General features: G+C 38.4%; 3 protein-coding genes across 3 annotated transcripts; 1 reads left to right on the top strand and 2 right to left on the bottom strand.

Annotated features, from left to right (window-relative positions):
* Window positions 1-421: 421 nt before the first annotated feature.
* On the bottom strand, window positions 422-14,567 carry ASIC5 (acid sensing ion channel subunit family member 5). Its single transcript, XM_068136751.1, has 10 exons — window positions 14,528-14,567; window positions 13,285-13,591; window positions 11,214-11,445; window positions 10,056-10,175; window positions 8,989-9,138; window positions 8,404-8,551; window positions 6,804-6,860; window positions 4,742-4,910; window positions 2,246-2,337; window positions 422-761 (listed from the first exon to the last, which is right to left on the bottom strand). The coding sequence occupies exons 1-10, from the start codon at window positions 14,565-14,567 to the stop codon at window positions 562-564; spliced, it is 1,515 nt and encodes a 504-aa protein (XP_067992852.1). The 3' UTR covers window positions 422-561.
* Window positions 14,568-23,709: 9,142 nt separating this feature from the next.
* TDO2 (tryptophan 2,3-dioxygenase) lies at window positions 23,710-35,231 on the top strand. The gene is made up of 12 exons (XM_068137214.1): window positions 23,710-23,796; window positions 24,144-24,249; window positions 25,499-25,589; window positions 26,620-26,690; window positions 28,838-28,965; window positions 29,567-29,753; window positions 30,966-31,073; window positions 31,984-32,095; window positions 32,213-32,270; window positions 32,744-32,823; window positions 33,213-33,303; window positions 34,468-35,231. Exons 1-12 carry the CDS (start codon window positions 23,762-23,764, stop codon window positions 34,619-34,621), a joined length of 1,221 nt encoding a protein of 406 aa, XP_067993315.1. The 5' UTR covers window positions 23,710-23,761; the 3' UTR covers window positions 34,622-35,231.
* A 256-nt stretch (window positions 35,232-35,487) lies between these two features.
* Window positions 35,488-44,741, bottom strand: CTSO (cathepsin O). Its single transcript, XM_068137215.1, has 8 exons — window positions 44,513-44,741; window positions 43,482-43,587; window positions 42,365-42,498; window positions 40,689-40,856; window positions 39,159-39,280; window positions 37,840-38,003; window positions 37,303-37,395; window positions 35,488-36,322 (listed from the first exon to the last, which is right to left on the bottom strand). Exons 1-8 carry the CDS (start codon window positions 44,675-44,677, stop codon window positions 36,288-36,290), a joined length of 987 nt encoding a protein of 328 aa, XP_067993316.1. The 5' UTR covers window positions 44,678-44,741; the 3' UTR covers window positions 35,488-36,287.
* Window positions 44,742-60,948: the final 16,207 nt, after the last annotated feature.

Raw genomic sequence — 60,948 nt, 5'->3', positions numbered from 1 at the left:
TCAGGAATGCAGCATGGGCTAAGAACTACCTGGCTGGCTACAAAGATGACCAAAGGTCTGGGAAGCCTGCCACATGAAGGAAGGCTGAGAGAATTGAGTGTTCAGCCCTGAGAAAAGAAGGTGTCAGGGAAACCTTATCACCATGTTCCACTATTAAAAGGGTGAATGTAACAGAGAGGGAGACTCCATTTTTGACAAGGAATCACATTATAAAGATGAGATGTAGTAGGTGAAAATTACTACTGAGGAGATTCCAATTGGACATGAGGAAAATTTTTCACAAGGACAATCTGCCATTGGAATAATGTCTCCAGGGAAGCTGTGGGTTTTCCAACAATGCATACATTAAGATTCAGCTGGATAGGGTGTTTATATAGACTGTGCTTTCCAAAGTTTGCTTTTAAATTTTATTTAGCCCACTCATACAGTTCTAGGCAAGAAAAGAAGCAGAAAGAGTAAGGAATGCAGGAAAGGGAGCGATGCACAATATTACTGTCTCCTTTGTATCTTAGAAAGGAAGGGAAGTTGCAGAAACAATTGGTTTTGTGCTTCTACAAACCACTAACACTCTTGTATTCCCATTTTGTTTTCCTTGTATGTTGGCTGTTTCTGGGATGGATTGTTCCATTGAGGCATTTCAGGAGCTTTCAGTAGGAGAAAGATGCACATCCAACAGAAGTTAGTAAAAATATACTCAAGCAGTTCTATGATTGTAATCATACTGGCACCACAAAACAATCCAAGCTGTCCACCTACATCAGCTGTAATAGAAGGAAATAAACATGTGTCATCCTAAGCACTTGGTGTAGCCTAGCAAGGAAACAAAACTTTGCCAGTCAAGCATTAAATAAACTCAATATATATAACACATCACTTTAGGAAGACAGAATTAATATTCATAAGAATGTTTGTTGGAAAAGACTAATCTGTTTCTTAAAATTCTAAACAAAGCTAGTATAACACAATACATCCTACTGTGGAACAGATACTTACAATTCTATTTCCTACCTCTATGCCTTTAACTGTTCTTTTGCTTCTCCTCTCACATTCTGCCTCTCCCCTCAGATTTCTCTAAACGTCGCCATTCTTACAGTCTTGCATGTAATATAGCTATAAACTAGTGCCTAAGTTAATTATCAATCTCAGCTGCTGTTCAGATTGCAGGTTGTTTAATGAAATGACAGGAGACAGTAACACATCCAAGTGCCGGGTTCTGCACATTGGCCACAACAACCCCATGCAGTGCTACAGGCTGGGGTCAGAGTGGCTGGAGAGCAGCCAGGCAGAGAGGGACCTGGGGGTACTGGTCGATGGTAGGCTGAACATGAGCCTGCAGTGTGCCCAGGCAGCCAAGAGGGCCAATGGCATCCTGGCCTGCATCAAGAACAGTGTGGCCAGCAGGAGCAGGGAGGTCATTCTGCCCCTGTATACTGCACTGGTTAGGCCACACCTCGAGTACTGTGTCCAGTTCTGGGCCCCTCAGTTTAGGAAGGATGTTGACTTGCTGGAACGAGTCCAGAGAAGAGCAACAAAGTTGGTGAGGGGTTTGGAACACAAGCCCTATGAGGAAAGACTGAGGGAGCTGGGGTTGCTCAGCCTGGAGAAGAGGAGACTCAGGGGTGACCTTATCACTCTCTACAACTACCTGAAGGGAGGTTGTAGACAGGCGGATGATGGTCTCTTCTCCCAGTCAGCCAGTACCAGAACAAGAGGACACAGTCTCAGGCTGCACCAGGGGAGGTTCAGGTTGGATGTTAGGAAGAAGTGCTATACAGAAAGAGTGATTGCGCTATGGAATGGGTTGCCCGGGGAGGTGGTGGAGTCGCCGTCATTGAAGGTGTTCAGGAGGAGACTTGATGGGGTGCTTGGTGCCATGGGTTAGGTGTTTGGGTGGGTTGGATTGGTTGATGGGTTGGACACGATGATCTTGAAGGTCTCTTCCAACCTGGTTTGGTTTATTCTAATAAAGGTTTATTTTAAATGACCATGAGACAGACAATTTTTACCTTTACAGTACTCCTGGATGTGTTCCTGTGTGACCTGCCCTAGGTGATCCTGCTTTGGCAGGTGGGGTTGGACTCAAAGGTCTCTAGAGGTCCCTTCCAATCCCTAAACTGCTATGATTCTATTGTTTTTTTCTTTAGATGCAAGAGAGGAGAGAATTAAAAAACAGATTTTTCTTGTGAGGATTTTATTATTTTTAGATTCATCATTAATCAGTAATAAGTTTAAAACATTCACTTACCAAGCAACTCAGATATAGTCAAGGCCTTCTGCTGCTGTGTTACTTTATAGCTCAGATCATTGTATTTAATATCTATATGCACAAGGTTCTGCCTAATGACAAACACATAAGTATTGCAATCAGGAGTGCTTATCATTTTTACCAACATTTATCATCATGAGCTGATTTCAGGGAGAGTGATCACGTCTCTTAAAGAACACTTAGATGAGTGTGACCAAAATATGCTAGATCACTGAAGATAAAAAAGAGTGTCCTAATAACAACAGTCATAACAGCTTATCAGAGGAGTAGAAGTTCAGGCTGTGTTGAAAAAGTAACTCGATCTGTAGTGTGAAGTAGACTTGTACTTTTTAAGTATCACAGAGATAAGCTCAAATGGAAGTGTCAAGCATCTTGATCTATAGCTGATACAGTGCTTGGGAGTGTAGTCTACCACTCTTGCACACAACTGCTATTAGCAGCCCTTGTCCTATCCTCAGATACTTAGTTCTATCCTCTGCTAATAGCTTCACTTACGTAATTATATTCTTGCCTGCTGCAAAAACAGAAGAGTAGGTAAGTCTTAATTGGAACAAGACCTGTGGAATGATTCGGTGTGAGTAAAGAGCTCACCTTTATGCTGTCATGTCTACAGAAAGATTGTACCTAATTCCTAGAGTATGAACCTAACAGTTGTGGAATAAAGCAGACATAAGAGCTAATTGCACACATAATATTGTGACCTCTAAGAATAAAAGTAGGGATTATTTTTCAGAAGTGTGAACAGCTTCTATTTTGGGGATGACAGTGATAATGAGCTTATTAAAAATATTAATGTAAATAAGGTACTTGTTATACAAAATAATCACTTTGTCTCTGGAGGTGATAATTCTAAAACTCAGGTGGCAGGTAGTAAAAGAAAATATCTTATTCTCATAGCTTTCATTAGGAAGATTTCCTACCATTTTCCTGGAGTTGCTAGCAGAACTAACCAACAAATATTTAACTTTTCATTTCTTACGTCTTCAGAAATCAATAAATCTCTATGTTGTATAGATAAGAGTGCTACTTGTTAATACAGGAGCAGGATTCCTAATGGTTTAGGCTTGGTAACATGGGAATGTTCTGTATTTTCACTTGCTTAATGGAATAATTGCTGGGCTGCCTGTGATGTTTACAGACAATAAATAGTCAACAAAGATAAAACATCCTCAGAGGATTAACAGCTTTCACATGGAACCGCAGCTTTAATTTTCATAATCTTCAAGGGAGACAGACTTTTTTTATAGGGCCTATATCAATGGGTAAAAGTGTAATGGTTTTAAACTAAAAGAGGGTAGATGCAAGGAAGAAATTTTTTTTCTTCTGGGATGGTGGTGAAACACTAGAACAGGTTGTCCAGAAAGGTAGTAGATCTTTAGAAACATTCAGTATTAGGCTGGATGGGGCTTTGGGCAACCTTGTCTAGCTGAGAATGCCCCTGATCATGGTACTGGCATCTGAACTAGATGATCTTTAAAGGCTTCTTTTCAACCCAAACTAGTCTATAATTCATACAGCATTTGCAGATCAATGCCTTCAAAAGTGAGAAAACTGAAGTAATTGAAACAATGAAACACTCTTTGATATTTCATTACCCAACTTTTCTACAGTTCTTTATAAATGGTTTTTTTATATATTGTGGATACTATGAGTTCATATAGCACTTGTACATGTCAGCAGTACAAATAAGTATTAGGACATGTGAGTAGTCTCTTTGACAACTATATTGCATTTTCCATTCTGTATTTGGATATATAATGCTTGTTCTTGCAAGGAAATTTGTCATCTTCTTTAGGGTATAAACCTCCTTGCTTTTGCATTTTTGGTCAGATAGGTGAAACCATGCTACTTCACTCTTGTACCTCAGAATTAGCATTGTGGCAAATATATTCTGAATAACATGTATAATGCAAATGGTATTAGCGAATTTTACTAAGAATAGAAAAGATTATTAAACTTGTGACATTATTGCTATGATAAAACCTAGCTCCTTGGTGCTCATGAGGCTTTCTTTGGGAGTGGGTAGAGAGAAAGGAGAGTGATTTTCTATAGCACATATTTAGGTTCTTCATTGACTTCAGTTGTAGAAAGGTGAAAATTTAACTTCCCTGTTGGGTGGATTGTGAATAGGTTTGATAAGCCTGCCCATTCTTAATTGTGAAAAGTGTCAAAAAGCTTTGTTCTAAGATGTCAGTGACACAGAAGGTAATTGAGAACATTACTTTTAATTGCAATATCTATTTTATGTTATCTGTAAGTCATAGATGTATTTGTTATATTAACACATACAAGTCCTAACCATTATTGTTATTGTTGTTGTTGTTGTTGTTATTATTATTTTATCTCACAGAATACATTATTAATGCCACAATTAAGAATATATTTTTGAGAGGTCATATTTGCATCATGTGGACTGTTAGCACACTTAAAAGTAATTGAGAATTTTTTATTAGACAAAGTGATAAGTAATATTACCTGATATATTCTGGGCTTTTCTTCAGTTTTGTAGAAAAGTATTTTATAGCTTTTTCTCCTCCAAAATTTGAATAGGTCACAGTGGTAGGATAATCTGTTTCTTCACATGGCGTAGGGCAAGTGGAATTGTGGGTTCCTACTGTACATAATCCTTTTACCTCTATATCATCTGAAATTTCAAGAGAGAGACTTTTTTTAAACACACCGTTTAAAATGTTTATCTTAAACTCACAAAATTACTTTGAACTTGCTTTGATAAATGTATGGTTAATTATCTTGAGAAAAGTGGATACTTGCCAGATCTGAAGGAACAAATAAGTACTTGTAACTGGCATTAGGGTAACTGTTGTGGTGGGTTGACAGGGGTTAGATTTCTTTTTTTTTTTCCCCAAAGAAATTGCACACCTTTCTGCCTTTGTTAGGGCTTTATCTGCCTATTATTTCTCATTCACAGTTAAAAACAAAAACCAACAGACTTTCTGTATTGTTATGTATCTATGTAGTATGTTCTGATTACATACTTAGCTGTATCATCCATGGTCTTGATGCCTGCCTAGTTCATTTCAGTGCACAGAAACAGCTTCCAGAGCAATGCTAGTTGTAGTTTCCCACCAGCTGAGTTCTTTTTACCTTAACCCCTGACTGCCATTTGATAATTGTGTTAAGCCTGCTAAGAGGGCTCAAGGAGCAGCTTCATTTCTTCCAATACCAAAGAAGAATCACAAAATTCTGCAGATCTAGCTGCTCATGAAAGTGAGGACTCATTCTTCTGATGAGACTCTAAGAGAAAGAAACCATTACAGAAATATAGGAAAGGCAGAGAAAATTAATGTAGAAGAAAAATACTAATGCATAAATATTTGATAAATCATCACCCAAAGGCATCTAGTACTTGGGGTGAGTTCCATAACCTCCCGCTTGTCCTTCTCTCTTTCTGTTGGTGTGGCTGTGGCCATTGTGTCTTATTCCTTCTGCAGGTGGGCTTCTCACTTTTGCAAACCACAGAGGAGGAAATATTACAGACTATTAGTTGGAGATTTGAGGTACTCTCCAGGGTGAGAGCTGAGCTTGTGCATTTCATTCTGGATAGCCAGCCCATAGAATTCCTAAAATTCATGTGTTCACCAAGAATAGGTCCTGCAGATGCTTGATCAGTGAGCTGTTATGTGAGATTTTGTTAGCAGATGTCTGACTGCATTGTAAAAGGAGACAAAAAGCCCCCAACCTTGAAGTCCACTGGCTTTGAATTATATTTTCTATCAGTTAACAAACCTGTTCTTACTGTGCTGTTCACTTTTCTGTCATGAACAAAAATAATACAGTGTTACAGATAGAAGGATCATACCATGAAGATTAGAATGGAATAGACCAGGTTGGAAGAGACCTTCAAGATCATCGTGTCCAACCTATCATCCAACACCACCCAACCAACTAAACCATGCAACCAAGCACCCCATCAAGTCTCTTCCTGAACACCTCCAGCAATGGTGACTCCACCACCTCCCTGGGCAGTCCATTCCAATGGGCAATCACACTCTCTGTGTAAAACTTCCTCCTAATCTCCAGCCTAAACCTCCCCTGGTGCAGCCTGAGACTGTGTCCTCTTGTTCTGGTACTGGTTGCCTGGGAAAAGAGACCAACCCCTGCCTGTCTACAACCCCCCTTCAGGCAGTTGTAGACAGCAATAAGGTCACCCCAAGGCAGAGGCTTGATAAGTGAAACCAGATTAATTGAACATTCTCCATGGCAAACCATTTCTGATTACTAAAATTAATTCTTATGGGTTTGTTGTGGGATTTTTCTAGTTGGTTTTTTGTGTGTTTGTGTGTTTTGTTTGCTTGTCTGGTCTCTGTTTTCAAAATATTTATAGAATCATAGAATGGTCTGGGTTTGAAGGACCTTAAAGGTATGAAACTCCAACCCCCCTGCCATAGGCAGGGACGCTACTAGACAGTTTGCTCAAGGCCTCATCCAACTTGACATTGAACATTTCCAGGGTTGGAGCCTTCACAGCTTCTCTTTTAGTTGGCTTAGAAAATGTGAGTATACGCTTATTACTTACAGAATGCCGGATAAACACAATTGTAAAACTTCAGCAAATCACATTCTGTTCCATTGCCTTAAAAATACAAAAATCCCCAAGTGTTAGGATCTTCATTTAACAATATAAGCCTTAGCACTAAATGTGTCATCATCAAAGCCTGCTTATCACTTCACATTTATCATTATACAACTGAAAAGTTAATTCAGTTGGGCACAGTGCAGTTATCAACATGAAAAGGAGTACGTAGCAAAAAGAGACAACAGACCGAGTCAAGAGACTTGCAAGAGGATACAAGCAAACATCTTTACTGTGTGCCAGCTAGAACTGCCTTTCAGCTTGTAGCTCACTCTTTGGTCTAGCTTGCTAAAGCCAGGAATTTCTGTTTCTCCTAGTGAAGATGAAAATGCAAAGTAGAGTAGATGGAATACATGATCACACTCCATGTTTCAGCAAAATTTTGAACTTCACCAAAGAGTTTTTTGAAGACCTAAGGAGTAAGATAACACCCTGAGCTAACAACCTAATTTTCAGATTTCAGTCAGTCTCAGTTTCACCCCTTTTCTTTTTTTTCCCCTTGCATGGAAATACTGCTTATGAGTTTAGCACACAGTGAAAGAAAGCATTGCCCTCCTTTATCTGTCAATGTATAAAGCTCTCACCCTGGAGGGAGACCTAGAATTTATTTTTTTCAAACCCTCTTTCCATGAGAGTTTCCAGGAGACTGCCAACCTCTTTTCCAAGAGATTATCCTCCTGGCTAGAAGTTAGTCATTAATGGGTTTTCACAAGTGAAAGATTTCTACCTCTCTTGGGGATATTTAAAAATACATTGATCCAGAAAGTGCAGGTGTGACAGTGGATTTCTGGCTCACTAATTGTGAGAAAAGAGCTGTGAGAGCAGTGATGTGGGTTCCAGCTCTTGCTTCAGAGTGAGATGACAATATTACTATTGCATGTAATGCTGAAGAGGAGGAGACTGGTTAGGGCTCAGTGGTACTGCTTTAATTTCTAGAGTGAGTAAGATGCCTGGATTCCTGAGGGCAGTATTACAGCATACACAATTACTTTGATCTTCAGACTGATGTTAGCCTTTTGGCTTTTGCAGAGCCCTTTTTTGATGTACTTTGCATTTTGTGCTGATTAGATGGCTACATGTAGCCTTTTGGGCTTTGCAGAGCCCTCTTCTGGTGCCAGACTCTTTCCATGGCTCTTGTGGAAGTCTGTGGCTTCTATCTTCTAGCAATCAGTACTGCTGGGGCTGCTAAACAACTGCTAAGTAGGCTGTCTGCACTACCTTTGAAAATCTTATGATGTCTTACGGATTTAGGTTTAGATCTTTAGAAAGTCAGGTTGAATACTGTGGACTTGTCTCACAGCCTCGAAGCATAATCCGTTCTTTCAAGTTTTCCGGTCTTTTCTTAAGAATAGCTAATGACCCAAATGCTAGGTCTAGAGACAAGCAAATAACTGAATTATAAAGAATTGAAGAAGAAGAAAACAGATTTGTATAATTTTAATTATTCCTAGCTGTAGATATCTGTCTCCTTTGCTGTTAAATAACAGGTGCAGTCTCCTAACAAAGTGATCAGTGTATGGTATGATGATATTTCAAGAAATACCTGGAAGAGTGAATGGTAAGCAGCCACACCGCTCCTGTATGTACCGGGCTTTGCATTCCCGCAAACATCCATTAGTGCTATAACTCTTGTGGTACTGAAGCTTTATATCAGGCTTGCACTCACCCCATGGATATTCTTGGATAATTGACTGTAGGGTAAAAATAACAGAAGATTTTGTTGTTGTTGTTGTTGTCTCTGTTTAAAGTTTAGATATTATTTTCTCACATTTTAAAATGCTTGTTGAAAATGTAAGCAATAACATTGTGATGTAATTGGCAACAACCTTCATGGTAACAGAATGTGTAGAAGGGGAAATGCTGTAGTGCCCTTGTACCATTATATGTCAGCAAGGCTTTATGACTTTAAGAAAGAAAGGCTGACCTTAATAGATACAGATTATGAAGTCCAGTGTCATCTTCTCCCTGAGCAGCAATAGCTTTGTGTCTGAAGGAGATGTTATTTTTAGGAGTCACATTGGCATGATAAATATTTTAACTTCCAAAATGTCTAATTCATTGTCACGCTTCAGAAGAGAATTAGAGACAGTAAAGACCAATATTTCCACTTGATGGACAGAGTCCTTACCTTCAGCTGGCGGATTGCAACCTGTGCGTGCATGCCGACCGGTGTTAATAAACCTAAGCCATCAAAGCGTGGAAGCTCTTCGGGTGAATGGATAACAAAAGTTATACCAGCATCAGTATAACCAAGAGCAGGTTCATCAGTGAATTCTTCCTGATACAAAAATAATTATTTAAGATAGTTTTGGCTTTGCTTCCCATCTGAAGCTTTAATATGGCACTACGTGTTTTCATTTGGTCTTTTATCTCTCATCACATTTTTGGCAATTTACAGAAAATAATAGAAGCAAACGGACATGAATTTTCTTTGTGGGTTACCTCTGTGGGTTTCCTTGCAGTTGCTATAAACTTTCAGGGGTTTTAGTCCTTCTGTCATCTCCACATTTCAAAAGCATAGATGAACATTTAGTCATAACTTGGATATTTGTTCCTTTGACTTGCAATTACCCATTATTTGTCTTATTTCCATTATTCTTTCCAGAACATCTCTCTCTCATAATTCTATGAGAATAAAAGTGAATGGCCAAGTCATTTGTCACTCTAGATTTTTGTTTTCTTCTTTGACCTCATAAGGGAGTATTCCCTGAGTTTTCTGGGTTTTGTTGGTCAAAGACAATTCTAATTACCGCAGAGACTATTTACAGAGTGAAGAGTTGATCTCAGCTGTCATTGAAGACTTACAGCTGCTGATGCTGTCACTGAAGTTCAGTACTACTTAGAAATTGGCAGTGTATGATCTTCCCTACTGGATCTTTTATTAAAATGAAATTATGCTCTCCTGAAGTGCTTGTATAAAACTAAATTATTGTTCATATTTCACCCGTAGGTGAACTGTGTATACATGCATATATAGGCTCACTTGAAACTTTCAGAACCATTTAGCTGGGGATAGTCAATAACAATTTTGACTTTTTAAATCTTTGTTAGATCTTTCTTTAAAATACTCTCTCAATCAGAAGTAGTCTTGATAAAGAATTTTGTATAAAACTAAACAAACAAAACCCAAACCAAAACAGCTCTACTCATCTATAAGTGATATGATAATGTTTATAATCTTCAGGATAGCTCTACCTGCTGGACGTCAAAAAGCAAATGTAAGCCTCTTCCAGACAAACTCACTCTTCTTGATGAGAGATCATTGTGATTAAAAGTAAAGCAGTTTCCATATTCAGTGAAGACATGTTCAAAATCCTTCAGTAAAGGGAAATAGGGAAGAGAAAAATGAAAGAAAGGTCTCCTGAACTTTCCTTCGTGAATTACAATACATAGACAGACTACTGGGGTTGTGCTTGTATTTTTCCCCCCTTTCTATAGCAAAGAAAGTTTAAAGGGAGAGTTTCACATTGTTTGTTGATACCTATGAGCTGCTCAGAATCACTTAATGAGTCCCTGTTGTTTTTTTCTATACCTGTTACAGGATATAGAAAATATTTGTTCAAACCCAACTTGTTTAATTTTTCTAGTAGATGTTTAGTGTTTCAAAATTAAATGTGTTACATATGAAAGTACAATATTAGCATTTGTTTTCCAAAAACATTTCATCAATTAATATGACTGCATCTCACTAAGTCTGAGTTATTAGCACCAGTGTCTTTTGGTTAAGAGAACTCTTCAATGTCTAATTTTAGAAGTTAAAGCATATCTAGAGATTACATTGATCTGAAAGAATATAGGCTTGAATTTCTGTTCAAATTTTCTATCTATGCTGGGAATTGCTCTGTGGAGGAATCAGCATAAAAATAGGACAATCACATTCTTTGGCTGTTGTCCAAAATTCCCAAAGATGGGCTGTTTTTACCTCAGTCCTTAAAATTCCTGTGTGCTCTGCATATAGTTACCATGTTCTTGACCTCAAGAACGAAACTACATAATCATGTAGTGCAAAAAACTGTTCTAACTGACCTCTATTGTAGGCCGCTTATGGAAAAGGTTGTTAGATATAGCCTGGAGGTATGAGAGCTTTCAAAAGCTGCTATGTATGCAGAAGTGGCACTAGGCAGAAAACAATTTAGACTGAGATCCCATTTTACAGCTCAGGGAGTCCAGCAGGCTGTCTTTACAGTCAGTGGGAGAAGTAGGCTCTTCAGGGTGTTTTAGGGCAAGACATTTTTTCAACATTGGCTGACTGTAAAGGGAAAACAGGGGGAGCAGCTGGCAAAGCTAGATAACTCAGGTTGAGTGGTAAGAATACAACCCCTTTTACTGTTTTACTAAAGTAAATATACTTACCTGTGGGTAACATGGCTTTCCAAAAAATTCACATTCTAGCAAAGTACTGCTGTTCAGATAAAACCCATTTTTCCTTGTAAACTCTTTGATGCTGAAGTTCTGGTTCCCAAGAAGGAAATCATTCAGTTCTTGAGAATATCTGTCTTTCACAGCAAATGGTTTGAGAGTTCCAGACACAATACTCCAAATTAAAAAAATTATTTTGAGGTTGCTTACTGCATGAGTTTGAAACCTGTCAGTGTGAAGAAGAAAGAATTGCTTGGTATTCTGCAGAGTTGTATCACTGCCATTCTTGCCCACTATGTTGCACTTTGATCTCTACAACATGAACGAACAATATGGTCTCCATTTCTAGGAAGGTATTTTCCATATCTGAAAACAGAAAATGGACACCTTCCTATGGCTGTTCTGGGCACAACATTTCTGCATATTAAAAAAACAAGAAGCAAATTTTAAAAGTGCAAATAGATTAGCCATCTGCATAAGCCAACAACTACATTGGCAGAATTAATGGCAAGTTGAAAAATTGCATTTACATGTGGGAAACCAGCTACGAGAAGCTGTTCCTTTTGGAAAAGCTGTCTTCTACCTTTAAAAAACATGGATTTTTTTTTTTTTTAAGTGCATTTGCTGTAATCTCATATACCTGCTTTACTGAGGCCTGGCACTCCAGTGCAGACAGTGGATCACCCTGTGTTTTCTGTAGCTAGTGACAGAATGGTATAAACTGAGGGTGATCCCTGCTCCTAGAATTCAGTTGAAAAAGCTCAAAAATATGATGATGCATTGGAAGTGCTTTCCTGATGCACAGCTTTGAAGCCCCTTATTGATGTAAGGGTTTACAGAACCATTATAAGTATGAAATGAGAATGAATACAAATGAAGTTACAACACCATGTTCCTTAGAATTGCCATTTTATGTAATCCTAGTTTTAAAACCATATAAATGTATTTTTTATAATGTTTTAATGTCTGAACTTAAGGAATGTTGGTAGGAACAACTCTTCACAACTCGGTTTGAGTCAAAACATTAATAGAAAGGTAGATCTGTGCCTCTTTGTCCTGCCAACAAAAGAAAACGGTTACTAAAAACAGGAGGGAAGGGCAAGCACAGCATGAATAACAGATGGATGTGGCAGCAAACTGTTGCTTAGGCACACATCTGCCATGCTCAGTAGCTGACTATTTACATGCAATATGCTGTCACTATAGTTACAGGAAAAGATGCATTTTTATAATAGACAGCCCACTTTAATCAAGGATTTCTCTCTGCAGTGTGTGTTGTGCAGGATAACCCAGGATGGCTTTATGCAGGGCAATGAGAAAGAGAGAGGTAGAACAGCTCTAAGTATTTGAGACTTCTGGTTGATTCTGCCAGCAAAAGGTAAAAGATAAGAAAATGCCACAAGGAAACACCATCTGTAATCTTTCTGTGTGTCCAAGACTGTTCCTAAATTATGCTTTTGCTCTAAAATTCAAGCTGTAGATTCATTACATTATTTTGAAATTGGTTACACCTGAATCCTGGCAATTATCTTCATCTTCAAATGTAGAAATCTGTAGTTCCTGCTTAGATACATGGCTTCCAAACAAACCAAGTACTTCTCTCCTGCAAATCTCACTGCCATCAGCTGGAACTATAAACACTGAGCACCTCTGAAAAAAACAGATCTACTTTGACCAAGATTTCTGTGTTTCTATGAGGTTTCTATTTTAATCTTTCTATTTGCAAATCTTTTCTTTATTTTTAACTTGGATATGACTAATTACTGAGCTACACTGCAGAAGCAACATTCAAACACAGAATAACACCAGTAGCTTTTCTACTCCAGCTTATGTTCTGAAACTTAAAAATCTGTAGTCCATCTGAAAGACAGGGGAAGATTTTAAAAAAATGTCCTTGGTTCTCCTATTTTACTTTTATTAAATCTCATGTGGTGGTGTGGAAGACATGCCCCTCAGAGCCATATGTATCCTGTTTTTTGCACTTTATTCAAGCAAACTGCAGATCCTGACTGCTTTCAGATAAAGAGATGTTGCCTCTCGAGCAAGCAACAAACATAACTTTTACCTGTTCAAGGTGCAAAAAGTCACAGCAGGGAATTTGGCATTTTCCACATACTGAACTACCACTGTAGTTGTGGTTGGCCAGCTGAAATAGTAGATGAGGCGACTGCAGATTTGCCAAGTAACAATGGCAAGACAGCCCACGACTACTAACAGCCACAGCGATCTGCGAGTCTTGCTCTGTGTTTGAACAATATTATGCACTCCATGAAAGGAAGTAGTTGTGGCAAAATCCTGGTGATGTATCCTTTTGTCTTCCAAATGTGGCAGCAGTTTCTTTATTAGGTACAATCGTATGTTTTCCAATATTCCTTAATATGGAACAAAATGAAACCACGTTTTCAAAATTAACATTTAAATGGCAATTAAGAGAGACTACTACATAATTCTGATTGGTGTAGACCTGCTAAAAAAAGCTAAGCATCTGATTTTTACAGTAACACCTCATTAAAGGCCTGGTCCTTCATACTTGCTCTGAGGCGGGGGGAAAAAAGGTAAATAGGGAGTGATATGGAATGATATAAAAGGGAATTTCACTCTTTTGCTATTAAAAGACTATGGATAAAACTTGAAAAATTACAGGTTCAAAAGGAAATCTACTCTCTTATTTTCTTGTTTTTTAAAAAATTTTCTACTTATTTGATCCAGTAACTTTGAAACAAGAGCAGTTTTTTGTTTTCATTTACCCCTTTCTACAAAGAGATGTTATAAACCCCAAACCAAACCATTTCAAAATCTAAATTTAAGAGCTTTAGCAGTAATTAACATAATCAATACCTGGAAATGTAGTCATTTTCTTATTGTGTTGCTGAGTGATCTTTTGAGCATGGATTTGAAAAGAAAGTTCTCTCCAAAACATTCAAATGAGGGAAATTTAGTGAGACTTTTCCTGTATCTAGTCATAGTTGGCCCAGTCTCTTTCCGAAGTGCTTCATTTGCAGATTTTTATCTGCTGCTTTATTCTGTCATTAAGAAAGTCCATTAGAACAGTAAAACAAAGGAAGTTTGTGTGATGACAATAATTAGGATATGAAAATGCATTAGCCTAATTCCATGTTATAACCAATAAATGGATTTAACAATGTGGCATGTGTGGTAGGACATCTTCATATATTGAAAATAATTCTACTGGTTTTGTACAAAATTATCAGAGAGAGGAGATAGATTTTCTCATTCTGATTGAAAAAGACTACCAAAATGTAACAGAAGTCTTGATAAAGCACTCTTGTATGTCTGTAGTCACATACCTTTCACATCTGATTGAATGAATGTCCCAGGCTGGTCCATGAGGCTGTGTTTATCTCATGAAGGAAGGAATGGATATTGAGCTGCCTTACTGTGATCTTTGGTAGGTAATGGCTTTTATAGTGAACTAAATGGAAGGTGATACTTGATGACACGTAACACTGGGCAATTCACCTGCCAGGGTTGCTATGTTTTGCCTTTATATAGCATGATCTGCAATGTAAAAGATATTATTTTGATGACAGGTTCAAATGTACATATTTGTATATACTTGAAGCACATATTAGTGCAGACTTGTCTTCTGTGTTGCATCACTTTGCAAATTTCTTTCATATTTTTTCCTTTTATTCTAGAAAGATAAATTATCTTCACTAAAATACTGTGCTATTCACAACTGAAGAGATTCTCTTTAAGTAGATAAAGACCCCTTTCTGCTCTGGATGGTAATAAATATCTGCAACTGTGTTGCCACCAGCAGCAGGACGCTGTGCATCAGCACTCTGTATAGTTGCCTTTATAGCCAGCTCCAGATTTCGTTTTCTTGTGGGCTTTAGCAAAAATGAACTCTTCTTCCCGAGAGCTAACCCTGTGTGTCTGGATGAAAACTCATGTAGAGTCAATCTTACCATTAAGTCCTTATGAAAAGAACAGAGGCTGCTTTTGTGTTAGATGATGCTCTTATGATCTTATTGGAAATCGGTTTCAAGGAAAGAACTGAGCATCTAATAAAAGGCAGTATAAAATACTAGAAAATTCAGACCTGGGATGTGTTGGAAATAAAAAAAATATGCCTTCACATTCCCTTTCTGATCCACAGGGGGTGGGAATGGCTACTGCTGCTTCTTTCATTCATTCTTTTAGTATTTGTGCAGTGCTCTCAGTGCTCTTGGTGTTCTTGGGTTATCAGGCATCTCAGCTTGGCCCCTCAGTGCTTCACTGTTTACTTGTTTGCTAGCTGATATTTAGCCATGTTGTTCAAGCTATGAGCTGCACTGAACTCTACTGTCATTCCTGTATGACAAGCAGAGAATTTCTGTACTTGGCTTCTGGGAAATCTCAAGTCCATTTGTCACTTTTTGCCTCACCAATGAGGCTCTCTGCTGGGGCAAGCTTTGCATAGCACTTCTGTTCACTCAAGCAATGAACAGCAAACTGTTTTCTGATATCTGCATGTAACACAACCACATCTAGTGTGATGCTGAGCAGTTATTTGCACATCTTTAAGTCCTGTTAATGCAAACAACTTCACAGAACCCAGACAATGCCTCTTGCTTGAGTTCTTCAAGTAAATCATATCTATTTTTTATACCACTATGCACATATGATTAAGAAGTGGAAACTGCAAGCTGCTCTCTGTACAGCAAACATGGTTCATCTTACTGCTTGTTTTGGAAACAAATTCCATGAGCTGATGTCTTACAAAGAGTCTCTGTGCTTATGCAATGCTTCAGGTAAACATGTTTTATGTTCATTGATTGTGTTTCACAAAAGAAATTAATTTGAACAATTTTCTTTATAGTTGTTTTATATTAATTCTTAAACAAACACGAGGGGGCGAAGGCCAACCACCTTCTATTTGTTCCTCTTCCCAAATGGCTTGCACAAACAGCTTTCAGATTGTAAATTGTCACAGGCAGCTTGCTTTGTCCACTCACTCCTTGCAGTGTGTATCTGGTTACCTAAAACATTCCCTAATACTTAACGGTAAAGGTTAGGAAAACAAACTGATGGCAGAAATGCTCATGATATTTTTTATTTATGCATATAATAAACTTTGTACTCAAAATATTAATTGAAGCAAACCCTCAGTGCTGTGCTGCTTTGTGTTGGAAGGGACCTCTGCATTTCATCTAGTCCAATTCCCCTGAGCTGAGCAGGGACTAGATCAGGTGGCTCAGACCCCTGGCCAATCTAACCATGAATGTTTCCAGGGATGGAGGTTTAGCCACTGCTCCTGGCAACTTGGTCCAGCATTTCACCATCCCTCATAGTAAAGCATTTCTTCCTTATATCTAGTTTAAATCCACTATCTTTCCTTTTAAAACCATTATGCTTTGTTCTATTGAAACAGACCTTGCTAAAAAGATTGTCCTCATCTTTCTTATAGGCCCCCTTTAAATACTAAAAGGCCATAATAAAGTCTCCCTGGAACCTTCCCTTCTGCAGACTGAACTAAAACAGTTCTCTCAGTCTTTTTTTTCATAGGAGAGGTTATCTATCTCTCACATCATCTTTGTGACTCTCCTCTCAAGCCACCCCAACAAGTCAATGGTTTTCTTGTGCTGAAGGCCCCAGATGCACTGAAGGCCCCAGATGCAGACATTGTAATTCAAGTGAGATCTCATCAGAGCAGAATCACCTCTCTTGAACTGCTGGCCATGCTTCTTTTGATACAGCCCAGAAGGCCAATGGCCTTTGGGCTGTGAGTGCAAATTGCTGGCTCATGTCCAGCTTTTCACCCACTAGTACTCCCAAGTCCTTCTCCGCATTGGTGGTCCCAATTGTTTCATCTCTTAATGTGTATTGATACAATACTGATATCACCAGAGCTGCACATTATTTTTTCAATGCATTAAGATAACTGTGAATTCTAGACCCCATCTGCTATTATGCTGTTATACCTTCCAGGCTGTTTTCTTTTGTCAGTTTAAGTAGTGTATAACTTATTCTATTATCCAAGCCATTAATGGTAACACTGAATAGCATGAGATTAGCAAGTTGTTGTCAGCATTTGTCCTCCACCAGCCCTTTGCGCTTGCTAGCTGGCTGTGCCATGGAGCAAAAAGCAGCACTTAGCAACGTGGAAGCATGGCAGTAGCATATGGCTCCAGATTTTAACTTCACTGTACCTGACTGGTAACTAGGATTCAGCTGATCAGGAGGGGCAAATCAATAGCTTTCCTATACTAATGAATTGCACCTTCCAATGAGCTGTTGCAAGGCAGTAAAAGAGGACAGGGTTGCTTTGAGACAGCTGTGTGGCATACATTCAAGATCTGTTGTTTTTCCAAGGTTTATAGTTTTGGTTGATATTGATAAATTTTCATTGATGAAAGAAGGATTTTTTTTCCATAACAGTAAAAGAGACTTTTCTCTATGCTTGTGAAATAATTACCATTCAGAACACATGGAAGATGTATTGTTCATCAGGAGCCATTCTGAGAGCAAGTTGCTTCACTGTTGGAGTACAGGTTGCAGACAGCCCATGAATGCACAGTGTGAGTGCTGTATATATAGGAATTATAAGTGTAGAGGGAACTGGTGGTAATCTAAAAAGAGTTCCTTTTCAAGAACAGCAGGAAATTTGGTACCAGCATTAACAGGATCAGAGATTGTGCAATGTGAAAGAAATTCTGCTGAACTTCAAATGATAGACAGAATAGGGAGGATTATGCTGGGATGTGTGAATCATAAATGGAAGTTAAATGTATGCTGGGAAGTGATAACATAGATTTTGTCTTTAAAAAGTAGAACAAATACATTATTTAAAAAAAAAAAAAATCCTTGCAGCACTATCTCTTCTCTTTGTTTGTAGTTTGGAAGACCTTGAGCTCTGTTCCTCCCCCAAGTACAAATGTCTGATTGGATTATTAATATTGCATCAACTTCCAGCTTGTTTATTTTAGCCTTGAGCCACTAAATTTTATTTCTCTTAAAACTGACTGTTAATTCTAAATGCCAATTAAATAGAAAGTCCAGCTTTGAAAATCACAAAGCATTCATTTTAGCAGAGGGCATGTTTTGGTGCCAAATGGATCTTTTCCTCACCTTCCTTTTATGTCTTGTCACTTTGTTCAGTGCTCTTAAAGCAGCCATCACCCTGAGGTTCTGACTTAGGGTGCCATGTGCTTCATCTGTGCAATTTGAGATGCATCTTGTCAACTAAAATCTACCAATAGCTGCTGACCTGCATTATGCTATTATAGTTGTGGGTTTGTTTTCCACGAGAGACATCCTATCATCATTATAATTGTATGGAACTAACGATGCTTACGTCTATAGACCAAGAAAACATTTGCTGTCTGAATACTTAATCTCAAAAAGTCCACAACAGAGTCTGCACAAGCGCAGAAAATGGTAACTGGAACTATAAAGCTGTAATACAGTAAGGTCATAAGCTGTGAAAATTGCAAATGGAAAATAAAATCAGTTGATTACTTGGCAGGAAGTTTGAATGTAGCACAGGGAAATAGCCTTTCACACAACCTGCACTTCAGTTATGGAACTCATTGCTGCAGGCTGTGGATTCACAGAAGGATTATTAAATGACACAGGTATCTTAGGAAGTTCCAGGCTATCAACATTGGAAATTTAGATGGCTATACTGGGGAAATTATCTCACTGTAAAATTGATTTTTAGAGGGTGTTTTTTTTTTTGTTCGTTTTAAAAAAATGCTTGATTGTTTTGTTCTAATACCTCTTCCCAAAATACCTACTGCTTTCTAGCAGAATCACAGAATTGTCAGGGTTGAAAGGGACCCCAAGGATTATCTAGTTCCAACCCCCCTGTCATAGGCAGGGACACCCTCTACTAGATCGGGTTGCCCAGAGCCCCATCAAGCCTGACCTTAAAAACATCCAGGGATGTGGCTTCCACTATCTCCCTGGGCAAACTTGTTCCAGTGTTCTAAATCTCCCCTCCTCTATCTTGGATCCATTGCCCCTAGCCCTGTCATTACTTGACACTCTAGAAAGTCCCTCGCCAGCCTTCCTGCAGGCCCCCTGCCAGATACTGAAAGGCCACAATAAGGTCTCTTCAGAGCCTTGTCTTCTCCAGACTGGACAATCCCAACTCTCTCAGCCTGTCTTCACAGGAGAGGTGCTCCGGCCCTCTGATCATCCTGTATGGCCCTTCTCTAGACACGCAGTAGAAAGTCTTCAGCATGACATGACCTAGTGGGATCTTTTATCCAAATCACTGATACATTGATTGAAGCCATCTGCACTTGATAACTCCTAATCTGTAGTTCCAGGACGATGGTGTTGGGAAGCTTCAAGCGTCACTTGTTTGCAGCCAGGTCTCCAAGCTCTTTGTTCACCATTAATGAATGTTGGAATAGCAAAATGATCTATGATGAGTTTGAGCAGGAGAATGGGTAACACCATCCAAACCATTTGTATTGCATTTTTTCTTTTCTGAGTGATTTTATGTAGGATAATTTGAGATTTGGCTTGGGTAAACAGGTTACTTCTAATATAGTAAGAGAGAAGACTCTTGTTGGATTCATGAGAATAAATAGGAGGTCATTCTTACTTACCTGTTATCATCAGACTAATATTTTAGGGATACAGCCTCACCCAATAAGAACATGCAAACTCTTGGCCCCAGCACTATCTAAGAAATGTGATACAGGCTGACTCTGTTGAGGATAGAGAGAGGCTCATTTTTCTCCCCACATGAATTACTTCTCTCAGACCAAGTAACTTCAGTTTTTCTCTGCAACCCTGCTACAGCCAAGATGAGAAAAGCTGAGCTGGGCACCCCATGTCAACATGGGAAAAGGCAAGCAAAGAGAAGGGGAATGAGAATGAATTAAGAATTGTGCTTAAAAATTCTCATACTTGATCAAGAAGCCCAGGGCAGCTTGTTTGAAGGCCACAAAGTTTAGCTCTGGTAACTTGTGCAAGTTTTTTGGCTATGTTTGTCTTCAGCTCAGTCATGGAACGGAACATTCTCACTGTCTGCTAATGGTTAGAGTCTTCTGATATGTTTCTGGGATGAAGTCTTTCTCTCTGACTGTCACAATTTAAAAGTAAATAAATAACTAAATAAAGGCTCAAGGGCACCCACATACACTCTTATTTTTCTGAGCCATTCTCAGTCATCCATCATGGCCCTGCAGTGAGCCCAAATCTGAGCAGCATGCCAGAGGCACATTTATTTCTAAGGATGTCTGAAGCCATGCCAGAGTTTAAGGCTCTGAACTGATCCAAACCTCTTTTGATCTGTGCTATAATTTTATACTGCCAACAGACAATTTCATAACCATATGGTTCAAGTACATTTAAAAAATATTTTTAGTACCCAGCTTATGACATACTTGTGAAGACTTCTTGAGATCAGATCAAGGCAGTAAGCAAGATGAGTGAATGATAGTTCTGTATTGTCTATGCTTTTATTTCAGGGGTTTTCAAGTCCTCATTAAGACCTCTTTTTCATCTGATCTTGAATAGTTTGTAATCTGTTGTAGTTGGAATGTTTAGAGAGTAGAACTCAGGTTGTGTAAGATTAAATTTCCTTAAATTAAAGGTTGCAAGGATAATGTCAGCCAGTGTTTCATAAAATGATCAGTCCTCAGAGCTTGCCCTGGCTAGATATGCAATGCAGGTAAGAGTTACCAGCTTTAAGTTCCATACTTGTTCCTGCTTCTCTCTATAAAACATAAACACGGTGGTCTCATTTTGCTTGCTTGTTTTTGAGGCAGAGCAGGGAAGAAATAAAGCTTTTTTTTTTTCAAGAAGTTAACATGAAGCTAATATTTCTAGTTTTCAAAGTGAAATACAGATGATTAAATTACAGCAGCATAGAAAAAAACAGTTGAACTTCTGTACATTTTAGACTGAATATTTATTTCGGTTGAGGTTACCTGTTGGACATAGAAAAGAGAGAGCTAATTATTTCTGGTTTGTGTGCAAAATCAGAAAGTTCATATGCTTAGCCTGGTAACCATGGATTTAAATTTAATGTAGAGAATACAGTCTCTAGTATCCAGTCTACAACACATATACAAAGTATGGTGTATGTATTTTAGGTGCTTGAAACCTTTTGTAAACAAATGTACTAGGTAGACTTTTCTTCTTAAATATATTTGGTTATGAGTTTAGCATCTTCATTTTGCATTGTATATGAAAGGGTCAGCTTATGTATTTTTAATTATCTCTGCTATGGAAAGAATTTATTAAATTGTTGTGGCTTTTCTAGGTTATGAGTGAATATTTTGATACCTGTGTCTCGTGTATTGACAGCACTGCAAAACTATATTTGTGTTTCTTATTTTAAATCACAGCCTGATATTGTACAAACATAGAGGAATGTATTTGTGGCCCAAGTGTGGTCTTGAAACAAACTGCTGTCATCTCTTTTTTCCAGTGTTTTGTACTTTTCTGCTGACTAGGAGGATCGTATTTTTGTATCCTCACATGTGTATTATGAAGTTATTGGCTGATAGTGAAATACAAGAGGAACTGATGGCAAGGCAGATATTGTGACAACTCAGAGACACTTGGAAACATTCAGAGGGAGGATTCTGGGGATAGCTGAGCTTTCTAAATGCAGCAGCACAAGAGGGTTTAACAGTGAAAGTGAACATGGCCAGCAAGGGAGCATGATGACTAGCGGATGCCTTTCTTTTGGATTGTCAGGTTTCACGTGTGTTACCATAATGGGGAATTTTCAGGACTGAGGTGCTTTGGGAACAATCAGCTATGATGTCTCTAAAGAGGAAGTTTAAACATGTTGGTAATCCTGGAAATAACTTTCTAAATTGTAATCTATCTGAAGCATGTCAGAAGGTGATTTTGTATAGTGGCGCTTGGTTCAGATGATATCCTCAGTTAGATTTTGAGTTTGGTAACTCTGAAGCAATTAAGGGTAGTATTAGTTCCCAAAAAAGGAGTTGTTTTTTTTTTTTAAGTTGGTGGGTTTTTTTTTTAGGACAGCATTTAAAAGGGCTCTGCTTCTTCAAAGTTCTTTGCCTGCTGGGTAGGCAATGTAAGATTGCAAGTTAAAGACTGTTAGTCTAGAAGTTTGTTATTCTCTGTGTCCCACAGAAGAAACTAAAACTGCATAAGAAAACAGGAAGTAACTTCTTCGGTGAGGTTAAGACTTTTTGTATTTGCCCTTATTTTCACTAGATTCATACTCTTACTTTGCATTTTGTGCCTTGAGAAAAAGTAATGGAAGTTTTGATTTCCATGTGGAGACAGTCTGGATTTCACGTAAGAGTGTATAGAAGTGACATGTCCATGTCTTTGAGATCTGTGGATGTAAGAAATTACTACATGTGTAATCATGCTAGTTTAGTGCAAATGGGATAGTGAAAACCACAGTTTTCAACACTTAATTTCTGATGTATCTGCCAGTGTGCAGTTTTCACTTTCATTTCTACCTGTCTGCATTCTGAGTGGCTGTATAGAAGTGTGTGGTGAGAGGGTTATTTTTCTCTGTCAGGTTTTGCATTGTGAATGAAGAACCCCTTGACCTTGTTTGATGGGTTTCCTCAGTAGAGTCTTACTTTTCTTGTAGCTCAACCTAGTTTAAAACTAATATTTGTGTAGACTGACAAATGGCATCTGGCTGAGCAAGGTATACATCTTACCACCCATGTACTACATATGATTTTTTTTTTTTTTTTTAATGAATAGACTACTTTTAAGTGACTGAACTAACCACAGTAGGTCTTGCAGAGAGCAAATGGTCTAGGGTCACAGGGGCCCTGTAGCTTTGTTTGCAGTAAAACTGAGCATTAACTTTTTTCTTCCTGAAAAGTCTGGTAGGTGACATGTTACGTCATTGTGTGTTAAGCTGATGATTAAATAGAATTGGGTAACATTTGTCAATAAATGAGAGTCAAACTTTTGTGCAAGGAAATAAAATTAAGAAATTGTCATGAATGAAACCCCAGGAAAACTACATGGGATTAGTTCTTTTATTTAAAGTATGGGTATTAACTTAAATTCTATTATAAGCACTACTTAGTTTGCAATACAAATATGTCCTCCTTCCCCTTCCTTTCCCTTCTCCGTGTGTTTCATTTTTTAAACTTAAAAGTATCTTGATACAACTGCCTGCAAGTTAAAAACCTACTTTAACAATTCCTGAATTTATCAAATATTGCCTTTTTCTCACACACAGTCCACTCACTGACTTATTCCTTACTCCAGCCTTTGTCTCCAGAGAAGGAGCTGGTGGATACCTTGTGGTGAAAAGCACAAAAGTGTGTTCCATAGGACAAAGCAAGTATGCCAGCCATTCCTGTTTGGATTGATTGGGGGGAAAAAAACCAACCAAACCCTGAAGAGCCAACAACACATGAACTTATTGACCTTTGTGCTGTGATAGTATCTGTAATTATTGAATAGTGGGGATGGGCTGAGGGCTCAGGAGGAGAATTTGGGGAGGAGAATTTGCCTAGGCAGTGAGATAAGGTTACATATAAGGTGGCTGCAGTGGATTTTGGAACACTAACGGAGCGTATTCCCTGGTGTGCAGCTCAGCAAGTTTGGATCCTAGAATCATGAGTGGGTGCCCCTTTGCAAGAAGCAATTACCTGTGAGTCCCTCATCCCTGTGTTTTGCTTCAGAGTGTCAGTTCAGATGATATAATGTTGATGTAAAATATGAAAGCTTAGAGAGGAATGCATATTGACAAATAGACAGCTGTAGCTATCACTAAAGGAAAAGAGATTGTCTGAGCAGTCATTATTTGATACAGTGCTACCAGCTGTTACTGTGAGGAGGTGTTTAGGTGTACTGTTTCTCTCAAAAGCCTGCTTTGGTGGCTCAGTTTCTCAAAACCAAGGATTGTTTGAATTATAGATTCATTTGTTACTGTAAAGTCAGATGTAATCATAGTTCTGTAATTAAATTGTTAATATATTTAACTAATTTTCTTCTTAGATTCAATTTTAACAATCTATCTTTGGAAGATGAACAAGATGGCAAATCACAAGAAGGGGTAAATAAAGCCAGTAAAGGTGGACTTGTCTATGGAGACTACCTACAAGTAAGTTTAAGGATTTCATGTTTACTGCCTTGCTCACTTTTAAGACTTGAGCCAGGACCTGTGATTGATGCTTCTCCTAGCAGTCTGTGAGTCACTAATGCAGGTCTTCAAGTACTCTTCATCTACCTAAGTTCTCCACATGTAACCATCTGCACAGCTTCCTATCTCAGGTGGGGTGGTGCAGGGGAATTGTGGGATAGCTGCTCAAAATGCATGGAAGCTGGATATCCTGGGGGGTGGGATTGGTAGGGAATTATTTCCATTGGTAAACCTACACTGTGAAGTGATGTACCTCAAAAGGCTTTCTTTGGTCCGACAATCACCATTTGACAATTTCTCCATGTCAGCAGGCTGTGTGCAACTTCCCTAAATTACTGTATGAAAGCCCAGAATATTTGGCTGGAAAAAAATAATTTAGAAACCTGGGAGGTGCAATGACAACTAAAGGAACACAAAAAACCCCAAACAAACAAACAACAACAAAACCCCCAGCCAACCAAAAGAAAAAAAAAAACCAAACCACCAACCAACACCACCACCCCCAAACCCCTCCACAACAACTAGAATTAAGAAATATGTAAAAATAAATAAAATCTGTAAGTAATAAAGGAATAACTTTTTTGTTAGGTTAGTTTTTTGTTGTTTGGTTAGTTTGACAGCATGAACTGAAGTGAGCAGAATTACTATGTTTAACAGAAGACTGATCTGTTGGCATGCCATATGGAATCATGTAAAGATTTATTTTAAACCAGCTATAATTAGATTGTAAATCTGACTCGGTAGAAAAATAAGTCATGCCAGAATTTAAATACCTAGTACAGCCTCAGATCAGAGCTCTTGTGCAGATGTTATTGTGTGATTACATAGAATTTCACTATAGGAATTCCATTTTTACAGAATGCAACAGTATCCAGCAAGATCTGGAAAACATGCTGGATATTTTGTTTTCCTTTTTCTTATGATGAAACATACCATTGAACTGTTTTCTTCAAACTTTATTATTTGAAGAACCATAACATTCCATTTTAGGCAAGATTTTTTGTGGTTTTTCTTTTTTAATTATAAAGTAAAAAGGACACCTGAGACAGTTTAGTCTAACTTCTCATGCAACCTGGAATGAGGTCTATGTATACTTTAAAACAAATATTATCCTTAAATAGGAGCTCTATACAGCATAACTATATATATATCAGCACTGCCAAAGGGAGAATTGAGAGTGTTATGGAACAATCTTATCTTTATTTTTAAGCTGAACAAAATACTGAATGCTCAAGAACTTCAGAGTGAGAAGAGAGGAAACAAAATCCATGATGAGCATCTTTTCATTGTGACACACCAAGGTAAGTGGCTGGGAGAAGTTTATCAGTGGTTGATCAGTATTTTTGCCACAGGGAATTATTCAGAACTGAAGCATGCAATGCTCAATTTGTTTTCAACACGATCACTACAATTTCTCTGCCCTGTATCTTCATTTATACTTGTATATATCCCTATAACATTTGTAAGTCTGTAATCAACTCTATGCTTATGAAGCCATAAGTATAACCTCTGGATTTAGTAAATAAAGACTTGGATAGTTCTGTTTCTAGAGATGTTAAGGTGGTGAAATTAGAATAGAGTGGAATAGAACTAATCAGGTTAGAAAAGAGCTTCGAGATTATCAAGTCCGACCTATCACCCAACACCATCTAATCAACTAAACCGTGGCACCAAGTGCCTCATCCAGTCTCTTCTTAAACACCTCCAGTGATGGTGACTCCACCACTGCCCTGGGCAGTCCATTTCAATGGCCAATCACTCTTTCTGTGAAGAAGGTCTCTGTCTGATTAATAAGTTGCTATGAAGTTTATTTTATGCAATTTTTGTTTGTGTTTGTACATTCTCTGAAACTACAATCCAGTTGTAACCATACAGAGGCTGTTTAGAAGCCAGCGTGCTGGTTAGGTGTGCTAACTGACACACACATTTTGCAGGCACTGGCCTGATGCTGTTTTGCTACTAGTGACAGGAAATATGTAGTGACATAAAGAGTGTAAGCAGCTCTGGAGTTATCTTTTAGTGGAATATCAGATCTAGATTTTCTCTTTCCTGCTTTTGCAACAAACACTATGCACATCAAATACATGATGTGTAAAACATGCTTTAGAAAATTCTGTCAACATGCTCAGCCCTACCTAACTTCATGCAATGATTTAGGAAAAGGACATCATACAAGTAATACATTTGTGTATCAACATAATTTTTACACCAGCAGTATAAACATAGGCTGTTTCAAACAAACAATGATGTAAGAATTTTACTCCTTCAATGCTATGAAGAACATACAAAGTAATGTTAAAGTTCATGCTAATGATCCTTTTCTTCTTGTAGCTTATGAACTTTGGTTTAAACAGATTCTGTGGGAAATGGACTCTGTGCGAGAGATCTTCCAAAATGGCCACGTAAGTTAAAAGCAAATATTAATTTTGGGAAAATACAGCTTTCTCCCTTTCTTCCTGCCTTCCAACTTGACAATATTTGGTTTACTGAAGCAACATGTGCTTTTTTTTTTTTTTTTAAAAACACAGCATGAGAAGAAAAAAAAACAACAACCAAAACCAATGAAATTTGACTGAGTGACTCTTGCACCCTGATAGTACAGACGTTTGACCAGCAAAATCCTGACTTCCTCCTGAAGTCTGCATTTTGCTTACATCACTCTCCTAGACCAATTTTATTGACCAATTTTATTGGTCTCATAATATCCTACTAGTACTGGATAACTGTAGAAACTTAGGGATATTCTACTGCAGAAACATCATACTGTGAAGCAAAACTGAAAACTAGAAGGCTCACAGGTATTTTTAAGTTGAAAAGTCACATGGAATAGAATAGAATAGAATAGAATAGACCAGACCAGACCAGACCAGACCAGACCAGGTTGGAAGAAACCTTCAAGATCATCACGTCCAACCCATCAACCAATCCAACACCACCTAAACAGCTAACCCATGGCACCAAGCACCCCATCAAGTCTCCTCCTGAACACCTCCAATGATGGTGACTCCACCACCTCCCCGGGCAGCCCATTCCAGTGGGCAATCACACTCTCTGTATAGAACTTCTTCCTAACATCCAACCTAAACTTCCCCTGGTGCAGCCTGAGACTGTGTCCTCTTGTTCTGGTACTGGCTGTCTGGGAGAAGAGACCAAGGTCCGCCTGTCTACAACCTCCCTTCAGGTAGCTGTAGAGAGCAATAAGGTCACCCCTGAGTCTTCTTCTCTCCAGGCTAAGTAACCCCAGCTCCCTCAGCCTCTCCTCATAGGGCTTGTGTTCCAAACCCCTCACCAACTTCGTTGCCCTTCTCTGGACTCGTTCCAGCAAGTCACCTTCTGTCTTTGTTCAGTGTTTTGACGTCTACATGCTATATCCTTCCATGCAGTATCTTCTATGCAGAAGGATAACTCTTTTCAGTAGTTATTATTAAATTCAACAGAAAAGCAATAATGTATAATTGTACGAGGATTTCTGAAAATTACAAATACAACAGGAATATTTTTAACATCTCTAAACATTTGTCCAAAGCTATAAACGACTCTGAATAATAGAAAACTGATAGAAAACTACAATATCCAGAGAAAAATGCTGACTTCATGTAATTTGAGAAATACCTTGATTAACATAATAAGCCTTTGTAGATGAGGAAAAATTGAAACTAGGTAATTTTTAGTTGAACATTATATCAAATTATAACTGATTGAAATAAATTCTTAAGCAGAATATTTTTCATTATTTATTCCTGTAAAACATGTGACTTTGCTTATAATCATAATTTGAAATGTCAATGTCAAGGTTAAGTACACAGCCTGGCAATTAAGGAAATGGTTATCATCTTTCATTTTTGTAGTCTGATATTTCCTGATTGCGTGCCCAGGTCTTAGAGAGAAGTTAAATCCCACTGAAGCTAGTCAGAATTTCAGCAAACTCCTTTGCAGACAGTGTTCATTTTATCCAGACAAGAGCTTCTATGTGTTCCCTTTAATGTTTTCGATTTCCCACCAGATGCAATCTTTTCTGTTTTCCTCTGCTTGCTAATGCACATCTCTGATTAATATCTTTTCAGATACGCTCTCCTGATGTACCTCTCAGATAATTCTGCTTCTCAACATTTAAGTACTTTCCACACCTGCCTTATGACTTGCTCCTTCACAGTAATGATTATAGAAGTGATTATAGTAGAAAGCATAATGTAATTATCGTATCACATATATCATTAAATTTTATTGCAATCATTGGAAATGATCATGATAGAAATGATTTTGGTCTAGAATGTAATTTCTTGTCATGACTTCTATTTCAGTAAAAAGTGTAGAAAAAAATATACATTTGGACCATTTGTGTCATCAGTTAGAGAAAAACAGATCTCCGTCTTTGAAAAATATAGTTTTGGTTTTCAGTTAAAACTGAAAGGATTCTCTATTACATATGAGGTTCTGTTGGAAAGAACTTCAGAGCTATAGCTCCATTCAATAGTGAAGATCTAAAATAAATATGCAGAATATGAACAGACCATCATTCTGTCATGTAATGATCTTCATTTTTCTACAGGTAAGAGATGAGAGGAACATGCTGAAGGTTATCACTCGAATGAACAGAATTTCAATGATTATGAAATTACTTGTGGAACAGTTCTCAATTCTGGAAACTATGACTGCACTGGACTTCTTCGATTTCAGGTAAATACTTGGTGTTTCTCCACATTAAGCCACAGGCTGGTAATTCCTGTCCTTAGAATTGATTGTGAATGTACCCTGGCAGCCTGTGGTACACACATCATTTGGCAAGAGGACAGTGTACCTTAGCAAGGCAACTGTGATATATGAAGACAAGGGTCAATTAAAAAGTTGAGCAAGAGTGTGAGTGAGTATGGTCTGCAAACAAGTGCAAGTTAATTGTTGGTGTTTGTGCAGTGCTCCTGAGTGGTTTCAGAGTAAAAGTTAAACAATAGAAACAGCTCATGGTTCTGTTAATTTACTTGAAACTTATTAGAGCACACTTGCAGCTGTATTCTACAGCAGATCATAGAAGTGCTTGGGTGAGAGAAATGCACTGTCCATAGATTATCAAATGGACATTTCAGTTGCTTTGTTTTGCATAGTGTTTCCTTGCTTCATGTTTTCAAAGTGTCTGTAGTGCTGGAGGCTTCAAGTGGCTCTTTACATGGGAAATACATGTGATTGTTGTTATTGAGAAGCAGTATCTCATCATTATAAAATAATATCCTGCGCTCTTTTGTTTGTTTGTTTTTTTTGGTCTTCTTTTCTTATGTTCCCAAAGATACTACCTAAGCCCAGCCTCAGGTTTTCAGAGCTTGCAGTTTCGCTTGCTAGAGAACAAAATCGGTGTTCCACAAAGTCTGAGAGTCCCCTACAACAGAAGGCATTATCGTGACAACTTCAAGGGAGGGGATTATGAGCTACTTCTTAAATCAGAGCAAGAACCAACACTACTGCAACTTGTAGAGGTAAAGTCTGTCTTAGATCTTGCTTTGGTTTTGCTCTGTCTCCCAAGAACGGCCTTCACTAGTGTCAGCAACAATTTTTTCCTTCCTTGAGAGAAACAAGCAAGCAATCAATTTCCCAGTCACTTGTGACTTGGATTCTTACCAAAATTGAATTTAAATAGAGTTAGTTGTTAGTAGACCAACTGACTTTTTCACATCATTTCCTCTTTTTTGAGAAGTCTGACTGTTAAACTAATAAAGTGCATTGTGGAAGTATGAGCTAAGAATATAAAGGTATAATTTAATTTGCATCATTTTTCATGACTATAAACCCTTTTTAGAAAAAAAAGTTTAAAGAGATTTCCAGTTAGTCATGGCTACTGGAGAGGTTCGAAAAAGTAAAGCAATAGAAAGGAGAAAAGTTGTTGAACAAATGTTTCATTGTCACTTACTTTGATTTAATGACTTTATCTCAGAGTTATGACTCACAGCAATTTTTCTAATGCCTTTGTCATTTTCATACACCAAAGTAACATAGCTTTCTAAAGAATAATGCGGTATAAGCCTCAGTAAAAGCATCCACTCTTACTAATGACACCTGCTATAGAATGGAAAGACATTTTTCTGGCTTTTCTTCATTTGTTAAGACTTCATGTATCATTCAGACAAGAAGCTAAAGTAAGTGATCCCTAAAAGGATTTTGACCATAAAGATTCCTAAGTTTTTCCTTCCAAAATTTGTTGCCGTTATTAAATCAAAGAGAAATCTTTGATAGCTGCCAAGTAAATTTCTGTCTTGTATCATCATGTGTTTTAAGGATTGTTAATGTCAGTCTGCTGGATCAGTGATCACCTTGTCCAATATGGTGAAAAATGGTTGTGTAGACAGTTTTGCATCTTCTTTCTGGGATTTATCTTTACAATTATCCTATATATGTGAGATAAGATTGTTTACCTGTATCTAAAGGGAGTTGACTTTAAAGATAGTTTCAGAATGAGAGAGCTTTCATCTTCCAACACTGATAATTTAACCAGTTACCTGTGGCTGCGTTTGCATGGCACCATTTTCAAGTATAAAACACCTACATGGACATGCTTGCTCCAACAGTAAGTACCTCTACAGGATACTAAACCAGAACAACTGCAGCAGGATATTTTATGTTGCTGTAACTTGTAATTCTAGATAATGTGTTTGCACTGTTCATGTTTGAACACATTTGTATTACTATTAAAGGCATGGCTGGAAAGAACTCCAGGACTTGAAGCAGAAGGATTTGATTTCTGGGGACAATTTGAAGAGAATGTTTTAAAAGGCCTAGAAGAGGAATTTGCTCTGGTGCAGGTATATAGTGTACTTTTGATGTAGCTATAAGCAAATACAGCTGGCAAAATGACATCCTGACTTAAATTTGACTTTTGACCCACTCATGGTTTCTCACTCTACTTAATCTTCAGCAGGCTCTGTCTGCAAGAGACAGAAAACCCACACATTTTTCAAGAAACCTGAATAAGTTTGTAATTTGACATCTAAGAGAGTTTAATGCGTGTGACACATAGATTATTTTGATTGCAAAAAGGAAATGTCTAGTATCATTGGAGAGGTTGAAATTGATTTTACTGAAACTACCACTTGACCTTTAGGTAGTACTTACATCTACGGTTCAGAGTAAACACAAAGTTTGGGCCCCTGAGCTTTGTTTATGGAGTGTCACAATATTTCTGTTTAACAGGATGTGGCAATTTGGTCTGTGTGATCATTTGTATTACACTGGCAAATAACTACAAAAAACCCCTCCCGTATTGTAAGACCTGTAGCTTTGAGTACAGTTTTAATAGAAAAAACACCATAATAATTAATTTATTTCCTGAGAATATCTGTTTACAGCTTTATAACTTAGCTAAAACTTATTCAGAATTTTCTTACCCATAGCTGTGCAAGTATTTTTTATTTTTGCCTTGAAAAATAAAATTAATCAGACTTCAAAGAAGTTCAGTGTTTGTAAGGCCTCTAGACTGAATGTTTGAATATTCATTCATCTGAATTTTGTTGACAGCCATTTAATTGCACACTCTGTGGCAGTTCTGGATTTTAAAGGACAGTGACTCAATGACTCGTCTTGTTTGAAAATACATTTCTTACATTAAAGACATAAACTTACTTATGATGAAAATAGAAGTTGCATTGTGGGTCATTCAGGTGCTTAATTTTCCCTAATGAATTCTGAAATCTGCTTTTGTTTTAATTATCAAAGGCCAAACCAGAATCAGAAGAAAAAGATGACTTACTATCTGAATTCCAAAAACAGAAAGACGTATTACTTTCGTTATTTGATGAAAAACGCCATGAGCACCTGCTTAGTAAAGGTAGATTGCATTAGTATATGGTAATACGCACTTTTTATTTTGTTATGCATGATGCATATAATCACATGATACCATTCAATTTGCAAGAGAATCATTAAAGACACTTGTATTTTGCAGGAGAAAGACGACTTTCTTACAAAGCACTGAAGGGAGCCTTAATGATCTACTTCTACAGGTAATGTTACAAAATGTATCTTTAATGCTTACTGGTGTGAAGGTGAAAGACAGCAGCACAGGTTTATTTTGGTTGGAATGTGCCTTGGAAAGTAATCTAGCTCAACGATCCACAACAATTCATATTAGTTAGATCCAACTTGAAGGTCATATCTGTGCCTGGTTGAGTTTTGAATATCTTCAAGGATGGAGCTTATATAGGCTCTCCAAGCAGCTGATTTCAACCTGCTCCTCAGATTGAAGCTATTCTACAAAGTGTCCTAGGATGACTTAAGAGTACTTTTGCAAGTATGAGGGAAAAGGCACAGATAAAGATTTACATGTCAGAGGTGTTTGTTAGGATATCTAGTAATATTTCAAGACCAGTTAGGAAAAATATGTATTAAGTCATTAATATGTGTTGGTGAAGAGCTACTTAGAATAATACAGCGTATTGTAAGAGGTCTTGCTATGTTTTCTCTTCCATTTTCCAAGGGAGGAGCCACGTTTTCAAGTTCCCTTTCAGCTACTCACCTCCCTCATGGATATCGATGTGCTCATGACTAAATGGAGATGTAAGTTTCACTTCTTGGTTGTGACAATCCTTTTGCTTCTGGTTCATCCTTTAGTAATGACTTTTTATTCATACTTTGGCCAAGAGGAAAGATGAACTGCTGCTTCTGTGAGCACGAGATACATGGGTACAGCTATCACTTTATGACATGCACTAAGTTAGGTGAACAATATACCTTAGGAATACTGAATACTGCATATTTGAGATAATTATTTTCCAAATGACTCCCAAAATGTCATGATGTTATCCCTTCATATGCAATATTCCTTCTGCTCCTTCCCTATCTAGACATCCATAGATGAATGCATCGATTGAGAGAGCATAATAATGTACAACAGGGTAGTCATTCTGTATTAACAATAATATACCCCATCCTTTTGCATTACTTAGACAACCACGTCTGTATGGTGCACAGGATGATTGGCAGCAAGGCTGGCACTGGAGGCTCATCAGGCTACCAATATTTGCGCTCAACAGTGAGGTAAGAATCTTGTTTTCTCCTGTAACCTGCATTAATGCTCATCATTGATACTCTGCATCAGGAGACTGATTCCAGACAGCTCACTGGAGGAAAGAAGGCTGTAGTTTCTGTTTGGGGACTCTAGCATTTCCTCCTGGGTATGTAGTACACTTACTTAACAGGTTGGCATTCGTGAATTCTAAGGCTTTTGAGGTAAGAACTCCTTTTAATCACACGTGTAAAGTGCCACATGTAATTCTTAGAGAAGGGGTGTAGGTGTTACTCTAATAGCAATAATAGCAATCCCACACTGTTTATTTAGTTTGTGTGTAAGCTAGCCCAAGTTAATAAGGGGACACAGGCTGGAAGGAAGTCCTGCCTGCTGTGCAGCTGATGGCAGTTTCTTTATTCCTTAGCATGACTCTTAATCTTACAACCTAAGGTACTTTAATTTAGGATAAAATATGTTCTTAAAGTTGATAGCAATTAATACTCTCCTGCTGCACCAGCAGCAATCAGAAATGTTTCCTTTTATTGGACAAAGTAAAAAAGGAATTTAAAAGGGATGATTAGGAGCTGAGCACTGAAGTCCCTGTATGGGTAGAACTTTTTTTACACAAAATTTGAGGATCCAGCTAGTTAGACACTTACAGCCTTGCAGCTATAACTATGTCCTGATGATTCTGAACAACATTATGTCAAAACATAAAAGGACATTTAGGGCACCTTCCTCTAACAGGACCTTTTCTGAGGTTTGCTTTCAAAGAGAAACTGCATGTAACTGGTGACTGCCACATATAGCTGTGAGCAGAAGGTGGGAAAAAAGGCAGATGGTTAGACTGAATTTGAAGATTCAAAACTTATCTCTTTTTCAGCAAGCCTTCTCACTCCTCCTTAATTTCAGGTTAGCATTCTTCCTAAATAAATTCTATTTCATATCTACCACAGGAGTAAAGGTCTGGAGATTATAGTCTACAAACTCCACATTTTCAGAAGAAAGATGTAACTGTAGCAATCATATTTCAAGTCTGATTTACTATGCCCTTATTACTCTGGAATAGCCATGAGAAGTATTAGTGCAGAACCTTTATTGAATAAAAGGGATGGAAGAACTCCTGAGGATTTTGAAATTATGGCCTTCTATGCAGGCATCATAGCATTAATTGTTCCAATTGTCTTTTTCAGTGACAGATACAAGGTATTTGTGGATTTGTTCAATCTTTCAACATTTCTAGTGCCAAGACACTGGATACCAAAGATGAACCCAAACATTCATAAATTCCTTTACACAGCAAAATACTGTGACAGCTCCTACTTTAGCAGTGATGACTCTGACTAGCCTACTTTTCTCGACTGATTGCTGTAAAGAACTTCAGGACTTGCACCTTGAATGGCACTATCCCCCCAATAAAACAGCTGTGTGGGTGTGTAAATACATATTTATGTATGACAGATATGTGAATAGTGTGATCAGCTCATGCAAGAAACTTAACTGTAGAAAAAAAAATCTGTATTGAGTTAGCCTATTTTAAGACTAAAATTATACTCTAATTCAGCTGAATGACCAACTCTTAGTTGGCTTCTTAAAACCTACACTGTAGGTTTTAAGACTGACGACCATGTCTTATTTGTATATATTTTTGTATTTGTTTGCCTAATGACTGTTACTAATTTACTTCTAATTGAGGCCGTAATAGCCTCATCACCTTCAGCAGAATATTAGTTATTGAGCTCTAGGAGAATTTCAAAAGGAATTTGTTTCAAAAGCTAGATTTTAAAAAGTCAGTCCTGAATATATAGAAATCTAAGCATCTTGACCTTTTACATACATCAAGAAACCTGTTGCTATCTGTATGTTCCATGTGAATGTAAATTCCTGCCACAGAAATACTCTTAAGAACAGCACATAGAGGTACTTTGCCCTTCAAATAAAGCAGTGTTTAAGTTCATCTTTTGTTAAGTCTTCTTTTAAAGCAAGCACAAATTTCAAACAACACTATCACAGGCATTTGAAATATTTTTTTATTCAAAACACCATTGAAATAAAATTTACAGAATATAAAAGTGAGGCAAACCTGGCCATAGCTATATTGATAAAGCTGTGTTGTCTCCTCATCAGATGGACTCCTGTCTTTATTTAAACCTTCCACTGAAAATACAGATATATTGCAGGCCTGAACTTGTGGTGAACCACTCTGTACTGTAGTGCTTTAGGTACTTATGCCTTCAAAACCACTGGTGGAACATCTGTGTTTGATACTCCTCTAACAGCATTACTCTTCTCAATGCCAGTTAGGACCTTTGGCTTTGTTTTTCAGTTATGGAGGTGTGCTATTTGTTGTTTATAAACTGCTAAGAGAAGACTTCCCCTTTTGTTAATCAGTAAGTGGCAGAACGTGAAGTAGTGAAACATAGCACATGGTCTTCATTTAAAATATTAACACTTAGAAGCAGAACTACTAAATTGGCAATGCTTACAACACACCATTATGAACACTCGATGCATTTGCTTTATTAACACAGGGCAGTAACTGCAAAAATTCTGGTATTGTTTCAATACTTTTCAGAGTAGTGCACCATAAAAGACAATGCCCTTCTTCCCTGCCCAGTAAAAGCAGACCTAATCATAGTGTTTCTAATATTCAAAGCATTTCAGTTATACTCTGTCATACTATTGATTATTTGATCAAAGTTTTGTATGATCTGGCAACACTTCTTTCCTTGTAAGATTTTTTTTTAAATGGAGTATTCAACACCTGGATAGAGTTCAGACTTACAGTTTCAGTCTTTGTAACTCCTTTGCACACTCAGCAGCTGAGCCTGAGTCTTCTCATTCCATGAGAGATTTGATGTGAAATGCATATTCCAAATAAAAACAATCCCTGTACTGCCTAAAAGCAGGAATCACCCTGAAAACAATTTCTTATTTTAAGAAACTGTTCTGAAGTAAATCTTCACATGCAGCATGTGTCCAAATGGTACTTGGAGTCTTTGGCCAGTAAGTGTCAAACAAATACTGATGAAACTGTATCTGCAATACCTACAAGTGAAACAAACAAACAAAATTTTAATAAAGACTGGAAGTGGAGAATTGCATGAAGTTCCCAGGATTCATATTCTTGTAATTCCCTCTCCACTCCATGCCATGACAGTAAGTGAACTGCTGGGGGCAAGGGAGGCAGGGGATCAGCTGCAGCCCTTTTATTTCTCCCTTGCCTGACACTTTATGGTTAACATCTATTCTCCTCCTTCCTCTGCTTTCATGTTCAAAACTTTCGATCCTGATTATTCATAGGATCATATTGTCACACAACACTTACTATCTAGTTGTCCAGTCCCAGTAATGTGGCTCAGCATCTTTGCTGGTTAAAAAGAACTTCACTTGCCTTGATATGGAACTTCACTTGCCTTCCATATCCAGCCACTCAGAAAAAAACTGCACATTTAACACTACGAAACCCACTCAACCACCAAGAGTAATTTCATGCAAACAGTAAGAAGGTGGGAGATGAAACTAGCACTGACAGTATGTACCTCTATCCTAGGAGAAAAGTCACAAGCAGGGTACACAATTCCCAAGCACAGGCAGGTCCACTTCCCTCATTTGTTTGCTAAACTGAACACAGAGATAATTTTATCCACCAGACAGCAGCTGTTTTACCTACTCTGAGTATAGCGATGGCACTAACCTCAAACCACAACACACAACCATGTACTTTACAATGCCATTGCCTCTACACAGCAAGGTACAATGGTATCATAGAATGGCTTTGGTTGGAAGGGACCTCATCTACAACAGCCTCTCTGCCTTTGTATGGTGTTTTTCAGTCATTCAACTGTAAGGCGTGGTTGATCTAGCAACCACTTTATTTTTCCACCCAGACTCATATAACCTATTTAAAAACACAGTAATAACTTGTATTTCCTCTCTGAGGATCCCATTATATTGCTTTTTTTACATGGAGAAGCATATCCCAGCATGTGGTCTTTACCACTTTAATTACTTTTTGTCAGACTTACCACAGACATTGCTGCCTATCTTAACATGAACATAGCCATCTATTCCCCAGGCAGGCCCCCAAGAGTTCTGTACAATCCAGTAAGGGATATTGCCTGGAAGAGACATTTTCATAAACAAGAGCCAATATGAGATTTGATAAACATAAACTTCTGACACTCTACAGAATTAATTACCCTTTTAATATCTCACAGTTTGATGATGCGGTACAGTAATATCTACTATTGTGCACAGAGAAGACAGAGCGAATATTCCAGTGCTGACCAGACTGGATGTATCCTCTGCTAGTGTAAATACACATACAGCCATGTTCTTAACTTTACAAGGACATGAAGCTCCACAGAACTCAAGGAGCACAGACAAGAGTAGTTCTTCTGGGATCAGGCTGCAATTCCAAAACTGATGTGACACCAAACTGAACGGCTCACAACACAACACCCAGTTGTGGAGTTTTATCACTTTCCCCATAGAAAGCAAGTTACAAGTATGAGAAAAACCACAAAACCTACTGGGTTGAAGTTCAGTTGATGGAAACACACCTGTTCTGTCAAAACCAGTGATAAGAACAGCATGATTGGCTCTTCCACTGGAGCAGTGATATTGTATGATCCCACCAAGATAATCTTGCCAGCTAACCGCATCTACTGTTACTGCCAAAGGGCCCCAATTAACAAGCACCCTCATCATTTCTTCTTCTTGACCACTGCAAAAGAAGTGAGTGATAATGCCAAGTTAGCACACTGAAGCAATCTGAGAGGTGATTATCTACTTAAGTATGATTTTTAAAAAAATCAAATAATTATTTTCCCCTGAGTTCTACATAGCATATATCAACAATTTTGCAAATGTAGGGTCCACAGACTATGGGAAAGGTAGAGATCTAAAGATATGATGCCATTAAAAAGAAGCAGGTTTCTGCATCAAGTCAGTGAGCAATGGTGAGCACACACATCACTCAATTAAACCCAGTTCTGGATAAACCCTTAATCTATACTATTATTTCCCATTAGTTTTTCAAACATACAGAAGTATCTCTTACACATAAAAATATACGTATCTCAAACATATCAAAACACAGGACATTACCACCACTATCAGACATTTACCATCAGCATACTCATAGAGACTTTTTATAGAATACCCTGAAAGAGGATACCTTTCTCACGGCATAACATTTGCAGTAACTGCCTTTGACAAATACAGACTGGCAAAACTCAAATTGTAGTTACTTATATCTGACAGTAATTCAGTTCCTAGTCAAAACTGTATTTCTTGTCTTTAAGTTCAGTATACAGCTGTATTGTACTGATAAAAATTAGAAACAGACTTCCTTGGTACAGAAGCCCAAAAAGCTACTAGCTGTTCTGACACAATTCAGTTAACAATCCTGTTTGTAAAGTCATGGCCTAGAGGATGCTGTGGTTGGGTATGTGAATGGATAAATACCCAAGTAACTGAATACCTAATTTTTTTTTCAACAAATTCCAATTACTATTGGCAGGATTTACTCTTTCTGATACTTAAGCAGTATAATGTTCACTTAGCATATAATCAAAAATTACAACTGACTCCATGTTCCAGTTTAAATATAGCCAATCTAAAAGACCTCATTTCAAGATGCAGACTTAAGCTTTCTAATTTGAGCAGGCTTAGTGATGGCAGGGTTCAGTGGATTCCTTGTGGCAAGGCTTAAGTCACAATATATTACGTATTAATCCTTATCCAGACACCAGCTACAGCACTGATGCAATCAAGCTCATAACCTTTGGCTGGTCAATGCACTATTGGCTCTAGCTTACTCCAGTTACTGAACACAGAAGGAAAAGTACAGCAAATAAAAAGAGTCAATAGTAGCTACCTGAAGTCATATGCAGCAAATCCTGTTATAGAAACTCCAAAATCCGAGTGACCAAAATAATGGCACAGTCCTGTCTGAGCTTTAAAAGTGTATTCTGAATCTCTCACGAGTTTTACTTTTGTCTGCAAGAAGACAAACCAATGAGATTGTAATGCATTTGACTTAGACACTATGCAGCACACATTGAAAATGACCATAGAACAGACTCAAAATTCTGTGTGTCCTTGGTGAGTTAGAAGTAAGAATTTTATGTTGGGCAGTGAGTAATTTACTATCTCTAGTTTCCTTTTTTCATGAAGATATCTTCAGAAAGGATTCAGAAGTCTTTAACCAATGAATGACATTTAAATGGTATCTCTGGTTTCATGAGCAATCTCATCAATTTCAACACACAATGACTATATATTTATTTAATGACTGGCTGTTCGTGCTCTTCAAATGGGATTGATATACAAAATTATCCTCTTCTTGGGTCAGTTCAAAAATCACAGATATCCCAGAGACATTTGCTTTAAAACAGTGAAAATTAAGTCAAATTCTGCTCTTAGCATCAAATCCTCATGCTAATATATAACGTATTAGATTGGCTGCCACAGTTCAAAGTCCAGCTACAAAGCTAATGCAGCAACCTGTTAAAATTTTCTTGTCTCCTGCAGTACAGTATATTTATAACAGTCTTTTCTCCAGTCTTAGTCATCTGTAGTCTCTCTGTTGCCAAGCAAGAGGGAATTTTGCTTCAGAGGAATCCAGATTAATATCCTGTCTTTCCTGAAACACAAACTTATCTAGACTGTTACTAGCTGGGGTTATAAGAAGCCTCAGGGGCAGGATTGCTCAGAAGGACAATTGGGGGTTTATTTTAAAAACTTCAGAAATCTAAGATATTCTTTTATATTCTTATGCCTCAAGATATTGCCCTACAGAGTACTTTTTATCTCAAATATATTAAAATGATTCTCCTTCCATATACTATTAACACACATTTTGCATTTTTTGTGAATGAAACGTGTTAGCTACAACTAAAGTAGAAACTATGGCTTGCCAGTGAAACAAAGGTAAGAGCAGTCACATTTATTCTGAGGTTCTCCACACTTGTACATAATATTCCAGTGTTTGAAACAAAAACTACAGAAATCTGAAAGCAGAAAATCTCAAGATCCCTCATTTTTCCAAGATTCTGGTGCCTAAACTGAACACTCAAATCCACAACATGACATGTGGATAAATGGCTCCTTGACTGGTAATGTACATCCAACATGTATGTTCCAACAGCATTTTGTGGAAGTAACTTAGCTTTCAAGGAACATTCTTTTCAAACCCTCTGGGTCAATTTGTTAACATTCACAAGAATATATAGACCATAAAATTCCAATCAAGTTTCAGTGCAGCTTCAACAAACTCTCTCTTGATTCCAGACTAAATAAATATGCTGTACACTCAACCTTCCACATCAGAGTTTCTTTCCCCCCCCCCAAAAAAAGTGAATATGAAAGCTAAGGTAGGGTTAGAGATTTATGAAGAGTTTCAAACCTGGTTCAGCCAGCTCAAGGCACTAACAATGGATCCTCCACTGCAGCCATAATTATTGTATGAACAGTCAATGACCTGCTGCACGCTGAGTTCTTCCAGGTTATTTCCTTTAATTGCATAGGCAGACTCTATACCACCCACAATGCTGAAAGCCCAACAGCCTCCACACTGGCACAAAGAGAGGGGAAATAGGGGAGAAAGAAAAAAGTCATCTTTCTTGTTGAAGCCAAACAGAAAAAGAAGAGCCAGAAGGGTCTTTGGTCTTCTAATGCTCTTCATTTACTACCTCATCTTTCAAGTTAATTTTTAAGGCAATAATACAGAAACTTAATCAGCCATTTAAAGTATCTGGTTTGGTTTTGTTGGCTTTTTTCCCCCCACAGTACTGCTCTCTGAAAGCCAGAAATGCATTATGGGTGTGGGTGTCTTATTTTAAGAATTCCTGCACTGTGGTTGTCTTACTTTAAGAGTTCCTTATTAATTCATTATTCCTCCTTAAGATGGATGCTGTTTACTGTGCAATATCTGTAAGAAGTATAGAGACTCAAGAATGAAATTATTTTCTAATCAAATGTTCTGGTGTAAGGCCAGACAGATCCTCTATTGCCCTGAGAGGGGCAAAAGAATGACACTCACACAAATGGATTGCAAAAGTGATGGAAAGTTTAAATGGAAAAGCAGTAAATGTTTTACAGAAGCTACAAAGCACAGTGACAAAAGAATCCCAAAGCATACAGAGTCCCTTAGAGCACACCCAAAGGCTTCCCAACACTTCCCTTCTCCCCACCTGAGGGTATACCCAAAAGCGCCAGGGTTCTTCCCTCCCCACACCCCGACTGGGTAACTATGTGACGGTAACAGGAGGCACCCAGCCTAAACTGCCACACCAAATTAGTTAGGAGGTTTTTGAAAAGCATGCACTCAAGGAGAAAGTCTTCAACTTTCTACAGTCTGAAGAATTTTAAAGAAATAGATTTGATGACAGTTTATGAAATAGCAAACTGAAAACAAGAAAAATAGAAAAATTCTTAGACACCAACAGAGTCTACACTGCAGTTCTAGGCTCTTTAATCCACGGCATCTAAAGCAGGAAACACACATTTATTCCTAGGCAAGATTCAGGTTACACTATGTGAAGCACAGAAAGGAAAGACCTGAGGTATTTAATGGGTTATTTGCTACCAGTGGCCATAACTACTCCGGGATAAACTGTAATCATGTGGTTATCTTCCTATCATGAATGCATTCCCTGAGGCAGTCAGTTGTGTTGATCAGCCAAGGTCATTCAGTCATGAGAAAAAACAGCAGCAGAGAATCTACATCCATCCAGGTGAAATGTGGGGAATAGGGTCAGGTACTGAACTTCTCTCTCTTTCTTCAGAAAAAATGAAAATACACAGTGTAAAACATCAGCAGAATTAGCTCAGTAGATCAAATTGTGTATTACATACAGTCTGTAACTGCACGATTTTTAGATGCACACCTTTCACATCTCATGCTTTTAAGCCTAATCACACTTTGCATAAAATGCTACATGATTTAGCATATGTTCAGCTGTTCATACGTGTGACTGAGCTCCAGGGAGTGCTGGTCCCTTCCAAAACTTTCACTGTGCTCTTCAATGTACCTGCTGGAACTGTCTCTGAACAGTGTTTGAGAACCAGGAAAGGACTTACTGTTTGCTGATTTCTCACTGCTGCAATGACTTTCTTGTCCCTCCAGTCAAACTTCTTTGGCAAAGGTTTTTCGTCTCTCCTTGGCACTTTTATGTATCTGGGAAGCTTGTGAGGTATGCTTCTTAAGTAAATAGCTAAACACAGAATACAAATATCTATAAATCTAACTTAAAAAAAACACCACCAAAACCCACCACAAACAACTGTTTCACTACAAGTCATCGAGGTAACTTCAATCTGTAGTTAAAATAATGAAATCTCAACTAATTCTCAAATATACATGAATCTTCTTTATTTTAAAGTAATCTTTATACTCCAGAATTAATATAAATATTCCTACAGTTCTACAAAGAAGTACTCCATATAGGTAATGTAAGTATGAAGCATGAACATTTATATAAAGCTAATCAAAAACTATCCCATAAACCAAGTTTTATTCTACAATTTTCACAGCATTTTACTTACTGGGAAAATAATACTTTATTTTAGTCAGGTGTGAGAGGAAAAATATGAGAAAAAATATGCAAAGACTCTAAAACATATGCAAATTGCTGTTTTTTCACTAAAAAAAGTCTGCTTAATTATCTAAAATTTAAAAAGCTGTGAAATGCTCCAATGAAAACACCTAACAGCAGAGCTGGACATCAAGAAGGGAGGACTGGGTTAGGCATCAGAAACATTTTCTTACTAACAATGAAGCATGTTACATAGCTACTGAAACTCATAGCTATCATTTACATCTGCGGACCTTCAAGCATTCTTTGGACTGTAGTCAATTTCATCTTGGGATAAGGAATAGGAACTTAAGAGTACTCAACAACCTTGTGTATCTTCCAATTTTAAAACTGTTGCAACTGATGAAGGCTTTAAGGCCTGGAAAGAAGGAAAAAGTTTGTATACTAAATCACATTCAGGCTGTGGGCAATTCAACCTTGCAAGACTAGAGAAACATGAAAAGAAGGTTGTATCCTTTTGAAGTATTTTCAGTTTAGTACCAGACATTGTAAACAAGCTGTCTATCAGCACTAGAAGAATTTGTAAATGTGAAAGATGCAAGGTTCTTGGAATGAATAAGAAAAATAACAGAAAAGACACTAGCAGCAGCCAAAATATGTACCTTTGAACTCTTCAGGAAGCAGGTGAGAAAACTGATTTATTCCATAGAAAGCAGTCACATTATCTTTTGATGATGAATTCAGTAATCTAATTCTTTTAGCACTTTCCTGAAGGAAAAAAAACAACAAACAAACCAACAGTATTTTGTGGACATAAGTTAGCAGCAGTGAGAAAACCACAAGAGCAGAAAATGTTAGCAACAGGCAGCTTTTAATCTCAGATTCACCGTGTTTTGCCATCAAACCAATACAAAAGCCACCAGACTAACATCAGCTCCAAGAAAAAAAACAATAAAAGCAGTTGTTAAGTGCATATATGGTAAAATATTGATATGAGACAGACAAAACAAGCAAGTGTGGAACAAACTGTGTCAAACTCATCTGATAGCCTTCTTTGACAGCACAACAAACCTTGTGGTTCAGATATGCAAACGCGTCTTCAGATAAAAGTTAACCCTGGCTTGCTACATGACCCTGTAAAGCAAAGAAACAGTATAATGGTCTGAAGACATTTTAAAAATAAAAATCCCAGGAATAACCATCTCTAAAATACCTCGGTTTCGACCTACGAAAGCAAACCAATCCGACACTCCCTCTCTAACTGGCAAAGTTGCCGACAAAGCTCAACATGAGCTATTAAATTAATGCCGCAGGTAAAAGCCGCTTCCCGCGGCGGCAGACAGCCAGAGCGGGTCACCGGGCCCCGGCGTCCCTTCGGTGCGACGGTGACACCTGGCGTCAGAAGTGGGGAAAGAAAAAACCACCGGCACCCCAGCCACAGCAATTTGCAGGGAAGCCGAGCAGACAGGGCAGTGGAAAACGAAACAGCAGTGGGCGTCGGAGTGGTTTTCGGTACTGTGTGCAGAACTGTGCCGCACCACCTCCTCACGTCTCCAGCCTCCAGTCACTTGATTAACAGAGGCAGAACGGCGCTCCCCCACCGCTCCTCCTCCAGCGGAGCCCGCAGCCACCGCGGTGGCAGCGGGGACCACTGTGTGGCACGAACCGCGAGTGTGTGGGTAGGGGCACCTACCCGGAGGGCCGCCGCCGCTTCTTTGTCCCAGTCGCCTCCGTCCCACGGAGAGCGGCCCGGACCACCACCGCCCTCCTCCCCAAATCGGGTGCCTGCAAACGCCAGGACGGCGGCACTGCGCACCCGCAGCAGGCAGCAAAGAAGCCCCAGCGCCAGCATCCCCATACACCGTCAGAGGCGAGCGCCGGGCACCGGGGCCCGCACCGTACCGGGTCCCCAGCCGCTGCCCCTCCCCTGTCCGCGATGTCATGGCGGGGTGGGGCCTGAGTAGCACACTCCCAACCCGTAGAGGCTGTGGGCATGGCACTTTCCATGAAGGGAGGGAAAGATGAAGCTGCCCTTTTTTACAGCTTTTGCTCTGTGGCAGCCCCTATTCCTTCTACAGCAGACCGCCCTGCGCGAGGCGAGGATTGAAAGGGTGGCCAGCCGGCAGCAGCGCCTCCAGTACTGCCTCTCAGGGGCTGGGCCTGCGCCCGTAGACGGCGGGGTTGGTGGTACCTTCGGTTGTCCTGCCACCGTTTTGCCCGTGCATTGGGGTACTTGGCAGCGCCTGGAGAAAGTCCATGTTTCAGGCGGTGTTTTTTTTGGTGCGAGAGACGCGCCGCAAGCGTGGGGAGAAGTGCTGAACTTTCAGTTACCTACGAGGTTAAATGTTAATGCCACGCCTTCCCCTACAGCAAAGTTAGTTGGTACTCGCCAACTGGGCTGTGAGTAGGAAGGAGGAGCGGCAGTCACTTTTCTGGGGCAGCAGAAATCCAGTTTATGGGGCTTAGCACTGGAAGAAGGCATTGGCAGAGAGATAAGAGATATTATAAGATGTAAAGCCATTGTCTGCAGCCTGTACAGTTAGGTTATGCTGGAAGAAAATAGTTGAAAGACCTCTGTGCTTGCTGCAGCTCATTCGTTTTGTTAGAGGCAAGTTGTGTGCTAATACTCTGAGCACGCGGTTAGCGTTTGGCATGTAAAACTTTCCATTTGGCAGGTATGAGTTAACAGTCCTTTTTGTCAATAACCATAATCAGGTGTATTTACACACTATGTTTGTAAACAGAATGGTTGTATGTTTGAACCTATGTACCTGGAGAAGAAAAGGCTCCAGGGAGGCCAAATAGCAGCCTTCCAGTACCTGAAAGAGGCTTACAGGAAGACTGGAGAGGGACTGTTTACAAAAGCCTGTAGTGACAGGACAAGGGGCAATGGTTTTAAATTACAGTGTCACAGTATCACCAAGCTTGGAAGAGACCTCGAGGATCATCGAGTCCAACCTGTCACCACAGACCTTATGACTAGACCATGGCACTAAGTGCCATGTCCAATCTCCTCTTGAACACCTCGAGGGATGGCAACTCCACCACCTCCCCGGGCAGCCCATTCCCCTTAAATCCTCCAGGAGCTGCTTGCTCAGCCAGGCCGGTCGCCTTCCCCGCCGGCTTGTCTTTTGGAACATGGGAACTGCCAGTTCCTGTGCTTTCAAGAGCTCCTGTTTTAAGTAGGCCAAACCATCCTGGAGAATTAGAGAAGAGAAGATTTAGATTGATGTTAGGTGCAAAACTGTGCCAGTGCATGGTGGTTTGGTTTGTTGGTTGTTTTTTTTTTGTGTGGCATGCACATTTTACCTGCTAGTATGAGTTTGAAAGATAAGTTATACTGTATGAAATGCAAGATGTCCATGTATTTTTGATTTCTAGATCAGTAGGTATGCACAAAGCTAGTAAGTAAAAGACAAAGGATTAAATTAACGGCTGAGCTGGGTGAAGGATGGATCAGGGCAGCCTTGCTGTTGTACCAAGCTTTGTTGAGCTGTGCCTCTCTCTAACCTGTAATTCCTGCTTCAAATGTCTGGGCTACTGATTTCTGTGAACTGGCTTTTTTGTAGCATTCCTCTCTGGAATAGTAACTTCTGTTTGAGGGGGAGGCCATGTAACTTCAGCAATTTGAGTGCTTTTCTGATTTTTAGCATCTCCCCACTGGTGACTGAAGAAAGATTTAAGTAGTTTTTATGATCAGTACCACGGAGTCCTTTGCATTACATAAGCATTTACAACTTACCCCTCTTCACCCTTCCCACTCACAGAAAATGGCCTTTTGCTCTTTTCTGTGACTAAAATTACAACAATATTTTGATATTGGCAGTACTTATGCTGCCTTTTTTCTTTTTAATAACAAAACAGCAATGGCAGAAAAGCCTTTCTAGAATCAGGCTCCAGTACCAGAGTTGTTATCTCTTAGGGGAAGAGAGAACAAACCCCAGTATGGTATTTATGAGATGACTATGGTATTTATGAGATGACAACAAATCTCTCCTGTCGACCCCACCCATAAAGGAGCACTTGTGTTTGTTGGCAGAGTGCTTATCATAGGCAGAAGGAAAGAAAAATTCTTTTCCCCCTTGCTTTATAAGCTAGAGCTCTTCACTATTTCTATAGTGAAGAGAAAAGTTAATATGCTGCTATTACTGAAAGGTTGAGGCAGTTTAAAAATAGTCATAGTGGCAGAGAGGTTAATGATGAAACGTTCACATCAGGTCAAGTATAGCCTAGCAGTATAAATAAAAGTTCATGATCTAATCTTCCCAAATAGCTCATGTGCGGGGTTGATAAGACCTGTAGGGATCGTGATCCAGTTCTCCCTTTGCCTTCCCTCTCTGTTGGAATGGTTGTCAGGGGACTAGATGAACTGTAACCAGTTTTGGTACAGGAGGGTTATTTATGGCTTATAGTGAGAGTATGAAGAGCTTGTTAACAGAGAAAATGTTACTGATTTTTCTCATTTATTTTATCATTGGAAACCCAGGGTCAGAATAAGATATATTGTTGCAGCTGATTGTGAACTTGTATTGATGTATGAGGTCTGGGATCACCATAGAGACTGGATTAAGGTAAGTAGAATAATACGAGAAGTCAAACCTTTTTAAAGATAGTCTGAACCTCAGCAGTCAAATTGAGTGCAAAATCTATCAAACTGTGACTCTGGGTATTTGCTAACCCCGTGTGTCAGGGTGAGACCCTTGCAAGGGTAACAGGGCAGTGGCTGGCAGGAGTGTCAAAGAAAAGCATGATATGCGAACTGTAACTTTGTATGGACTGATCATGAGAGTAGTGGGAGCCTTAGTAAAACAGTTGTGTGATATTCTTCTGCAAAGTATACTATAATGGAACAGAAAAGAAGTTTCTTAACCAGTCAGTGTGAGCATTAGAAAGATGCTGACATTAGCTTTAATGAAAAGTAAGTTTTGAAGTAGAGTGGTTTAGATTTTCCTTAGGCTAGCATCATCAACTTGAATAAATTCGTCTGCTAGCATTGAAATCTATTGCTTGGAAATTATGATTATCTCAAATGAAATACATTTTCTTTGTATCCTAAACATAGCTTTAAGTTTAGAAAAGAGATAAACTTTCAGTTGCTTTTCATCTGTTTCCCTACACTATGGCTTGTTTGTAACAGGCAAAGATGTTGTCTTGCTTGGAGCAGCCATTTTATTTTGTATGTAGGCTTCAAGATTTACTTATCGTGGGAAACACATGAGGGCAGCAAAGGACTTTTGGCAAAGGACTTCTGCAAACCATGCAGTTTTAATTTTTAGTTAAAATAAACCACAAACAAAATCTCCTCCTGTTTTGGGAAAATAGATGTCTCAGATTTATTTACATTAAAAATTCTGTACAGCACAGCAAGAGGAAAAAGTATGTTTCTTCTGGGTTTGCCCTGTGTACTAAGCAGATGTGTCAATTTATCTTGCTCAGGAGAAGAGTCTGTTAGAAAAGTCTCCTGTGATAACTGACTCAAGGAGAGCAGAAATGTAACAAACAGCTAAAGGCAGGTGACTGACAGCTGAAGTGCTTTATTTTTCCACTAAACTACCTTACTATCAAAGCATTTATGTATGTGCTGGGATGAAGAAAACCCCACCAAAGTACATGGAGAGTTCTGGCTATAACATGTGTTCTCTGCTCTGTTTTGAATTACTCCAGTGCTTTACTATAATAAAAGAAAATACACTTGTAAAGGTAACATCAGAATCATGCCTATAAAAAGCATTTAAATATAAACCTTGTGGATTTTAATGTGTTTGGTTATTGATTTGGAGGGGTTGGTTGTTGTTGTCATTTCAGGGTGTGTGTGTGTGTGTGTTAAAATGTGGTTGGTTGAGTTTTTTTAAGGTATTATTTATACCAGTTCTTACTGTTTCATTGACATGGGTGAGCCATATATTAGTTACACCCTGAACAGGTGATTAAAATCTTTTAATGCTTTATGTTGCAAGATTTTTCAGAAACTCTAATCTAAAGTTGTATAATTGTAAAAGCTTATTTAAAAATACATTTTAATGGCATTTACATACCTCTTTACTGTTATGGCTGTTCATTAGAAGTATTTCATGAGCCCAAACAATGCATTCTGAAAGAAGCAGCAATTATGAATATGTATTTAGGAACCTCTGAATGCTTTCTCAGATTTTATGTATTTATTTTTTTTAATGAAGATATCCCTTTATTGAAAAACTTCCCCCCCCTTCCCCCTTATCTGGTGTAAAACATGAATTTCTAAAATTGCTTTTAATTTATAGCAGTGCAATTAGTGGGTGGAGTTTCACAATAATAAAGGGCTGGAGTGAGAGCATGTTAATGTTTAGTAGATGAGCTTTTTAAATTATTTTTTTTTCCAGGGATTTATTGTATCACAGTTTGAGGTACTGATTTGAGTCTTGTTAGACATCCTAGCTTCAGGGCCTTTTGGCCTCAGTGTTTATCATAGGAGTTGAAGATAGGTCTTCCAAGGATGGGTACTGCTGCTGCTAGGGGCAATAATGAGGTGTGTTAATGGGTTTGTGGGGAGGAGGGCTGCCTTTCACTTGGTAAGTGAAACACAGCAGCAGTTTGGATTTGTGCTTTTGCATGCATAGATGATGTTTAACAAATGGAAAATAAATGGCTTAGTATTCTGTAGTCCTCAGCCTCAGAGAGAAATAATCTAAATCCAGCAGCAGATGGAGCTGAGCAACTTGTCTTAAAAAGACTTCTTGGGAAATAATATTTCAGGGTATGTCCAAGGCTTTGTTTATTTTAAGACCTTGCAGAGGTGTTGTTGGCTAATATAGCTGTACTGGTAATGATTATTAAATGTAAGCAAAGCAAGTGGCAATTGCAACCTTGGGATGAAATCTGGTCCTGTTTAAGCAAATGCAAGGGTAAATAAACAGTACTGCTGTAGCTAATGTTCACATGTCATCTTTTCTGAGCCCCAAGGTAGACTTTGAAGCTTGTGAGAAGCAGCTGGGTGTGCAGGAATAACCAAGCTGTCCAAGGAGCTGCCTTAGCTAGATCATATATAAATATCTGTGTTAACAATGAAGTCTCTTATAGAGATGCCTGCATTTGCAAATAATGAAACTGTAGGACCTTTGCAAACGAGTATCTTTAATAGCAGTAGGTCTCTACCTCTTTTATAGTTTGGGTTTTTTTCAGTCTTGTCAGTCAAGTCTGACTTAGGAATAAAGAAACTAATAATTCACATAAATTGGTACATCAAAATTTGAAAATGTGGAAAGATGTGGTTAGGAGCATCATCCACTCTGAATGTAACTGAGGTAAGAAGTCTTGATGGTTTTAGGAAGCTGAGAATTGGCTTTTAAGATGGTGACTGTGCCATTTCTAATTTTCTCTGTCCTCAATGCTAGTTCCACTTGTCAGTGTGTATATTAACTTGACATTCAGTGTTCTCAGCTGAGAAAGCTTCTCAGATTCAGGTCATTCAGGTCTTATTTTCCTGTTGGTTTTTTTCTTCTTCTTAATTATCCCCAGAAAGTGGGGCAAGTGGTCAGCTTTTCAGGAAGGTATTTGGGCAATATCGGGTGCAGCCAGCTTTAAGGACACTAGCATTGATAAGCATTCATTGACTTGTTCATATTTCTTCCATCAAACTAATTATGGGATGTGGACAGAGTGCTCATAAGAAGTAATACTTTGCAGATCTCTGCAAATCCTCCTGTGGTGGGTTAATTTTTTAAATTCATCCTCCATGAATGCATTAGTGACTTTGTAGATAGAGGGTGGGAGGACTTGGCAAATTCAAATAAAAGGAGAAACAAAGCAAAAAAGCTTCCATTCAGGAATCCAAATGTTTCTATCCTACCTAGATATTCTGCACTCATTCTTTGGAGGATCTGGTTACTGACTTTCTCCACTATTGTAACTCAAAAATGTGGTTGAATTGTCCCATCATTAATATTCTTTGTGTTCCATATATGACACCTTCCACTTTTGTTTTACTGTGGAACTTAAGCAGACTGATTTTCCAGTCATGTTGCTGTGAATCAGTTGTGACTATTATTGCTATGATTGTAATAGTACTGAAATTTACCTTGTCCCTACAGTGCTTTATATCCATAGACTTCTAGTGCTCTTTGTGGAAAGGTCAGCAATGTAAAAGAAATGTCAAATTTGCACCACAAGTATGTGCATTAGTAACCTGTGTCCATTACTAACCTGAGCCCAGAAATAGGGGGTCTGTTTTGCATCACTGACTGACTTCAGTCTCGCTCAGATTTTATGTGCCACATGCTGTTAAGGTCTGGCATAAAGTAAAATCCTTGCAAGATGGTATGCTTGTTTTATTATGTAAAGTTTTGTTTGAAAGGTAACTTTTTGGTGCTTTAGGCTTTGTTGTAACATCAGGCTTTTGTATATGGAGAGTGACCTGTCTTCCCTACTGCTGTTTGTGCAGAATTCCCCTCCACTTTATCACCATTTCCACATGTGCTGCTACAGATGCTGAGCTTTTCTGAAATCTTGTAGCCCTTATAAACTAGGAAGGTAAGACCTAGTTGTGAATGGGGGGAGTAGTATGCAGCAAAATAGATTTTAGGGGGAAAGTGAGAAATAGAACTGTACCCTTGGCTTCCTCTTTTGTTACCATGGAGAGAGCACATAACCTGCCATGGCTGTCATCTGCAGTCAGCATCTGCAGCCAGTGTATCAGGGCTATGTCATTGCCCTGGTATTTTAGTCCTCTAAGTGGTGATGCAAACACATGAAGGGAATTTCCACCTTTGTCTCATTTGAGTTTGCCTATGTGTGCAGTGTTCAACTAGAAGGTGATACTTGATCTATTATGTTTTTTATTCATTTTACTTCTATTTTAACCTCAACTGTGCATCCTAGTGTCTGCTTGCCTGTTGGATTTTTCCCTTGATTATGAAGCATTCTACAGGCTTTGGTTAGGATGTGTATGTAAGTTTTGATATACAAACCTATTCAGATCAGACAGTAAGTGTTAATATTTACAAATATTTTTAGATAAAACAGAATGCATTTGAAGCATGGAGTTGTTAGCAAGGAGGGTACCCACCGGATACTGATAAATAATAAACCAGAAAAAGTTCACTTGCTAAAGGGCAAGAAAATTAACTGGATGACTTACCAATACCCTTGGCTTTTATTTATGTGACCCAATGATTGTTTTTCCACTGAAATGCTTCCTTTAGTCTAGGCTATTTGCTTTCCAGTTGTAAGAACTGGTTGTTTCTCTTTAGAAGATGGTGCAGTAGGAATGCATTGCATACAGTTATTGTGGTGATTAAAAATCTGGAGCAAACAAAAAGGCAAAAATGCTTTTATTATGCAGAAAGGCAAAGTGCTTTAGGCTTCATATAGTTTTCCTTTCACTGAAATTAATGTAATTATTTTATGGGACAGAATCTGAGCAGATTTAGAAATTAGGGAGTCACAGGAAAATAAATGATGCATATGTAAATTAAGTGTCAGTCAAGCAAAACAATGCTGAGCTTACAGAATCAAGAATTGTTTTTGTGGTAAAATACCCCTAAGATCATTAACTCCAAACATCAACCTAACACCACTATGGCTGTTAAACTGAGTCCTAAAGTGCTATGTCTACATGTGTTTTGAACACCTCCAGGGATGCTGACTCCACCATAGAATCGTAGAATCAACAGGGTTGGAAAAGACTCAGAGATCATTAAGTCCAACCCATCACCCAGCACCTCATGACCAACTAAACCATGGCTCCAAGTGCCACATCCAATCCTTTTTGAACACCTCCAGGGATGGTGACTCCACCATCTCTCTGGGCAGCACATTCCAATGGCCAATAACTCTGTGAAGAACTTTCTCCTCACCTTGAGCCTAAACCTCCCCGGCACAGCTTGAGACTGTGTCCTCTTGTTCTGGTGCTCATTGCCTGGGAGAAGAGACCAACTCCCACCTGTCTACAACCTCCTTTCAGGTAACTGTAGAGAGCAATAACGTCTCCCCTGAGCCTCCTCCAGGTTAAGCAACCCCAGCTTCCTCAGCCTCTCCTCATAGGGCTTGTGTTCCAAACCCCTCACCAACTCTGTTGCCCTTCTCTGGGCACATTCCAGCAAGTCAACATCTTTCCTAAACTGAGGGGCTCAGAACTGGACACAGCACTCAAGGTGTGGCCTAACAAGGGCTGAGAATTCCCTGCTCCTGCTGTCCACAGTATTTCTGACATAGGCCAGGATGCCATTGGCATTCTTGGCCATCTGGGCACACTGCTGGCTCAGTGCACCTGGGCACACTGCTGCCCATCTCCTTGGGCAGCCTGTTCCAATGCCTGACCACTCTTGCAGTAAAGAAATTTGCCTAATCTCCAGTCTAAATCTCTCCTGGAACAATTTGAAGCTATTTCTTTTTGTCCCATCACTTGATACTAGGGGAAAGAGACCAACCCTACCTCATTGCATCCTCTTTTCATGTATTCTCCCCTCAGAGTCCTTTTCTCCAGACTAAACAATCACAGTTCCCTCAGCTGCTCCTTGTAGGACTTGTTCTGCAGGCCCTTTACCAGCTTTGTTGCCTTTCTTATTACATAATTTCTGGGCTTGGAATGTTAGTTTAATGAAACTTCATATAAATGTTGGCTGCTCAATTAGGCTGGTGCTGGGTTTTTTTAGGGCTGTAAAGAAAAGTGTAGTTCCAGTATTATTATAGGTTTTAGTTATTGTAAACCAGGAGGAACTCTACTTATGTGAGTGTAGAATTATACTTATGCAAAATTAATGCCCTGATGAGCACAGCTGAGCCTAGTATTTATCTTAGTTATGGACCTTGAACTTGTATCTACAGCTGGTTAGGGGAAAGGAGAAATCCTATTACAGCTTCTATTTTTTTTGTCTGACAAACCAGACCATACATGGCAGTGCAAGAAGAGTTTCCCAGATGATTAAATTACATTGTTTTGAAAAATTTAGATGATGTCAGGAACTGTTGCACAAAGAAACAAAGTTTAATTAGTTACTCAAATATTTATTGTGTTGTAGATACTTACAAACATAGAGATAGTTTATTTCACTGTTTCTGTTTGCAAAACTTAATCAGTTTTAAAAGGGCACTGCCAAGTCTTTGGATCTTAAGGTTTGTCTTGTTTTGGCTCATGAGGATACTGCACTGCTGTTCTGATTTTCCTAGTAAGTGGAAACTTTTGATGTAATTTTTTGTAGAGCAGTTTCTTAATGATGTATTTAGCATTCCTGTTCTATACCTCATAGCTTCTTATATGTAGCCTAGAACCATGGAGATTTGAAGAGGCAATTTATTTTTGAAAATCCCAGTCATGGATTGGGATCTCTTTAGAACTTGCTGCCTTCTAAAGAGAACTTTCCTGTATCTCAGATTCTCCTTGGGATATTGAGAGTTTATTCAATTTGAAACCCTTCATCCTAGAGATCATTGGAAAGGTCATTATTGAAAAAGAAGTCAAGAAGTACATTCTGCTTTGACAAAAAAAAAGTTATATTTTAATTTTTCTCATATATTTCTTAATGCATCTTAACTGTCAGCTTAGCCACATACACAGCATCTATAGTGCCTTTGTTGCCATAGGTGAATACCTAAAGAGAAAAATAAAAGTAAAATTTGAGGGAAAGTAATCCTTACTTAATATTTAGACATAAAGGTTTTAAGATCCAATTTTATCTCTAAGCCTTCAGTTAAAATTAACATTGCTGCACCTTTTAAAAACAACTCTTGCTAAATGGATTGAAGTAATTCTTAAGGAAACCTGCTGTCTGAAGAAATAGATATGTTGATGTTCAACTTAAAGCTGTGTGAAAGTTATATTGTAGCTTTTTATACATTGAGCCCAACAGCCGCATCTAGTTATCTGTGTGTTACTGAGCTGTAATACCAATGGTAAAATGTTTTCTGTGTCTGGGGAATATAGGTGTAATATTCACGGATGGACCTGAATGTGTGGCTGAGATTGGTGCATGCTTTGGCTTGTCTGACTAAGAAGTAACAAGTCCTGACAGTTTGTGGTGTGCTGCCATTTGTTCTGGAGTAGGACACTGCTCTTTGTGGATAGGTTATCATATAGAGATACAAAGCATTTGTGTTTTGAGGTTGAGATGCTTATCCTTCCGTTTAACTTGAACAGATTTCCTCTTTGGAGTGTTTAAAGACGTAGCCTTGCTACCAGACTGGTGCTAAGCCCAGATATGTTTCTTCGTTTGGTTGACCATGAACATACAACAACAATTTTAACGTTTTCTGGCTCAGTCAATACTACCATTTATTCCCAGCCAAAATGAATTCAAACAGAGTGTGAAGTGATGCTGAGTTAGATTTCACGTTTGTAGACTGCAGAAGGAAATGAGCACTAATGAGTGCTTAGGATTTTGTTATTATGTACCTTTTTGGTCCAATATTGCAAAGAATGTACATTACCTGAAATGTGTTCCCTATTGAAAGTGCAGACTGTCTGGCCCTAGCAATTAAATAGCTAAGATGTTATTTACCTTTACAATTTGTTGTAATTGGGAGCCAATGTTATGGTGAAATGTGTGCAATTAAAATAGGAAACTAATTGCTGTGGCAAGAGGTGCTTACCTAAGCCCAGTTTCAAGAGCTTTCAGGAGCTTGTTTCCCACAGCAGGCCTGCCAGATTACACTCTGCCCTCACTAATTGTCCAGACAGTCTACTTTAAACAGTGCTGAGCTTGAATTACCAGAGGACTTTGTCTTTCTTTATAAAGAAGGACATATTAGGTTGGAGCTTGAAACCACAGTGCCCTAACTATAGCCTGTGAACTCCTCTTTGCCATGTCTGTGCAGCAGAAATGGTGCATTTCCCAGCAAAGCAGAGGCTGGGAATGCACTTTTCTTTAAGGCTGGTCTTGTATCTGTTGGAGAACTTTGCTCAGAGATTATTTGGTTTGAATCTGTATACACTTGATTTAATTTTGCTTCTTCCTTTGAACTTCATTAAAGGCAGTTTAATAATTCTAATTCTTTTATTCTGAGTGTGATTTTGCATAGTCAGAGGTGTCCTCTGGGTCATGCAGCAGATGGAGACCAACAGTCATAACCAGCTGAGCCAGGGAAGGCAGGCAATGCAGAAAACCATGGCCAGGGAAACAGCTACAAAGCCCTGATTTGAAGGTGGACCTGATCTGGCTGTTTCTCCAATACATTTCAGGAATGGAAGCGAACCTGTTAGAATGGGGTGAATTTGTCCCTTCATATGCATTAAAACTTCTTTCTGGATGGAAGCAAATGCATTGAAAGGGAGAGAGATTACACCCTGCCCAGACACAATATGGCCCCATCCAGTGTCCCACTTATATCCCACAGCAGTCAGGGCTGACTGCAGACTTGGTGAGCAGCTGATACAGCCATCCTGTGCTCATATCAGATATCAGGTAACATGGAGACAAAAATGAATGCATTAATTGTTTTATTTGGATGTTGCAACAAAAGGGAGATTTTTATTTTCCTTTTTACCAGTTTTGACCCTTTTAAGGACAGTAGAATTAAGACTTAAGCTTAATGCTATTCCACTTGAGAGCCAAGTGTGCTGTGTTTTCCTTGCTAATTATAAGGATATCCCATCAGTCTGTAGTGTACTGATCAGCTTTTTTTCTAATCATCTTGGCAAAGGAAGGGTTTGCATTTGTTGTTTTTGTTTGTGGTTGTGTTGTTTTTGTTTGTTGTTGGTTTTTTTGGTTATTGTTTTTTTTTCACAATGTGTTCCAAATCAAAATATGACAAAGATCAGCATCTGGCCTTTTCAATGTAAGCCCAATTGTACCTATTTCCAAAAGTGTGGATATAGTGCTGTCCTGGTTTAAGACATTTTGCTTTCACAAGCAAATTCCCCACAGAGAGATAAGGAGGGAAAGCAACACAAAAAGCCCTGAGTTGAGATAAGGAGTTTAATGAAAATAATACAATGTACAATTACCTTAGCCTATTTCACAGAAAAGTACAGCAAAAGCAGAAGCAGTAGCAGAGGCCAGTGAGCCCTCCACCCCACCAGCCTGCTGCCAGCCCAGCGGAAAAGATCAACACCCCCAAACTGGACAGCAGAAGCAGCAACCAGAAACAGGAAGCCTCTCATGTTACAACCTGAACTGCAAGCCCCATGGAATTTTTCTCCAGCCAGCACTTTCATTTTAAAACTGTCATGATGGCAGCATGATATTAAGTACTTATCAGCAGATTTGGCAAAACCTTTGACAAGTGTCTAGGTAGGCTATCTAGAACTACTGCTATTAATACGCTTTTAACTCTGTCCTTGACTAAACCAGGACAGCCATGAACGATTGATAAGTCATTGATAAGCTGTACACCCCTCTGGCTTTCCTGGTTAGCCTCCTTAAATTCCTTTAAAAATGTTCAAATTAGTTTTAGCCTCTGATTGCTTTTTTTTTCTGGATGAACCCTGCAGTTATTGAATTACCACCTCTGGGGACTAGCTGGAGAGTCTAACAAGATGATAAAAACCTAAAAATGTCTCCATTGACTTCTAAGTGGTCTATGCCTCCCTACAAATGCATTTGGTTCACTGATGCATCAAACTACAGACTGCTGAAGTAGTTTTCAGTAATTGTAAAGAAAGATAAAGTGGTTTGAAAACAAGCTTAGGACTTGAATACTGATCAGAGATTACTCAAATTCTGAATTCACAACTAAGTCCTTGCCAGTTCAATTTGATTCTTGCAACCATTCTGAACACTGAAAATGTCAGGGTTGCAGCTGTATCACTAATGAGACGTGGCACTGAATTGGGTGCTTAGTGAGCAGTCTTGCACTAGCAGGAACAAAATTTTGAAGATAAGCAGTCCCACTAAGCTGGGAAAGAAATAATTGAAAAGGATGATTAATTTGTGATTTCTTTCCACTTTCATTTTAAATAAGTTACTGTGGAGGCAATTAAGACATTCTTAGTGTGTAATAAATTAACTTGATGAATTGTAGTGGTCCAGAAATGGCTTAGATTTATTTAGGGTAACTATGGTCTATCAAATGGAAGTTAGTAATATATTTTCTAACAACCTTTCAATAAACAAAGAAGCCTCACTGTGACTGGCTCTATAAATGCTATTTGTACGTGATTTATTTTCACCTTACTATTTGAGAGTTTTGTCAAAGAATTAAGTGCAACTTTGACCTGATATTATTTCAGGAAGGAGAAGAATAAATATGTATAGGAGATAACATCAATTGACATTAAGACATTCCTTTGCTGAATAGCTTTAATCTAAATAAAAGTTATTTAATGAGCTATTTGTAATATTTCAGTGACCGTCTTTGAAACTGCTATGAACACTTTTGCTTTTCTGCACTGCAGATACTTAGTGGTGGCGTGCTAAAAACCCATGGAGGGAATAGTAAGCATTATAATAGCTTCATTGTGTTTAAGAATTAATTTACAGGAGAAATTAACAAAATTTTGTCCATGAAGGGTCATTATTGTAGAGGACCAACTAATAAAATTGCATAGCTGTTTGGGTGACACTCTTGGAAACCAGAATTTAAGGCCTGTGGAATGCTTCTGTCTCGTCAACATTTTCTAGTCCTGATAGTATATGCATCTTTTCTAAACACAGACTATGGTTTGTGTTTAGAATGGTTTATTATGGAATTAATTGACTGTAGGTTAATAGAACTATAAACCAAGAAGGATCAAAAGTAAGTTTCTTACATGAGAACATCTCTATATGTTTTCATGTGTATATTATATGTATGCATATAATTTCAACTGCCAGCTAATTCTCACTAAACAGCAGCTAAAGGAGGACTGAGGTGCCCCAGATAATAGCATTGTATCTTGGGTATTATGGAGACATTCAGGTGTCCCATCGTAGTACAGGTGAGTTTGACTAGATGACCTCTCAAGATCTGTTCCAATGCAGTATGTTCTATGATTCTATTCCTATTGAGAACAAGGAGAGGAGGCTTCCAGGAAAGCCAGTGTCACAGCCGGCAGCTGTGCAGAGATGTTGTCATTCCTGAGGGATCCTCTTGCCTCTGACCAATAGGTGCCAGCTCATACTGGCTCTCTGATACTCCTTTTCCAGTATAAAAAATAATTATAGAGGACTTGATAAGATAATAAAGAAGTAGTAAATACTATCTAGTCATAGAAGAAGCACATGTTTTGAGTGACAAAACCTTGAAGATGGACTGGCAAATAGATATATATCAATTAATACAACACCATCCTATAAAAAATTGTCATTTGTGTTTATAGAATACATATCTACTTTATATACATAACTATAATTGCCTGAGATTGTATGCTTGTATTGCAATAACTTCATCTGAGGTGCATATTAATTAGGAAATGGAACTTTATAGAATTTAAATACAGCAATAAAAAAAAAAGGCAGCAGTATTTTACAAATTATTTCACAACTATTTGTGAGAGAAAATGTTTTAGTGAACATTTATTTAGACTGTATTTCGACAGATTCTGGGTGGTAGTAGTGGGGAAATACCTATTGCAGGTTGTGCTTTCTAAGAAAGAGGAAGGCATCCTCAGTCTTCACTCAGTATCCACTATTACAACACCAGAAGAACCACTCGATGTAAAAGTATTTCCAAGGGTGCACAGCTTTTTCTTGCATCATATTTTAATCTGTTAAATCCTGTAGGTCTGTTTCGAGTATAATGAATGTTTAGTAATCTCTCAGTGCAACATAATCAAGCAATATGTTAAATGTGAGTTAAAATGTTACTGTAAAAATCTGTATCTAGAATATGAAATCAAAATTAGTAACTGTACAGTTGATCTGAACTTGTCTGAAAGCTATCTTTAAGTACATCTCACAGCAAGAGTCAAACAGGCTCTGTACACAACAGGGAGTCGTACATCAAATACATTAATAGAAGGTGTTGAGTAGAATAGACTGCGCAGCATTGGCATGTATTTGTCCTTAATTTCTCAAGAGTTAATTTAGACTTTAATCTTACCCAGTATTACTTTTTTTTCCTCTGTGCAGTATGATGTATACTCCATGTGTATAGTAGCAGGGTTGAAAATGGTAGAATATGTAGGATAGAGCTGTTCTGCTAGAAAATCAGTTGCATTCAAGTACAACTTAGTATCTGGGAATAACAGTATAGTATCTTAATCTTATTTTCTAGTACTTTTTGTTCAGTTATAATATGCTGCACCGTGTAAGAGTGCAGCTGTTAAAGGGAGGTTCTAATGGGTTGTGGAAATGTCAGGGAAAAGATTTTATTCTCTTGTGCTGTTACAGGTTAGATTTCCTGGAAACAGTTACCTAAATGGAGAGCTAAACCAGGCTTGTGTGGTATAAAATTAAGTTTTCAATGTTTAATTCCGTGTTCACACTCCTATGCCTTTTCAGGCTAGGATTAATTAATTGATGGAAGCACCTGTTTCATGGACGATTAGTTGTACTCCAGCTGTTTAAGCAAGACCAAGTCAGATTTTTAACCCTTTCTGGTTTATGTGGCTTGTACTTTGGTTGTAGGAATTTACAACAACTCTGGTTTGACTACTTACCAGTACTCTATTAAGTAAATTTCCCTCCCCTCCCCCCAATTTTCTGTTGTAAAACTGTTGCTCTAGAAATCATGAAAAAAGAACAATCCAAAACAAACCTGACACCCTCACCCCCCCCCCCCCCCCCCCCCAAACAACCAAACACAAACAAAAGGAACCACTAACCAGAAACCAATCAAACCAACAGTGAATCTAAATCTCTAAGGCTTTTTTCTTTTTGGTTCTGGTCTTGTGGGGTTCCCTATTACACTCATCCCTTTGAGTCCTGCAAAAGTTGTTTTTACCCAGTTTCTGTGATCAACAAGTGAGCTTTGTGACAAGATTTCTTGTATTCTGTTAATTTAATACCCAAATTTCAGCTTTAACTAAAATTGGCTTGTTCTTTCCTGTCCAAGGACTCTATTTTGCCTCTTTCAAGAAGACAGAAAGTTCAGAGTAGCAACTTGAGCTTTCACCTTCAGTTCTGTCAGAGACATGCACCTACAAATATGTACAGACTAGGTACTGACAGAAGGTGCTATTTCCAGTTGCGTTTCCTCAGTCTCGCAGGTAATTATTGGACAGATTTATCTGTGTAGCTTCATAACATAGCAAGTCCTAAGAGCTATCAGATGTGACTTTTATTTCTATTATTGCCTGCC

This window comes from Melanerpes formicivorus, unplaced genomic scaffold (assembly GCF_026170545.1).
Source record: "Melanerpes formicivorus ecotype bairdi unplaced genomic scaffold, bMelFor1.0.p_v2 SCAF_4, whole genome shotgun sequence".
Taxonomy (NCBI): Eukaryota; Metazoa; Chordata; class Aves; order Piciformes; family Picidae; genus Melanerpes; species Melanerpes formicivorus.
This window is presented reverse-complemented; position numbering and strand designations above follow the sequence as displayed.

Coding starts and splice junctions, on each gene's coding strand:
- ASIC5 (XM_068136751.1), bottom strand. CDS start 14,567: ATGGACCAGCCTGGGACATTCATTCAATCAGATGTGAAAG. Junction 13,592..14,527: donor CATTCAATCAGATGTGAAAG/GTATGTGACTAC, acceptor TTCCATATTAAG/GAATATTGGAAAACATACGA. Junction 11,446..13,284: donor ACTTTTTGCACCTTGAACAG/GTAAAAGTTATG, acceptor TCACACTGACAG/GTTTCAAACTCATGCAGTAA.
- TDO2 (XM_068137214.1), top strand. CDS start 23,762: ATGAGTGGGTGCCCCTTTGCAAGAAGCAATTACCT. Junction 25,590..26,619: donor TTTCATTGTGACACACCAAG/GTAAGTGGCTGG, acceptor TTCTTCTTGTAG/CTTATGAACTTTGGTTTAAA. Junction 26,691..28,837: donor AGATCTTCCAAAATGGCCAC/GTAAGTTAAAAG, acceptor ATTTTTCTACAG/GTAAGAGATGAGAGGAACAT.
- CTSO (XM_068137215.1), bottom strand. CDS start 44,677: ATGGGGATGCTGGCGCTGGGGCTTCTTTGCTGCCTGCTGCGGGTGCGC. Junction 39,281..40,688: donor CCTTGAGCTGGCTGAACCAG/GTTTGAAACTCT, acceptor GTCTTCTTGCAG/ACAAAAGTAAAACTCGTGAG. Junction 36,323..37,302: donor GATAGGCAGCAATGTCTGTG/GTAAGTCTGACA, acceptor TTTCACTTGTAG/GTATTGCAGATACAGTTTCA.